At 42.8% G+C, this 61,427-nt stretch overlaps 1 long non-coding RNA gene across 2 annotated transcripts; it reads right to left on the bottom strand.

Annotated features, from left to right (window-relative positions):
• Positions 1-11,160: 11,160 nt before the first annotated feature.
• Positions 11,161-35,786, bottom strand: LOC147356242 (uncharacterized). 2 transcript variants are annotated; one of them, XR_015142694.1, is made up of 3 exons: positions 35,639-35,786; positions 16,916-17,032; positions 11,161-13,079 (listed from the first exon to the last, which is right to left on the bottom strand). It is a non-coding gene; the product is annotated as an uncharacterized LOC147356242 (long non-coding RNA). The 2 variants fall into 2 exon arrangements; XR_015142695.1 differs by lacking the exon at positions 35,639-35,786 and adding an exon at positions 17,697-17,856.
• Between the last annotated feature and the right edge of the window lie 25,641 nt (positions 35,787-61,427).

The following is a 61,427-nucleotide window of genomic DNA, read 5'->3' as shown; positions in this document are numbered from 1 at the left end:
GAGGGGTTCTGAATGGTCCAGACTGAGTCTCCAATTCCCAGTCAGAGCCCTGACCTTGCCCTCCAGGCTTCAACCTCTGCAGAGCATCCTCTGAAGGGGGAGGGGCACTTTGTCCTACAACCCAAATTTCTGTGAGAGATGCTTGGGTGGTAGCAAAGGCATAAACCAGAACTGCTCCCTGGAGGCTGGCGAAGTTTTATCGTCCCCAGAGGAGATGACACTAGTCTAGATAACAAACTGCTCTGGTCTCACAAACCCTACCTGCCAACCACTCCCCACGCCCCAACCCTGAGAGAACCCGATAAGACAGAAAACAGAATTAGGGCTTGTGGAGGGGAAGACGAAACATAAATTGGCATAGACTTCAGCTAAGAAAAATGCTATCCCTTTCATTTTTGTGTCTTTTGACTCCACACAACTCCAGGGTTTTTCTAACTTTATTTTCTCCTGATCCATGATCACAGCATCCTCCACCTTCCCACTCTGTCCTGAAGTGGAAATACAGAACCAATATCAGCTCTAACCTGATTATCTGTAAAAATTGGGCCAGCGCAGGGTCAGGGATAATAAACGCAGGCAATTTGGAAAAACCATTTAAATTTGCCTTTGGCCTACATTTGTTTGTGTGTGTGCGCTTTGCAGTAGATTTACCTTCCTAATTACGTTTTGTTTGCATTTCCTCAGCACACATTGACTGGGAAGTCAGGGCGGGGTTCAGAGAGTGGGCCAAGTGTTGAGAAAAGCAGGCTTGAGATTAAAATTTGTAGAAGTTAAGCCACAAATTGCATCATTCATTTAACAAATATTTATTGAGCAGCAACAAACGGTGGCACACAGCTCTTGGTTTTGCAGGAGTTAGAAAGAAAGTGTGAGAAACACGGTCTGCCTTAAAGAAGCTTGCCATCTTCTCAGGAAGGGTATATGCACATTTGGTGTTCATACAATTGAGATTTCACCGCAGCTTTAAATATGAGCCTAAATAGCACTGATTTTAACCCAAATTATCAGCAGACCCTAAATGGCTTTTGATCTAATGAGACTCAGATAAATAGGGATTCCTCCAGGAACTATACTATGATTTTCTTTGTTTCTCTGATTGCATAAAACACACATTTTTCAGCCTGTAGAAGACAGCAGAGGAATCACTTCCCAGGGTACACAGGCGTTCACAATAATGGGTTGGAGAGGTTTCCCCTTGAGACGGCGTGTCTGAATTTACTGATGAGTTAATCACTGAGGAAGCAAACATTCGATGTGTCACATGTCCTCAGTTCTGGCGCTTCCTGGCAGGCCCATCACAGTCACAGCCTTGCTTCTGGTTCACATTCCTAGGCCTGAAATCTGTGACACTGTCCCTCAAAGGACAGGCATGCGTGCTCATTCACTAAGTCATGTCTGAGTCTTAGTGACCCTATGGACTGTAGCCCAACAGGCCCCTCTGTCTAGGGGAATTTCCAGGCAAAAATACTGGAATGAGTTGCCATTTCCTTCTCCAGGGCATCTTCCTGACCCAGGGATCAAACCTGCATCTCCCGCATTGGCCAGCAGGTTCTTTACCGCCGAGATACCTGAGAAACCTTCAGTGGGCAGGAGCCTTCCCCAACTCAGTCATCCAGGGAAGAAAAGTGTGCCGACGTGGGGAAAGCAGTGAGGGGCAGGAGCCATGGTGGACCCACACGCAAAGTGGGACAAAACTGTGACTCCATAACACTAGCCCTCCACCCAGATTCTCCTAGGAAAACATATTCCTTTCTACCTGCTTGCTGCTGTTCCCATGATGGCCAGAGGAACTGGTAACGTGATTGTGTGTGCATGTCACTTGCTGGGTGGGAATCCCAGACCCATCCTCGCTGCCCCCACTCCTGGGAAAGCACCCTGGCTGTCCGTGGTCTGTTGTGGGAGAGACGGCAGCCCCCTGTTAGGGATGAGCGAGGGACTCTCAGAAGGCACCTCTTCCCAGGCTTACCTGGACATGGTCAGCAGCAAGGTCCGAGGCACCCAGCACAGAGGCTCACTTGTACACGTGCCAGCCAGGTGCCTCCTCACTGCAGGTGACCTAGGAAACCACTGAGCTCAGTTCAGAGGTCAAACAACATCTTTTACACGTAGTGGAAGTAAGGGTTGTTATGTGAAACGACATATATATTAGGTATATTCGTACTTTGTATCACAATTAAAAAAAAAAGTCTACTTTAGGACATTCTGCATTTATGTGGATAGACTTGAAGCCAAAGCCTTAGAAATTATCCCCTAGTATTCATGGAATAAATACTAAGGTAAGAGTCAATGTTTGCATCGTAAACAAGCAAGTGACAATATAAATAAAAGGACCAGAGATATAGAGAGTGAAGCCTCTTCTAAAAAAGGCCGTATCTAGGAGGACTGGCAAACCCTTCTAGTTCCTGCGTGAGTTTCCCAGAAATGCCTCTTGTAAAGCATCACTTAGCAAGGGAAAAGCAGACACCTGCTTTATAGCTTCTCCTATAACTGAAGAGTTTTGGGAGCGAGGGAGGGAGAGAGGACAGGAGATTCAGTGCCCCAGGGTCCCTGAGAAACTTTTCAAAAGTACATCTTATAAAGACTCTGATTCCTCTTTATAACTGGTGCTAACCAATGCCACCTGCTAAGCTGAGCAGGTGGAGATTTGAACACCAAGATCGAGCAGGTAATTAACCACCTAGGTAGGAAAACCTGATATCCCCAGAAATGCCTTCTCTACTCTTAAAATTAATGTGGGAGTATTTTATTTCCAAAGCCAAATTCCCCTGCAGAGGGAACACTTTAGACTGTCTGTCATTTACATCTCAGTGAGAATTTGTTTCAGATCCCGTTCTAAAACTAAGTATTGGTAAGAACAAGAAAAGAACATGACAACCCCACATGGCTTGGAGCATGGATCCCCAGTCCTTCTGGCACCAGGGATGGGTTTCATGGAAGACAATTTTTCCATGGACCGGGGCGAGGGGTGGGGGGTCACTGGGGGTTGATTCAAGCACCTTAAATTTACTGAGCACTTTATTTCTGTCGTTTGTGTGTCTTCACTCCAGCCTCTTCCCTAAACAATGCAACCTGACTGCAGAGTTTCTGCCCACACCGCCTCCCAGGAGGTGGTGGAAAGGAAACCCTGGCCTGGGCCCCACAGTGTCCTATAAGGAGAGGCATGCAGGAGAGACTGACGTGTCAGCTGTCAGCCCTGAGCCAAAGAGCTGCCGTCTCCACGGAGGCGTGCCTGGGCTCCCCCACCCTGGGATGAAATCAGGGTTCAGACAAGGGCCTTGAAGCCATCCATGGACTGACAGCATAATGCCCATGACTTTCACAGTATGTGTCTTTCAGCTGCAGAAATAAGGGCAGGGTAATTTTAGCTCCACCTGTGTTAGCACAACTCCATCTCTCCTACCACCAGACTGGCTCCAGACAGAGACCCGTTGTGTTCTTCTGCATCAGGGCACTCAGACGCTGAAGAATCACAGACTGGGGACTTCCCTGGTGATCCAGTGGCTCAAACTCCATGTTCCCAGTGCTGGGGGCCCAGGTTCGATCCTTGGTCAGGGAACTAGACCCCACCTGCCACATCAAAGATCAAAGATCCCACCTGCTATAACTAAGACCTGGCACAGCCAAATAAATATTAAAAAGAAAAGAAAGAACCACAGACTGCCAACTCCGGGGAGTCAACTGGGGCTCAGGCAGAGAACAAGGCTCATGGCCACCAGCGGTTCTCAGCCCACAGCCCAGAGCTGCATGTCCTGAAGTGACGACCTCTGAACATCCAAGGGGACACGGTGCTTCCAGCATCTGCTGGCTGACGCACAGCTCCCCTAAAAGCAGCTCTCTGCAAACAGAGCACAGTGGAAAGAGGACTCCCCTGTGCGGAACACTTGGCCGGCCAGCATCCTGTGACCCAAAAAGGAAGAGTGACCTAACCGCCCTCCTTCTCCTCATCTTTCTTTCTTTGGTTTGAGAGGCTCTTGTTTTTCCTGATTTTCTTCCTACTTCTGCACATGTGCTTTTATGTATAAGTTGGGGTTTTTTTTTTTATTCCTTATAGGATATTGTCTACTCTCACTTTCCTAATTTTATGGATCTTATGTTTTAGTGGAAAAACCTAGGATCTCATCATTGCCACTCGAACCAATTTTGCCCTCCTCAGCTGTTCTCTCTTTGCTCACCAAAGACCAGGCTCGAGTGCTTAGTGAAGGAAAAGATTCAAGAATCTGAACTATGAATATGTACAAGTGCACCTGCACACACACACACACACACACGCACACCCTTGCCACTGGGGTCAGAATGTACACCTGGCTCAAACCCATCTGAGCCAGTTGAAGACAAAGACCTTTCCTCTCTCTAATTACAGTCTCCACATCCAGGTGGCACCTCACATCTGATCGCCTTTAGGATCCAAGGACTGCATTTCCTTCACTCCTGGTGAACAGCAAGTTACTCCAAAGGGCCAAAGACTGTATGACATACCATAGGATGACCAGGCTTTGGCCCTGGATAATACTCACTGGCCTTCCCCTGTCTACTTGGGACAAGCTATCTATTCCCTGACTTTAAGAAAAAGATACTGAGTTGCAAAGTATTGTCAAGTTAATTCTTATTTTTTCAAATCTCACCCCTGCCCCTTAATTGCTCTGTGAGCTCAAGCAACTTCCACATTTCTTTGCCTCAGTTTTCTCCTCTTTAAAATAGAGATAACAAAAATTATGTGTCCCTTAGTGGTCATGGTGTCCAATCAGCATGAAACACCTACAGCAACAGACTCCAACTCTGGACAGCTTGTCCAACAAGATTGCACACAGAGTGAAGGGAAAAAACTAGATACTGAGGTCCAGGAAATGGCAACCCACTCCAGTGTTCTTGCCTGGAGAATCCCATGGACAGAGGAGCCTGGTGGGCTACAGTCCATGGGGTCGCAAAGAGTTGGACACGACAGCGGCTTCACTTGAGTCCTAGAAAAGGCTGGGAAACACCAAGATTCCAGGTTACAGAAACGAACACTGTCCTTAGGGCAGCCCTGTTGGGATTCATCAGCTCCATTCCCTGTTCCCACCTTGTTTCACTCAACTCAGGTTTTGTATTTGCAAGAGAAAGAGCTTGATAGGTCCAGGACAGATCACACACCTGTCTTTGTTAATGATGGAGGACACAGAAATTACATGTGTGGTATAAAGCCTAAAATTAAGACCCAGGGATTTCCCCTGGCAATCCAGTGGTTAAGACTCCATTCTTCTAATGCAGGGGTCACAGATTTGATCCCTGGTCAGGAAACTAAGATCCCATATGCCATGCAGTACAGCAAAAAAAAAAAAAAAAAAGAATTTAAAATTACGACCCAATATTATATGTGCCTTGACATCTGGGGAAAATTGGAGGGCTTTGACTGATCTAACCACAATTCTCCTCCCTTTCTGCTCCTGCAAATCGGGCCCCCTAGCCAAATGATTTTTCAGGCAAAGATAGGCACAATAAAGGACAGAAATGGTATGGACCTAACAAAAGCAGAAGATATTAAGAAGAGGTGGCAAGAATACACAGAAGAACTATACAAAAAAGATCTTCATGACCCAGATAATCACAATGGTGTGATCACTCGCCTAGAGCCAGACATCCTGGAATGTGAAGTCAAGTGGGCCTTAGGAAGCATCATACGAACAAAGCTAGTGGAGGCGATGGAATTCCAGTTGAGCTATTTCAAATCCTAAAAGATGATTCTGTGAAAGTGCCGCAATCAACATGCCAGCAAATTTGGAAAAAGCAGCAGTGGCCACAGGACTGGAAAAGGCCAGTTTTCATTCCAATCCCAAAGAAGGGTAATGCCAAAGAATACTCAAACTACCACACAATTGCACTCATCTCACATGCTAGCAAAGCAATGCTCAAAATTCTCCAAGAGAGGCTTCAATGGTATGTGAACCCTGAACTTCCAGATGTTCAAACTGGTTTTAGAAAAGGCAGAGGAAGCAGAGATCAAATTGCCAACATCTGTTGGATCATTTAGAAAGCGAGAGAGTTCAAAAAAAACCATTTACTTCTGCTTTATTGACTATGCCAAAGCCTTTGACTGTGTGGATCACAGCAAACTGTGGAGAATTCTTCAAGAGATAGGAATACCAGACCACCTGACCTGCCACCTGAGAAATCTGTATGCAGGTCAGGAAGCAACAGTTAGAACTGGACATAGAAAAACAGACTGATTCCAAATCAGGAAAGGAGTACATCAAGGCTGTATATTGTCACCCTGCTTATTTAACTTATATGCAGAGTACATCATATGAAATGTCGGGCTGAATGACGCACAAGCTGGGATCAAGATTGCTGGGAGAAATATCAATAACCTCAGATATGCAGATGACACCACCCTTATGGCAGAAAGTGAAGAGGAACTAAAGAGCCTCTTGATGAAAGTGAAAGAGGAGAATGAAAAAGCTGGCTTAAAACTCAACATTCAGAAAACTAAGATCATGGCCTCTGGTCCCATCACTCCATGGCAAATTCTGGTCCCATCACTCCATGGCAAATAGATGGAGAAACAATGGAAACAGTGACAGATTTTATTTTCTTGGACTTCAAAATCACTGCAGATGGTGACTGCAGCCATGAAATTAAAAGATGCTTGCTTCTTGGAAGGAAAGCTATGACCAACCTAGACAAGCATATTAAAAAGCAGAGACATTACTTTGCCAACAAAGGTCTAGTCAAAGCTATGGTTTTTCCAATAATCATGTATGGATGTGAGAGTTGGACTATAAAGAAAGCTGAGCACTGAAGAATTGATTCTTTTGAACTGTGGTGTTGGAGAAGACTCTTGAGAGTCCCTTGGACTACAAGGAGATCCAACCAGTCCATCCTAAAGGAAATTAGTCCTGAATATTCATTGGAAGGACTGACGCTGAAGCTGAAGCTCCAATCTTTTGGCCACCTGATACGAAGAACTGACTCATTGGAAAAGACCCTGATGCTGGGAAAGATTGAAGGCACCAGGAGAAGAGGATGACAGAGTATGAAATGGTTGGATGGCATCACTGACTTGATGGTCATGAGTTTGAGCAAGCTCTGGGAGTTGGTGATGGACAGAGAAGCCTGGTGTGCTTCAGTCCACGGGGTCACAAAGAGTCGGACACAACTGAGCGACTGAACTGAACTGAACTGATCCAAATGACTGACCCTCCTTATCAAACAAACCAAGTGCAATTCCTGCCTATCCCTGAGTTGCTGATTTCAGTTCCCTGCCAGCTCATGGAATTATTCAAACAACCCGATCACGTCCTCATATGGGAATCATCGGGTACCTCATCCTCTTGACACTATAAAGTGTGCCTCCCACAGCCCCTGCTGGATCAGTCTCTTCCTGTGTGCAGCCCCTGTGTGACTCTGTGTGGCCTGTGCTGTCTTCCTCTCCCAGCCTGTGAGTCCACGTCACTAATAAACTATCAGTCTCTCCTGTGTGGTGTCAGGCATCCTGTGTCCGGCCACCCCCATAATCCTGTGGAGGGAATCCCTGCTTCACCAATGGAGTGAAGAGGAGCCCCCTTGAGTACCTGTTCCAGGAGCTGGGTAGGTCCCAAGAGGAAAATCAAAAGCTGTAACCAGAGACCAGGAGGAATGCAGGTCCAGCAAGCACAACAGGTGCCCAGTACATCATGAAAAGTGCTTAACACAGGGGTCGAAAACCAGAAAATTGTTCCAAAAATGTAGGCAGTGGTAACATTATTCCTACATTGTCCCGGAAATCCATAAAGTCTCTGAAAATAAACCTCCCATTGTAGCGTTTTCCACACTGCCTCTCCTCTCCAGACCCATCACTTCATGTCAGTACAGAGCATCAGGCATCAAAAAGCCAAAGGCAGGACTTCCCTGGTGGTCCAGGCTCTAAGACTCTGAGATCCCAGTGCAGAGGGAATGGGTTTGAACCCTGGTCAGGGAACTAGATCCAGCATGCCACAACTAAGACCCAGCACAGCCAAGATAAATAAACATTAAAAAAAAAAAAAAAAAAGCCAGAGGCATCATTAGAACAACCACAGCTGTGGGTCCCAAAGCGTGAAGTACAAAGACACTGGCAGCCACCCCCATGTATGGGACTCCTGAGTTGAGCAGACAGATGAGGCAGTAGTGCATCACACAAGCACCTTGCTCTGCAAGTAACATCACTGCGTCAGCCTGGAAAGGAACAGGTGATGAACCAATGCCCCCTGTACAGAGCCACGCCCCTGATCATTTACCTCCTCCAGGTAAGAGGAACGTGATTAAAAACACTACATTTGGTGAGCACTGGCCTTCACGGAGAAGGCAATGGCACCCCACTCCAGTACTCTTGCCTGGAAAATCCCATGGACGGAGGAGCCTGCTGGGCTGCAGTGCATGGGGTCGCAAAGAGTCAGACATGACTGAGCGACTTCACTTTCACTTTGACTTTTCACTTTCATGCACTGGAGAAGGAAATGGCAACCCACTCCAGTATTCTTGCCTGGAGAATCCCAGGGACGGGGGAGCCTGGTGGGCTGCCGTCTATGGGGTCGCACAGAGTCGGACACAACTGAAGCGACTTAGCAGCAGCAGCAGCAGCAGGCCTTCTGAGCAGAATGTGTAGCTAGTGCCTGCTGGTTTATCCCAATCACAAACGCCACAGAGCCCCCGACCCAAACATCAACCTGTTGCCTATCGTTCTGCCACCAAAATGTCATTCTTCCAGTTTCTGAGAGTCTTTTTCAAAATAACACAGGTCCCACCTTTTTAGCAAATACCTTACATCTGCAGTCATTTGCTCTCCTTACGCTGAGAAATGAAATAGGACACAGGCTGGGTACCTGACTGGAAGCAGAACACCCGACTAGGACAAGACCCAGGAGGGAGGAAAGGAGGGCTGAGCAGTGGCCGGGGACACAGACCAGTGAAAATATCAAGACAGCTACTCAGGGACCAGGGTCAGCCAGCACTGACCCCACCTCGAGCTCTGGGACCATCCAGCTAAGTGATGCTGCAGCCTGGCTTCACCCTAATCTCTGTGCCAAGCACTTGGCTTCTGCCTCAACAGTCAGGGGTATACTGGCCCCGTCAGTCAGTCAGTTCAGTTCAGTCGCTCAGTCGTGTCCGACTCTTTGCGACCCCATGAATCGCAGCACGCTAGGCCTCCCTGTCCATCACCAACTCCCAGAGTTCACTCAGACTCACATCCATTGAGTATGTTGGCTAAATTCCCAAAATCCCCAGATGCTGCCAGGACCTGGGATCTCAGCTCTCTGAGCATCAGAATCCTAACGTGGGCTTTTCACCATGCCAATCCCTATTCTCCTCCTTTGCTTCCCCCCATCCCAGAGATTTTCAACCGTGTTAGGTTTAGAAATCAAAATTCTTGAGTAGCTGAAAGCACACAACTCTCTGCTGTTTAAGAGCAGTAAGGATAATAATTAAATGCTTATTAAATGCCAGGCACTTTATAAATATTATATTCTTATCTCCTATAATAATCCTCAAGGTGGGCTTTGTTACTCCCACTAAACAGACGAGTCTAGCATGTTAAGGGACTTGTCCAAGGTCACACAAATAGTCAATGAAAGAGCTGGAACTCAAATCTAATTGCAAAGCCTCAAATACACTCATTGCCTCTTGAAAACGTTTTTCAAGGACATCATCATGTCATAATCATGATGGGAAACTTAACCATACATCCATGAAGAGTCCATGAAAACATGACAAATTTTTCTGAAATTTTTACTCAGGCATTCAGAATGTAAACCGCTTGGACAGCAATTCCTGGCCACAGTTGATCACATTACTCAGGTCTCAGAGAGCCAGACCCTGTCCTAGAAGCTAGATAAATAAATGTACCTTGTTGCATCTGAATTCTACTATAAAATCCTGCTATCTTTTTGTCTGTTTCTAGAATCCTTATTGATACATCTTTTCAATGTGTTCAGGTATCACCCACAGCTAGAACATAAAAATGTCCCTGGCTTGGAGCACCATATGAACAGCATTTACACCTTTTAAAAATGTGGGCATCCTTTAAAATATTCACATTTTACAAGAAACAATACCATTTAGGATGTTCCAACAGAAAAGCATTCTTTTCCTTCTGTTCTTCTATTGTAGTCATGGAGACTTCAAATTTGGTTGAAACGAACAGATAAAATTAAAACCTGCACAAAAAGCTGATATCAGAGCAAATAACAATGACAGTTGATATTTCAGGGGGTTTTGTGTCTGAGGAAATCAATCATTCTACAGACATTACCTCTTGCTGATCTCTCACTAAGGTAGGGAAAGGACAGGTATTCCTGCCCCAGTGAGATCCACATGGGAACCCTGGTGAAGACCGTGGTAAAGGGACACTGGGTCCGTGCCTCAGGGAAACACACAGCTGAAACAGACACTTGCTCCCACCCAGTTATTTGGCATCAGACTGGTCAAATTCATCATCTGAAGTTAATGTTTTCATCAGTTAACTCAGCCACATTGATCTGTACGGATGAGAATTGTCAGATTTATCAACAAACCATGGAGATATACATACACCTGTTGTCCCCCAAACCCCTCTCCCAGCCAGCCTGGCACATAACATTGAGCAGAGTTCCATGTGCTGTACAATAGGTTTTTGTACAGTTGAGTCCCTTCACTGTTTCACCTGAAACTATCACATTGTTAATCGACTGTACCCCAATATAAAATGGTTTTGGTGTGAAAAAAATAAATAAATAACATTAAAATTAAAAAAAACAAACCATGGAGAAGAGCTAAGAATAAACCTCAGGTCGTTCCATTGAATGTGGGGCTTTAAAACACCTCCCCGCCCTGCCAGACATTGCTCACCTTGATGGCTGCCGATGTCCCACATATCTCCTCACTGTCACCAGGGGAGGGAGGGGGTCACTAAAACACAGATCTGATCACCTTACTCCCCCCAGAGACTAGGGATGGACTTGAAACGCTCCCTGATGACACAGTCCTCCCTGATCTGACCTCTTGCCTAGTGCTCTGTGCCATATCACTTCCCACCCCCACTGCCATGTCATAGTTGTAAGAAGCTATTGGTGACTAGCACTCATTTAAATATTCCGGACTGTTGCCTGGCCATACGACTTCTCACGACCAGATACATATGCCCCAATCTCCACCCACCATTGCCTGTATGAAAACAACCATTTATCCCTCTTTTCTTACCTTTTTAAAACATTTTTATTGTGGTATAGTTGCTTCACAGTGTTGTCCTTACTTTTTTAAAGTAATGTCTTATTGTTTTAGAAAAAAAAGCACATGGAAAATATAGTTAATACAGAAAACTAGAATAAGAAAACTAAAAGTATATATAATCCCATCATGCACAGACAACATCTTGTTAGTATTTTGGGTATATTCCTTACAATCTTCTTTATATGAACAAGTAGAGACATTTTCTACCACACCAATTTGAACTTCTGAGACTCAGCTTTAGTGCCACTTCCTGTAAGATGATTTTTCTAACCTTTTCTCCCCCTCATCTTCCCAAACTTAATCATGCTCTCTCCCACTCACCCTTCAGGTCTCAGTTTAAATGTCATATCCTCAGACAGTCCTTTCCTGACCCTCCCCCAAGTATATAACTTACATCACCCCATTTACTCTCTCTCTCTCTGATAACGCAGTCTTTCTCTTTCATCACTTTATCTGAATTTATAATTGTGTGTTTACTTGTGTGTTTATACAGTCACATCTTTCCCATTAGACTGATAACTTCATGAACGTTGGGGACATATCTTGTCATGCTTATCACTGCACCGCAAAACTGAAATGGCATCTAGTATCATCAAACACGCAATGGATATGTTTAATAAACGGATGAATGGCAGTTCCCTTCTCCATACCCCCACGAACGTCTTACCGATCTCTGCCATGTCACTGCTTACGTATTTTATGATACCAGTTGCTCACCACTTAACTGAATGTTCCTGGAATAAAAAGACTGTGTTTAAGTCCCCGACTTCATTCTTAACACATGACCTCACTACATCTGTATCACACAATGCTCTGCCCGTGTCATATGTTGAGTTCTTTTGAATGATTTTAAATGAATGAATGAACTGCTGTATAGGCAGGACAGCTTGCCAGGGTTGCTCTTGGGTGGTCCCACTTCTTGTGTAAATTCTTTATTCCCGGTTTTGCTTAGTAACAGTTTCCACATAATACCAAAATATTGCTGAAAAGTGAAAACACTGCTTCTTGCTCCAGATGTTTCATTTTCAGAAGCCAAACATCCAGATCATTTCACACGTATGAGAAATTGAGTGTTTTTTCATCCAGGTGTTTGGCATCTTCTTGGACCATTCAGAAGCAAGGGGGAAAAAAAAACAGCATATGCTTTGCCGCTCCACCACCAACAAAACTAAACAAATATAAATAGGTTTAGAGACAACTAAAATAATAATTTCTGTGATTAAAGCTCACATTTTCAGTGCACCATAATCTTTCTACACTTAAAGAGCACTGGTTTACATAAGAGACAACCGTTATGTAGGAATATCAGTGAGTTTTCTTTCAGCTATAAATGAAAAAACCCAACTGAAAATTACTTAAATATCAATAATTTTAGTACAGCACATAAAAGGACGTCTGGAGGTTGGCTAATGCAGCACTTGAGCAGCACCAACAAAGATCCCAGTGCTTTCCATCCTTCTGCTCTGCCTCTCTTAGAAAACCTCTTCCTCACAGTCTCAAAGTGGCAGGAATAGGACCAGGTGTCTCACACACAACCAGCAGCTTCCTTCAAAGAAGGCCGTTATTGTGACTTCCCTGAAAGTCCAGTGGTTAAGCCTCTGCTTCCAGTGCAGAGGGTATGGGTTTGATCCCTGGTCAGGGGCTTCTCAGGTGGCGATAGTGGTAAAGAACCCGCCTGCCAATGCAGGTAGACGCTAAGAGATGCAGGTTTGATCCCTGGGTCGGAAAGATCCCCTGGAGAAGGGTATGACAACCCACTCCAGTATTCTTGCCTGGAGAATCCCATGGACAGAGGCGCCTGGCAGGCTGTAGTCCATAGGGTCGCACAGAGTCGGACACGACTGAAGCGACTGAACACGTACACACAGGGAACTGAGATGCTACAGGGAACAGTCAAAAAATAAAATAAAAAGGAAGACAGTTAATCCCATGCACCTTTTTACACTGGTAAAGCAAACTTTAGTACTCTTCCCCTCCCCATCTCATTTCTAGCCCTAGAGAGCAAGATTGAGTCAAATGTCCATGTTCAACCTAGTTATTGGAAAGAAGAGTAAGATTAACACAATTGCTTTAGATCAATGGTTTTCAAGCTTTAGCCCAGATGGGAGTCATTCAGAGGATTTGTTAAAACAGACTGCTGGGCTCTACCCCTAAGCTTTTGATTCAATAGATCTGTGGTAGGGCCTGAAATTCTGCATTTATAGTAAGTTCCCAAATGATGCTGATGCTGCTCACCCTGGGACCACATTTGAAAGCCTGTGGCAGAGAACAGACATGAACTATCTTCCAGGGATGGGGAGAGGGACAACTTGCCAAGTCCCTTGGTTGACTGAGAGCCATACAGATTCATGATTTTCTTTGCATGGAAGACAGGAGTGGCTATGGGCTGGCAATATTAGAGTCTACCACAGTGAAATAGAATAATAATAGCCAGAATGTATTCATTGTTGAGTCCTGCCCCAAAGCCACAGGCGCAAGGCCTTGCACCAAGACTGCAGAAGCGGAGCCAGAACCAAGGTCACCTCCGAAGCGGACTGAGCCCCTTTCTTTTTTTTTTTTTTTTAGGTTTTTTTTTTAATTTTATTTTATTTAACTTTACAATATTGTATTGGTTTTGCCATATATCAAAATGAATCCGCCACAGGTATACATGTGTTCCCCAACCTGAACCCTCTTCCCTCCTCCCTCCCCATACCATCCCTCTGGGTCATCCCAGTGCACCAGCCCCAAGCATCCACTATCGTGCATCGAACTTGGACTGGCGACTCGTTTCATATATGATATTATACATATTTCAATGCCATTCTCCCAAATCATCCCACCCTCTCCCTCTCCCACAGAGTCCAAAAGACTGTTCCATACATCAGTGTCTCTTTTGCTGTCTCGTATACAGGGTTATTGTTACCATCTTTCTAAATTCCATATATATGCGTTAGTATACTGTATTTGGTGTTTTTCTTTCTGGCTTACTTCACTCTGTATAATAGGCTCCAGTTTCATCCACCTCATTAGAACTGATTCAAATGTATTCTTTTTAATGGCTGAGTAATACTCCATTGTGTATATGTACAACAGCTTTCTTATCCATTCATCTGCTGATGGACATCTAGGTTGCTTCCATGTCCTGGCTATTATAAACAGTGCTGCGATGAACATTGGGGTACATGTGTCTCTTTCAATTCTGGTTTCCTTGGTGTGTATGCCCAGCAGTGGGATTGCTGAATCATAAGGCAGTTCTATTTCCAGTTTTTTAAGGAATCTCCACACTGTTCTCCATAGTGGCTGTACTAGTTTGCATTCCCACCAACAGTGTAAGAGGGTTCCCTTTTCTCCACACCCTCTCCAGCATTTATTGCTTGTAGACTTCTGGATTGCAGCCATTCTGACTGGCATGAAATGGTATATCATAGTGGTTTTGAATTGCATTTCTCTGATAATGAGTGATGTTGAGCATCTTTTCATGTGTTTGTTAGCCATCTGTATGTCTTCTTTGGAGAAATGTCTATTTAGTTCTTTGGCCCATTTTTTGATTGGGTCATTTATTTTTCTGGAATTGAGCTGTAGGAGTTGCTTGTTATTTTTGAGATTAGTTGTTTGTCAGTTGCTCCATTTACTATTATTTTCTCCCATTCTGAAGGCTGTCTTTTCATGTTGCTTATAGTTTCCTTTGTTGTGCAGAAGCTTTTAAGTTTAATTAGGTCCCATTTGTTTATTTTTGCTTTTATTTCCAATATTCTGGGAGGTGGGTCATAGAGGATCCTGCTGTGATGTATGTCGGAGAGTGTTTTGCCTATGTTCTCCTCTAGGAGTTTTATAGTTTCTGGTCTTACATTTAGATCTTTAATCCAATTTGAGTTTATTTTTGTGTATGGCATTAGAAAGTGTTCTAGTTTCATTCTTTTACAAGTGGTTGACCAGTTTTCCCAGCACCACTTGTTAAAGAGATTGTCTTTAATCCATTGTATATTCTTGCCTCCTTTGTCAAAGATAAGGTGTCCATATGTGCATGGATTTATCTCTGGGCTTTCTATTTTGTTCCATTGATCTATATTTCTGTCTTTGTGCCAGTACCATACTGTCTTGATGACTGTGGCTTTGTAGTAGAGCCTGAAGTCAGGCAGGTTGATTCCTCCAGTTCCATTCTTCTTTCTCAAGATAGCTTTGGCTATTCGAGGTTTTTTGTATTTCCATACAAATTGTGAAATTATTTGTTCTAGCTCTGTGAAGAATACCATTGGTAGCTTGATAGGGATTGCACTGAATCTATAGATTGCTTTGGGTAGTATACTCATTTTCACTATATTGATTCTTCCAATCCATGAACATGGTATATTTCTCCATCTATTAGTGTCCTCTTTGATTTCTTTCACCAGTGTTTTATAGTTTTCTATATATAGGTCTTTAGTTTCTTTAGGTAGATATATTCCTAAGTATTTTATTCTTTTCATTGGAATGGTGAATGGAATTGTTTCCTTAATTTCTCTTTCTATTTTCTCATTATTAGTGTATAGGAATGCAAGGGATTTCTGTGTGTTGGTTTTATATCCTGCCCCTTTCTAACCGTTGCCAAAAGCCCCTGGATAAACAAGCTTCCTGACTCCCGATTAAGTAAAGATGCCCACTCAGTAAACACCCTAGAGACCTCGACCAATCCCCTAACGCCAACCTTTCACCATGAATTTTCTTTGTCTTGAGGCTATAAAAATTGGCTATTAACTCACAAAAATGCTCAACTCTCAAGAGTTGTCCGCCCATTGCGCTTGCAGGGCCCACTTTATCTCTGCTCTTTGTTCTTGATAAACTCCCTCCTTTCTGAAATGCCCTGTGACTGGAAATTCTTCTGCAACCCATGCTCGGACTGCCTCAACGTTCATTATTGTTGTTATCCAGTCACTCTGGGTAGCTCACTTTATGATAACTGGCTTTCTGGCCAGGACACTCATCTGCACAGAATTAGGGAGATGATACAAGCACCGAGAAAAGGCCCAGTGCATTTTTTTATTTGAAGAAATATATTTAGTTGTGTCTACATAGTTAGATGAAGGCCACATGATGTCCTGTTATAAGAAAGTGAAAATTGTGCTCAAATTCAGCCTCAACTGAAGGAGAAAGTTGAGGCTGTTTGGGGAGAGAATAGGTGGATGTAGAAGAGGCTACTGGAAACATCAATAACTTCCCTATGGAAAAGAATTGGGCTCATCTTTCCTCCTAGAACCAACCAACAGGCATCTCCTTCCTTTTATCTGCCAATGACTTGAACTGAAATTGGTAAAATGAAATGATGACTCTGACCTCAACACACAGACAAAATCAGCTCTCCAGCTCATTTCGCTGACAATACCCCAGATTAAGGGTGTTTAGCCATTAAAAGGACTAAAAGTCTCATGTTTCAGCAGCTCTGAGAGAGAGATCTGCCCTGATGGACCACCCAATCTCAAACAGTGCCCCCCAACCCACTGTTACTCTTTTTCTGATTTTATTTAGTTATTTATTTGGCTGTGTTAGTTCTTAGTTTCAACACATGTGCTCCATCCAGGAGCGCTCAGGCTCAGCAGTTCTCACACGGTGACATGTGGGATCTTAGTTCCCGGATCAGGGATCAAACCCACATCCCCTGCATTGCAAGGCAGATTCTCAACCACTGGGCCACCAGGGAAGTCCCTCCCACTGTTACTCTTGAGTTCCTTTCCTGTTGTATTTTCCTCTGAGAACTTACCAGGATCTCAAATTACATTGCTGCTTGACTTCTTTATTGTCTGCTTCCCGCATGAGAAAGAAAGTTCCAGGAAGGGAGGAATGTTGTCTGTCTTGATCGCTGGTAGCTCCTCAATTCCTAGATGGATAGTAATTGCTAATTAAATATATGTTGAATGAACAAATAAACAAATACAGAAGTGGAAATTTAAATAACAGAGACAAACCATCTCTGTCTCAAAACTGGAAATCTTATCAGTGATGAGACAGAAACCTATTATCCTAACAGTATATTCATTAACATTTCATCAAATGAGAGAAGAGAAACTGTGAAAACTGTCATCCATGAAGCTGGGATGAGGGACTAAACTGCATACTGAGATTTAGACAAGTCTAAGCATGACCAGAGCTGTGACAAGCTTCACATGAGGGGCTAAAGCACCACGGGGGACAGAATATGTCCTAAGCTTAGGCAGAGTTGACCCCAGGACAGAGCAGTATTGAAGGAGCATTTTTGAGGCTGGCCAGGGTTCTGTTTCTCAGGGTTCTCAGGTTCTCCTACAATCATGGTCTCATATCTGAGTCCTAGAGAGCGGGGACTGGGGTAAAAACCTAAAGGGAGCAGAACAGATTCAACAGCTGGTGCAGTGGACAACCAGCAACTGCATCTGGAATGGGAAAGGCTGGAGATACCAAGGACAGGCAGCACCATGGTCCCTTCAGAGACATCACAGACATCTTCATAAGGGAAGAGGGGCAAAGCCTTCACCTAATATTAGCAACATTTTCCAAGTCAGCCACACCTTGGTTGGATATCAGCAAGAGAGCCTTGAGCAGACATCCTTGGCATGATGGTGGCCATAATACCTCAGTGGCTGGAGACATCACCTAAACTGCTCAGAAAGGAGAAAATCAGTGGAGATAGCTGAGAGGATGAGCTCATGAGTACATGTTAAATAACACAGAATCCAGAACCCTAGAACAATAGGAGAGGAACTAAAGAATAAGAACATGGTTCATACCTAATATCACAACTCTCTTTTACAGAAAGCCTTTCTACAGTTTTAATTGCCATAGTATGTGTACTTATCAAAATAAAGTGACCCAAATAAAACTAGGCCATCTTAAGGAACTCTCCTCTCACCTGAATCCAGGTGAGAAATGAGACCAATCCATTGACAAATTAGAAAGACACAGGCACATTCACAAATCTGACTGTAAGAGCATCAGATGAAAACAAGAGGTTGTTATGGGAAAGTGCAAGAGATTCAGAGGTAGGTTTGACAGCTCTTATCCCAAATCAAAACTGTCTTAAAATTACTTTTAAAAATCATTCTTTCCCACTCCAACTGCCTCCAGCAGTGACTACAATGTCCCCACATAGGCCCCTAACCCAGGTCTCCCGTGTCTCAGCAGCTCCTCATTTCCCACCAGTCCCAGTGTCTCATTATTATTCCCAGCCCTTTGTTCTCTCTGTTTGCTTCCTTTCCTGCCCTCTCCACCCAAGGACAGGAGCTGAACAGCACTGAGCAGCCTTCCTCCTGCAAAGAGAGTATTAGCACTTATGGTCATTTTTCCTCTATCACAGAAATCAAAACCAGAGAAAATTTCCTCTGACAAGAGAATTAAAAATCCTATCCTTTCTAATAATTCATTTATTAAAAGGAAATGTACTTTTATAAGTGATACCAAAAAGAAGAAAATTGAGGTGGATGTAGGAGAAATAGGATACCTTGAAGCCAGAAATATAAAGCTTCTGGAAATTCTCAAATCCAAAGGAAAAGGCTCTTTTTCATTTGTACAGATTGGGAAAGAGGAAAAAATGTAAAGCAGAGAAATCAATATTAATGCAATATGTTTCTATAATTTACAGCTACTGCTGTTAATAGCAAAGGATATAAAATATGCTACATGCTCTAACTGGATTGCTCACAAAATTGTCTTTTTCCTCTAATCTCCCTGTCTAATTTGACCATACCACCCCCCATTCTTTCCAATCTAATTTATTCCACTTACCCTAGGCTCCAATCAGAGTAGGCATAATTGGTCTTAGTTTCTGTGCTATTCATACAATTTCTGCTTCCTCAGATGTTTCTCTTTTAAATCATCTGATAGTTTTATCATTGTTATAAAAAATTTATCTTTAATATTTTATTCAGCATTTTAAATTTTTTCCAAAAGATAAAGGAGATTTGAAGAGGAAAAAAGTCTTTTTTCACTTTTTTTTTCTTTCCTTTTTCTCCCTTTGAGCCTTTATAATTTCTATTTCAGCATCCCAAAAGTTGCAAATGGGTTTTTGAAAAGTGACTGAATTTAACCTCAGATTAATATAGGAAAATGACTAGTCGTAAGAAAGCAGTGGACCTACATGGTGTGATTTGAGACTGTTGAAAGCTCTTTCACAAATATCTTCACTAACCTGCTCTATGACCTTAAATTCCTATTATGTAAGAGTAAAAATCTTTTTAAAGCTTTAGGTTTTCTCTTAAAATGAAACTATCCATGGAAAGGATAATGTCTCATTTCTCTGCTCAAAAATCATCCACTGATACCCCACTAGCTACTAAATAAATTCAAAGTTCTTCACCTGGTCATTCGGGGCTCTCAGAGGTACACTGCTGCTGCTAAGTCGCTTCAGTCGTGTCCGACTCTGTGCGACCCCATAGACGGCAGCCCACTAGGCTCCTCTGTCCCTGGGATTCTCCAGGCAAGAACACTGGAGTGGGTTGCCATTTCCTTCTCCAATGCATGAAAGTGAAAAGTGAAAGTGAAGTCACTCAGTCATGTCTGACTCTTCTCGACGCCATGGACTTCAGCCCACCAGGCTCCTCCGTCCATGGGATTTTCCAGGCAAGAGTACTGGAGTGGGGTGCCATTGCCTTCTCTGCAGAGGTGCACTAACCCTGACTTTTCAGCATCATTCTCACTCCCCTGCCAACCCCACTCAGAAACTCCGTATCCAACAGAATGACTACACTGCCTCCATCATCACACGGCCTTCTTGCTTGCATCTCTGTATATCCTCTCCTCTGCTTATAAAGACACCAGTCACTGGCTTAATGACTCATCCTACCCTGGTATGACCTCATCTTAACTAATAACATTTGCAAAGGGTCTATTTTCAAATAAGGTCACATTCTGAGGTTCTGAGTGGGCATGATTTCGGGCGAACAATTTAACCAATTACATGCTCCAAAACTTAATCAATATGTATGATTTCACATCATGGTTTCATGAGGTTCAGGAATCCAGGAGTGCGGATGGTTCTGACTCAGGTTCCTGCAAATTCACAGTCCAGTTGTCGGTCCTCAGGCCTCAGTTTCTCACTGCATGGGCTTGGTTCCATTGGCTGCCTGAGTTTCTTCCTGACAAGGAAGCTGACTTCCCCCAAAGTAGTGATTCAAGAGACACTGAGAGCAAGAGGGACAGAGACAGAAAGAGAGAATATGAGCAAAGGAGTAAGAGAGTGCCCAAGGCAGAAACTGTGAGCTTTTATTACCAATGTCAAAAGCGACATACCACTACTATGCTGGATTCTTCTGGTCCCGCAGACTGTCCCTCATCATGAGAGGCGATGACACAAAGTCTCCTGGAAACCAGGAGGCTGGGATCCTTGGGGGCCATGTTGGAGGCTGCCAGCCACAATAGTAATGCCACCCAATATATCATGAGAGCAATTTTAAAATGTATGTAAATTATTCCTTTATATAATGCAATTTCAGATTAATTTTGCATTGTATATTCAGAACTACTGACAAGTCTAAATTTTTTAAGTATTAGAGAGGACTTCCTCGGTGGCCCAGTGGTGGGGCTTCACCCTTCAGTGCAGGGGGCGCAGGTTCAATCCCTGGTAAAGATGCTAAGATCCCATACGCCTTGCAGCCCCAAACCCAAAACAAAATAGAAGCAATAGTATAACAAATTCAATAAAGACTTTTGAAATGGTCCACCTCAAAAAAAAAATCTTAAAAAATAATAAAAGTATTATAGAAATATGTCCCGAAGTTAATGACTAAAACAGACCCAAAACATAACAGATGCTCACTACACTCCCCTACAGGGCTGTTGCTAACTTCTCTGGACTCAGACTAGATGTGTCTTAACACTTCTTTGTACACTTCTTAGACCAAGAAGAACATCTAAATCTTCCCACATCTTCAAAACTAGCAAAATAAGCTAGTCATCCGGCAGAGTCCCGAGAAAGAACACACAAGCGGGGACATGGTGATATGAATGCAGATGAATGCTGGGTCTGGGATCCAAGAGCCCCTCAAATGAGGAGGAGCAGTAAGAAGGGCCAGGGTAGCTGTGGGACCCCCTGAACCCTAGGAGTCAGGAGAAGGACAAAAAAATGAACTTGCTGATACACAGCACCATGTTGTAGGGTTGAGCTTGTATGGCTGGTATTCTTGGGATTCTCGAAGTAGTGTATTTTCAACTAGTCTGTCTGTCTACAACTCTGGTAGCCTCGGCTACACAGTGATGCCCAAGGTTGAGATCATGTGACTCAATCAGCCATGCTTTCCTTAGGCCCAGCCAAAAGAAAGACACATTAACTGAGCTTGAAAAATAAACAACGCACAACCCCACTAAACTAATAGAACGTTAATGTTAACAATTCATGAATAACTAAGATTTGCACACCTTTTAAAGGTTGCACAACAGAGAAACTAGTTAATAAATTGTGAACACTTAGGCACAAGTAAGGAGAAGGAAATGGCAACCCAATCCAGCATTCTTGCCTAAAGAATCCTGTGGACAGAGGAGCCTGGTGGGATGCTGTCTCTAGGGTCACACAGAGTCGGACACGACTGAAGTGACTTAGCGGCAGCAGCAGGCACAAGTGAAATAGCTGTCTCAGCTTCCACAACTGCTATTAGCACTGCTTGACTTTTCTCTGAATCTTTAACATCTGGGCCTGGGACTCCTACTCAGTGGCTTCTCTGTAGCTTGCAGTTTGTACTTCTTTGTTAATTGCAGTAAGCTGGCACGGATTGCCCTTAGGAAAGAATTTCATTTGTGCCTGTACATTCAATGCCAATCCTAGAAAAACCCTTAGGTTTCTAAACCTTTGTTTTAAAGAAAATAGCTTTGTATTTTAAAGCTTTCTCTGCAGAATGCTTACCAGTATTCACCAGAAGTAACCCTATCTTCACCTAGGGGTAGAGCAAAGTCTATGACAACCCCCAAGGCCAATGCTAAGGTGCTCCTCCACTGAAATTTCCATTCAGCTGCAATCCTTCCCAGCAAAGCCAGAAAGTAATGCACTCAATGTTAAAGAAACTCTTGCAGCCATCTGCATGGTCACCCTTACAAAGTGAGAAGAAATCTGGGGAAGGAGCCTAGCCACAACAGTCTGTGCATTGCAGCAGGTCCTTGAACTCCAGGGGCCCTACAGCCAGGCCTGAGTCTTCTAATACAGGAGTTCGTTATCTTGGACCCTCCTGGCTGAAGCTGGCTTCTTGGATCCCTGGGACCAGGTACCTTCTTCTAGAGGTTGAGACAGTAAAAGACGAATATCCCATTGGCTCTTCCCTCTCTCTTGCTCCAGTATTTCCCATCCCATCCCAGCAACTGATGGTAAGAGTTAACTTTTATGGGATGCTTACTATGTGCCAGAAACCCCATCTAAGCAATTTTCAGGTATCTCTCATTTAAGAAATGACACTTTGGTTAAGAGAATGAATTCAAGTCAAAGTGCCTGAGTTCTGCTTTACCACTTCCTAGCTGTGTGACCCTGGATAAATGAGTTAATCTCTCAGAGCTTTAGTTTCTTCATCTGTAGAATGGGCTAATAATACCCATACTTCACAGGATCAGTGAGAGAATTAAGTGAGTTAATATAGAGAGAGTATGTAGAACAGTAGATTATAAGTATTGGATTGAAGATCATTTATGATGAATTCTGTTTTTTACGATTTGAAGTTTTTCTCTTCCTGACATTTCAAGGCAATAAAATTGACATTCTGCTTTTTATTCATCCTCATAAAATGTGAGCAATTTCCAAATAGAACCTTTACTTGAGAAACTCATGACCTAAATGGAATTAAACAACTAAAAACTCAATGCTAAACAGTGGAGGCCAGAAGAGCATTGTAAAGCAATTATCCTCCAATAAAAATATATACTAAAAAGCTAAATACAGTTCTTACAGGTTATTTTGTTGAATAGTTCTAATCTTAGAATACCAAATAATTCTATAAAAATGGGAATTCTGACATATATTCTACATTTCTCCACTTTGTGTTTTAATTTATTTAATGTTATAAGTACTTGTAGCTTCTGATGGCATATAGTTTTCTCTAAAGGAATTCAGCTAATATATCCCATTATTATAACACTGACATTCTTTCACTATTTGAAATTCCTTAGGAGTGTTTTTATATATAAAATTATAGTTCTCACAGTCATGTTAGTTTTTCCAGAATTTTACTCTTGCAAAAATATATGTTTACACTTCATTTGACTGAGAGATTTAAGTGAGTAAAATGCATAAAAACATTTTTTACTCCAAGTTACATCTAAACTAAAAATTACCTTTATTTGAATGTTTCAATATCTCGGTATTTCAACATTAATAGCAAATCTGAATAATATGATGTGTTCATTTTACAGATACTGTTATGCTGATATTTTATGATGGTAAATAAGTGATTACACAATCACTACTCACACTCAAGCTCACAGACATCAGAAATGATACTGATACAGACATACACATATCAGGGCTTCGGAGAATAAACCTGAACCAAAGGTGAATAGCATGTTTGGCTAAATACCAAAGTCAAGGCTTCAGTGCATTTCTAATATATTAGAATAGTCTTCAGTCATGAAGGATGATAATTTATAATATAAAGATATGGGGAAATGCTCTGGATAACTTCAAAGTACATAAGACAATATATTTAATTATATACATAATATTAATACGATCCAAAGCATTTCCATCTGAACTCTTTAGATCCTGAAGAATAGAGACTCACCCTAGCAAGCACAGGTAAAAGAAGTTTCATGTAAGGGTTAACACTGGTCAATACAAAGAGTATCAGTGAAATCCAAACACTGAAACTTAACAAAGCTAAAGAAGAGGAAGAAAAAGCAGAAGGGTAGATGTGCCAAAATCCTCATCTAATATGGCAGGGTATCAGGAAATAGTGTCTAAAGTTGTCTGAACAAGGAAAGATGTAAGGATTATCTTTATGAAGATTCAACAAAGCAAACCAACAAAAGAACTAACAATAATTGCATTAAAATTAGAAGAGGAAGAGAACAGTATAATATTCCTTCTTAATAGGGGTACTCAATAGATGTATCCTAAAATAACCAATCACAAATTAGCGGGGCCAGTATATTATGTAGAAACAGAAAGGTAACTATCAAAAACACTAAAAACAGAGTCACTGAAAGATGGTTGTCTCTGGCAAGTGGGAATGGGATGAGACAAGCCACTGTGGCCTCTTTTACAAGGCTTGCTGCATGATTTCTTCAGGTCAAGGTTCAGGTATTACCAGGATAAAAAATTTTACATGGAATGGCTAATTGTATCGGAGACTTTCTTTCCCTCGGGCGTTTATGTCTGCACAGATGATAAAGATGTTGGCTTGTCATGACTTCATCTCTCTTCACCCCAGAATACCTTGAGAGGAAGGAAAGTGGTCTGGGTGGGTGAGGTCCTGACAGAGATTTCTTCCACATCAGAAGGCAGCTCTGTCCGGTCTCTCCCTTTCACTCGTTATGTTAATTCTGATTACCGGCAAAAGTGGGAAGCTTCCATTCTTATTTAAAAATCACATTGTGTCTCCAAAGACAGTACGGTGAAATTGTTTCTCATTTACATTTCGTTAACTCCCTCAGTCACATAATAATTCATTATTCTGTGAAAATGTGCATTAGTCTATAATATGAATGGCTTCAAAAAGCAGCATTCTTAAGAAATATAATGTCCTTCCTTACCACAGAAATCAAACTCTGATAAAATAACATTAACGTACTGATAAGCAAATTTTGCACATCAAAAATTTTACATAGATTTAACACTATTTTCAGCTTTTGTTTAATGAATATTAATTTGGAAAGCTATGAAATAATAGGCAATTATAGCTCTACAAGAACACATATTGACATGGAGTTTAAAAGATGGTGAAAGGTGCCTTGTGCTTGCAGTGAGTTTATAATTTAAACACAAAGAAAAATTTTAAGGCTGCCAATCAAATATTCATCAGAAGAAAGAATTTACGGAGTATCTCACTTCCTCAGGGCACGTAGGCAAAGGAGACCCTAAAAATAACATAGGGCAGGTGTGGCAGACCATGTTTAGGCAAAATCCAAACACACCCAAAAAGGGCTGAAGGAGAAAAAAGTTTCCTGAGCTTGAAAGCAAAGCCAACAGGATATAAGGGTCAGGTTAGGAAAAGATAGGGAGGACCGTCTGCAAAGGCCTTAGAAGTAGGGAAAAAATGGGCAAGCCCAAGAGATTGAAATAGTTCCCCACCCTTTCTTTTAGCGTCTTTTTCTTAACGTGAGCAGTCCTCCACTATCTTCAACCCTGACTCATGATAGAACCCACGTCACTCTTGCTGTCCATAAGAAAATCAATCAGGCTAATGGGTAGAGCGTTAACGGGTTATCCTTCTTAAGCAGGGTTTTAACATGCTTTAAAACTTTCTGGAATGCTACGACTAACCAGTCCCATTCTGTGAAATTCTGAGACTTTGATTCAGTCCCAGAAAACTGTATTTTTAACCAGCACTATAAGCAAGTCTGATGTGACCCATCCCCTGACCCACATTTGAAAATTACTGCATTGCACTGAAAGACAGAGGGGTTAGAGAAAACTTCACTTCTCTCTGCTGCAGGAAAATCCACCAGGGCAGGTCTTCTGCAGAATCTCTGTCCCGCATTCTCTCTTCCCGTCCTCACCCATGACTTGCTTTGAAAAATTCTCAAGGATCTTTAACTGTCCTTTCATTTCCAATCACAGGCACTAATCCTTTGGCAAGCTGGCAGTTCCTTCACACCCACTCAGAGATATTTGTAGCCTCTGGAGATCCTAGACAGGTGCTAACCCAGTAATCCTTCATCTAAGAGATTTGACTCCATGCTAGTATTTTTAATTTCTCCAATTTGTTGCTTGTGGTTGACTGACTGGCAGTTGGATTCCATCCTGATTTCTTGTTGACCTGATACCATAAAGTCATTTCCTTCTGCTTATTCCCCAAGCCTTGTGTCACGCATCTGTGCCCATCCCACCCCAAAGAGAGAGGGTAAACCTATCAGCGGAACAGCTGATCCATGACCTTAGAGCTAGAAAAGATGGGAAAGTCTTTGTACAGATCGAGATTCTTGAAATTACTGCTGAAAAAAATCCTCAATCTGCCCTTTTTTCCCCAAAATCCATCCCAATTAAAGTTTACTACTTGTTCTCAGCAAGTAGTAAATGAGTAAAGTTCTCAATGAGCACAAACACAGGTAGTGAAACTGCATGCCAGTCCTCAGTCGTCAGATGGTCACTCAGGTGGTCTAGCATATGCTCATGGTTAACAGATTGTGGCTTAAATGCAAACACAAATTTACTGAAAGCTACTTGAGAATGTCTTTAGACTTCCAGGGTTCTACAGACCAGTTTGAAAACACCAGTATAATAGACGTCTTATCTCTGCCACTTGGTGCCTATGGGACCGTGTTATTGGTACCTAATCTCTCTGAGCCTCACTTTCAACTCAAGCAGATTGCTCAATAATAGGCTGCAGTACAGAGGATGCCTGATGGCTCAGTGGATAAAGAATCTGCCTGCAATGCAGGACACGCAGTTCGATCCCTGGATTGGGAAGATCCCGTGGAGGAGGGAAATGGCAACCCACTGCAATATTCTTGCCTGGAGAAGCCCATGGACAGAGGAGCTGGCAGACTACAGTCCAAACGGTCATAAAGAGTTGGACATGATTGAACTACTAAGCATGAAAAGCACAGAGGATGAATTGCATAAGGGAGACAGTGAATCGGAAAGATGAGTTGGAAAATAATTGCAGTGGCTCAGTTGTGAGCAGAGAAGGGATGTGACTAGATTACTAGCAGTGGGAATGAACAAGGATAACTCCAGAAGACTAATAAAGAAAGAACTGACATTTGTGACTGACCTGCATGTTTTCCTCAACTATACTCCCAGGATATTAACAGGGGTGTGTGAAAAGTGTGATTCCATCTTTGAAGAAATCTGGGGGATGGGGATTTCATAGGGGTTAGATAGTTTCATAGGGGTTAGTTAGAGCTAGCAAGTAAGATTTATGGAATAAGATTTATCAGGATTTCCTAGGTTATCTTATAGCCCAATTTCTTCAAAGTTGAAGACATTATGCTACAGTGTGATTGACAAATATGGATGTGCTGTAACAGAAAAAAAGAAAGGCTGCTTGAGTAGACATCCCTGACAAACAAAAGAGCCTTTGACGATAAAAGTGGGATGACAGCTATAGCAAAAAGAACCAGTTTCCTCACCCTGGCAACTCCAAAGATGATTTCCTGTAGCACATACCTCAGGTGGAGTCCTGGCTAGACAGCCAGTTGTTACTATGGCTTCCCAGAAATTACCAAGTTAAGCCATCAACAGCCTAATATAACCAAGTTGAAAGGTCAAACTAGGAACTTAAAATACCCAATATATGGGACATTTAGGAAACCCAAACTCAGAAGCAAGTGCATCTCGTGGTTCTAATAGTCTGCTCTGAAAAAGGATTTAAACATCAAAGGTGTGAGTGAGGTAAATGGATTTAACAACAGAATATGATCAGATATACAAATGCTGTGGTTATAGGCAGTGACTCCTCACAGTGTCTGATAACAGGTGTTTTATAGTGTTTTCTGTTAATTAAATCTCAACACAGTTTTGTGGCAAGATTATTTGTCCTGTGTTTCAGACAGTCCCAAGCACGTTGGGTAAGAAATGATATACCATGCTCAATATTCCAGGAAATGAATTACCTGGGGGAATTCAGTGAAGATTGTAGAATTATGCTGCTGCCTTTTAATATCCATCTGCTATTTTTTTCATTGGTTTTGCTGACTGTTTAAACTTGCTAGCTGACACAGGACATCAGGTATGAAACGTGTAAGGAATTTTGGTGGGATAAGACAAATACAACCAGCAGATAGGGGTTAGGCTACTACTGGGATTTGGGTCCAGGTGCAAGCCTGGATCAGGACAGGACTGGGACAATGCACTGGAGCGAGTCTTAACCATTTCTCTAAGCTGAGGCCACACTGAAGCACCAGGAGGCTGGAGACAGCTCGAAGACTAAGGAAGCAAAGGAGATATTGCTAAGGATGATGTCAAGGGTCAGCCACGGGTCAAGGTAAGGAGGAAAGTAATGAAGGCAGATCTACACTGTCCAATAAAATTAGGAGTATATGCAGTCACAACACTGACAGACTAACAGAGATGCATGAAGCCAATAGTATTCTATTTAATGGCATGGCTAGAACAAAAGACAGCCTGAATACCAAATTATTTATTTTGGCTTCAGATTTGGGTAAAAAAAAGCAGATCAGTCACAATATAATTGGGCTTCCCAGGTGGCTCAGTGGTAAAGAATCCACCTGCCAATGCAGGGGATGTGGGTTCAATCCCCGAATCAGAAAAATTCCCTGGAGAAGGAAATAGCAACCCACTCCAGTATTCTTGCCTGGGAAATCCCATGGACAGAGGAGCCTGGTGGATTTCAGTCCATGGGGTCACAAGAATCAAACATGACTGATCGACTAAATAATACCACCACCACATATATAAACTGATTCTCTACATTCATAGATAGGTATTGATTTGACAGGAAGCTGAAGAATTCAATCATAATAGTTATGGTTATTGTTTTTAATGCCTGGTTTATGATACATGCGGCAGAAAAAGCTTTATGATGTCCAGACATCAGACCTGAGAGGAAGGTGTTATTGCCAGTTAAAAAGATCAGAATTTGCTCGTCTATAAGCCACAGAGAAAATAACTGAAGGTATCTTGGTCTTGTCACAAACTTGTTTTCAATACCCCGGTATTCCTACATCCTTCTCTGACTTTGTAGTTGATCCAAATAATTTCTCGAGCATTTTAATGTTGTCTCATTATAAGGTGTGGTTTTGTAAGAATTAGGCTTGACCAAGATGATCTCTCGGTAATAGAATCTACTAATATTAACTAAGGAGATGAGGGAATTGACCTAAATACCCAAGTTAGGAAACAAAGACTTAACTTTGTATTGTCAGCACTCAGAGAATGTTGTGAGGCTCAGAGCCTATGATCACTCAGTGTCAAGTCAATAAAAGATCGGGGCTTATTGCAAGTTGAACTTAGTATTTTCTAAGGCAATGCTGTTCATGGAAATGTGTGAATCACTAATAGGGATTTCCCTGGTGGCTCAGATGGTAAAGCATCTGCCTACAATGTGGGAGACCCAGGTTCGATCCCTGGGTTGGAAAGATCCTCTGGGGAAGGAAATGGCAACCCACTCCAGTACTCTTGCCTGGAAAATCCCATGGACAGAGAAGTGTGGCTACAGTCCATGGGGTTGCAGAGTCAGACACGACGGAGCGACTTCACTCACTTCACTAACATGCTAATATGAGCCACATACACAATTTTAAATTTTCTAGTGGCCACATTGGGCTTCCCTGATAACTCAGTTGGTAAAGAATCCACCTGCAATGCAGGAGACCTGGGTTCGATCCCTGGGTTGGGAAGATCCCCTGGAGAAGGGAAAGGCTACCCACTCCAGTATTCTGGCCTGGAGAACTCCATGGACTGTATAGTCCATGGGGTCTCAAAGAGTAGGACATGACTGAGCAACTTTCATGTTTTTTTCACTTTCAGTGGTCACATTAAAAAAGGTAAAAATAAAGAGGTGAAATTAATTTGCATGATACATTTTAATATAATACAGCCAAAATGTTATAATTTTAACACATACTCAATATTTTAAAATTATTAATCGTACATTTTACATTCTCTTTTGTTACACCAAGTTGTTGAAATTCAGTATGTATTTTACGCTGACAACATGTCTTAGTTCAGACTAGCCCTTATCTATTGAATTAAGGACTCAATAGCCCCATGTGATTAGTGGCTACCATAAGGCCAACAGAGTCCTAAGATCTCAAATGGGTAGGGAAGTTCAAATAGATAGGGAAAAAACACTTATTGAAAATATTGTACAACAAATCAAGCTTTCAAAAACATCAAACTGTTTTAACATATATCATATGACATAGATATTATAAGTATCTATGTCAATAGACATATTATATTTATCTGTAAGTAAAGTCTCTGCTTTATTGTTTAAAAAGAAAGGGTTTTTTGTTTGTTTCCAAATTAAGAAAAGGTATCCATTAGTTAATTTTTGTGGTAGAATGCTTCAATCCAACAGGATTTGAAGACCGATGCTTTGGAATAACATGGGTCACACGCAGCTCCAAAAACAATGAAACGAGCACAAATTTGATGGGGACAGGGAGGGAGAGAAGGAAGGGGAAAGGAAAGAAAGGAGGAGAGGTGGGTGCTTTGACAATGACAAAGGACTTGGGGGAGGGGCTTCATCTCCACTGCATTTTGCCAAGAGCCAGTCCTGATATTAAAAACGTTTATGGCTCTATACAGCTTTATTGCACTAGTTTGCAATTATTTATCGCTCTGCTCTTTTTATTCACAAGAGACACATCTGAAAGTGTGTCTCAGCTATTTATTCTGATCACCTTGATGACTGATACAGATCACCATGGCCTGCCCCACACAAAAGAATGGGCAGTGACCTACAAATGTCCTTTCTGCCCCCAAATGCCTCCTCCAATTCCCACAGTGATACCTGAAATCCACAGAGAGCCTTCCTCTGGGTAAAGAGAGGATTTCCCAGATTTCAGGCATTTGATTGATTATGTTGGTCATTATTTCTGCCAAATCTGTATGTGCTGTGCTGTGTTTAGTCGCTCAGTTGTGTCCAACTCTTTATAACTCCATGGACTGTCGCCTGCCAGGCTCCTCTGTCCATGGGGATTCTCTAGGCAAGAATACTAGAGTGGGCTGACATGCCCTCCTCCAGGGGATCTTCCCAACCCAGGGATTGAACCCAGGTCTCCTGCATTGCAAGCCAGTTCTTTACTGACTGAGCCACCAGGGAAGCCCAAGAACACTGGAGTGGGTAGCCTATCCCTTCTCCAGGGGATCTTCTCAACCCAGGAATCGAACTGGGGTCTCCTACATAGCAGGCAGATTCTTTACCAGCTGAGCTACCACGGAAGCCCACCAGATCTGTATAGCACCTGTTCTATTACTTATTTAATGTTTTCTTTAAACCAACTCCTTCTTTTCCACTGAAACAAACTTACAAAGAAAAGAAACTCTATCATTCAGTTCAGTTCAGTTCAGTAGCTCAGTCGTGTCCGACTCTTTGCAACCCCATGAATCACAGCACGCCAGGCCTCCCTGTCCATCACCAACTCCTGGAGTTTACTCAAACTCATGTCCATCGAGTCGGTGATGCCATCCAGCCATCTCATCCTCTGTCGTCCCCTTCTCCTTCTGCCCCCAATCCCTCCCAGCATCAGGGTCTTTTCCAATGAGTCAACTCTTCGCATGAGGTGGCCAAAGTACTGGAGTTTCAGCTTTAGCATCAGTCCCTCCAATGAACACCCAGGACTGATCTCCTTTAGAATGGACTGGTTGGATCTCCTTGCAGTCCAAGGAACTCAATAGTCTTCCCCAACACCACAGTTCAAAAGCATTAATTCTTCGGCACTCAGCTTTCTTCACAGTTCAACTCTCACATCCATACATGACCACTGGAAAAACCATAGCTTTGACTAGACGGATATTTGTTGGCAAAGTAATGTCTCTGCTTTTGAATATGCTATCTAGGTTGGTCATAACTTTCCTTCCAAGGACTAAGCGTCTTTTAATTTCATGGCTGTAATCATCATCTATATCATTACCAAAAAGTAAAACCTATACAATTTGCCATTAAAAAAAAAATACTCTAAAGATACAAACACCACCATTACACTTTACAGTGTTACATATGTAACACTCCAAATCATCACGCCTACCACCAGTGGTAAAAGACCACTTACTAGGAAATAAATGGGTTAAGAATTTCCAAATACTTTAAAAGGTGACTGAAAAAAAATATGAATATCATAAAGCAGAGGTAGCATTCATAAATAGCTAGGAAAGCCGCTTGAGGAGGGAATCTGGTTTATGTTAGCATTCTCATCTTTACTGTGCCTAAGAATCACCTGGGAAGCTTATTTAAAATATAGGTTTCTAGGTCCCACAGAAGATTTCATAGATTTAGCAGAACTGGGTTGGGTGTGGATATATGCATTTTAATCAAATTCCTCAGGTAGTTTGGATGTAGTCGGTCTGCAAAGCACCCAAGAAATCCTGGGATGCTGCACTGCAACCCAGTAAGAGATGTGAAGCTAAGTCACAGACAACAGTGCCCTGGGGCAGCAGTGGGACCTAATATAGAGCCGATGCACAGGGGCTGGGGTGGGGGAGGGAGAGATCTGAAAGCAGCTCCATCAGTTCCGCTGTTTTGTGGAATGTCCCTTTCCAGATGACCAGAGCTTAATGCAACCATCTATTCACTTCAGTATAAACCCAGCAACAACATTGCTTCAATAGTTATAAATAAATCATATACATCAGCCCTGGATGGAATATCTCTGCGGGTGTCTCCTGTTTTCCCCTCTCTCAGAGAAGATAAAAGTCATGTGCTTATTTAGGGTATTAGGAATTTATATAAAGCTTCCACTTGATCATGACAGTCTACATGAAAGATGCGAAATTTCAGGTTGATGTAAAAAGGATGGGAAGAGAGTATGTGCTTGAACTTTTCCAGCAAAGTGAATGAATCAGAATGGATCCTATAGGAAAAAAAGTCATTCCCAACAAAGGCCCTCCAGGGCCAGAGATAGAAAAACCTCAGCAGGGGCCTGTCTGCAATTCGAGATAGTTTCTGGTTTCCCCTTATCTCACATCAAATATGATGGTTGCTGTGTGGGAAGCTTCTAAGATGATGCCCAGTGAGGTCTGCCCCCTGGTATCCATGTCCTTGTGTAATCCCCTCCCCTGCAGTGGGGTCAGAATCCAGTGACTTCCTTCTAATTTATAAAATAGGGCAAAAGTGATGGAATGTGCCTCTGAGATGATGATAATGGCACCTGTGTGCTCAGTCGTGTCTGCCTCTTGCAACCCCATGGACTGTAGCCCATCAGGTTTCTCTGTCCATGGAATTTTCCAGACAAGAACAGTTGAACTGGTTGTCATTTGCTTCTCTAGGGAGGCTTCCCGACCTAGGAATTGAACCTGTGTCTCCTGCATTGGCAGGCATGTTCTTTACCAACGGAGCCACCAGGGGAGCCACCTCTGAAATGAGGTTCCACAAAAGTGACTTCCATCTTGCTCATGCTCTCTCTCTGGCTCTTCCTGCTTGCTCATTCTGATGAAACAAACTACCATTTTGTGAGATGCCCTGCAGAGAGGTCCATGTGGCAAGAGACTGAGGGGTTATATCAGTTCCTACGGCTGCTGTAACAGATGAGCACAAACTTGGTGGCTTAAAACAACAGAAATGTATTCACTCCATTCTGGAGATTGGAAGACTGAAACGAGTTTCACTGACTGTAATCAAGGTGTCAGCAAAGCTGTGGCTTCCTCTGGGGGCTCTAGGGGAGAATCCTTTCCTTGGCACTTCCAGCCCTGGTGGCTACCAGCATCCTTGACTTGTGGCTGCATCACTCCTATCAACAGCTCTATGGTCACAGTGCCCCCTCCTTTCCTGTGTCGAGTCACCCTGTGCCTCTCTTTCGTAAGGATACTGCTGATGGCTTTAAGGGACCACCTAGAGAGCCCAGGAAAATCTCCTCATCTCAAAAATCTTAATCTAGGATTTCTCTGGTGGTACAGAGGTAAAGAATCCACCTGCCAATGCAAGGGACGTGGGTTTGGTCCCTGGGCTGAGAAGATCCCACATGCCACAGGACAGCTAAGCCCATGTGCCACAACTACTGAGCCCCTGCACCTAGAGCCTGAGCTCTGCAATAGTGACAGACCCACACACCGCAACGGAGAGTAGCCCCCATGTGCCACAATTAGAGAAAGTCCTCACTCAGCTACCAAGACCCAGGGCAGTCAAAAATAAATAAATAAATTTTTAAAGTCTTAATCTCATTCACAAAAACTTATCATATGGTAAATTTTATATTATGTACTTTACCACAATTTTTTTTTTTAATTTTAAGGTCAAAGTCAAAGTGTTAGGTGCTCAGTCGTGTCCGACTCTTGGCACCCCATGGACTGTGGCTTGCCAGGCTCCTCTGTCCATAGGATTCTTCAGGGAAGAATACTGCAGTGGGTTGCCATTCCCTTCTCCAGGGGATCTTCCCGACCCAGGGATCGAACCCAGGTCTCTCACATTGCTGACGGATTCTTTACCACCTGAGCCACCAGGGAAGCCCAATTTTTTTTTTTTTTAATTTTAAGATAACATACACATATTTCAGAGATTAAGACCTGATGTCTTTGGGAGCCACGATTCCACCCACTACAGGTGATTCCTAGCCAACAACTAGAGAAGCACTGAAGCCAGTTCAGCAGTCAGTGAGGAACTCAGTCCTGCCAAATGACCACTTGAGTGAGCTCAGAAGCAGATCCTAACCCAGCCCAGCCTGGAGATGACTACAGTCCAGATGAAGCCCTGAAAGCAGTCTGCAGAGACTCGAGCCAGAGAACCCGACTAAACTGTGCCCAGATTCCTGAGTCACAGAAGCTATGAGATAATACAGGCTCCTGTAACCAAGTTTGGGGGTGCTGCTACACAGCACCAGGTAACTGACAGTTGCTTGGTCCAGCCTTGTAGAACGTCAGTTCATTACACTGTATTCACATCTATCACGTGGGAATGGAACCAAAACTGTTTTGCTGATGGAGGCCACCTAAGCCCACAGGCTGCAGTGAGGAAAAGCCCACTTTCTGCAGGACTTTAAACAAAGTCTCTGCAACTTTGTTCCCACTTGTGTTAGATGGAGTTAATGATACTCTCCCAATAGTATTGTTGATAATACTTCACGACATATGTAAAGCAACCTCTTCAGGATCTGGCATATACTAAGTGCTCAATAAATAGTAGTCTATGTACTATTTTTCCATGCCTTAAGAAAACATATGTGGTCTTCCCAGGTGGCTCAGTGGTAACGAATCTGCCTACCAATGCAGGAGACACAAGTTCAATCCCTGGGTTGGGATGATCCCCTGGAAGAGGAAATGACAACCAACTCCTGGGAAATCTCATGGACAGAGAAGCCTGGTGGGCTACAGTCCATGGGATTGCAAAGAGTCAGACATGACGGAGTGACTAAGCATGCATGCATGCGAGAAACCATGTATTTTAAAACAAAATAGAATTAAGTATATTTTAGCATCTCAGATATTTTAAATGAAAATATTGTTTCTCCAAGGCCAATGACTTGGTGGTCCGTTAAAAAAAAAAAATCTAATATTTCCTATAATGGATTCTCTCATCTCCATAGGCCAAACCAGCTGTACTCTGGGCACCTTTTTGACAGTTGATCCTGTTTGAAACATTAAAAACAGTTAATATAAAATATGGACTCAGGAGAGGAAGGAATCGATAAAGAAATCAAGACCAAATTGTTTCAGCTGGAGTCAGTGAACCATTTCTTGACAGAGAGAGATGATGCAATCACTTACCAGGAGAAAACTAACAAAGGACCTTGAAACCAAGTATGAGTCTGGGAAACTGCTCAGCGATGGATGGCAGGTCGATTCAGGCAGCAGGGACAGAATGAAGAGGTGGTACCATCCCTTGGAAGGCGGGGGAGATCATTTCAGAAGCAGTCTGTGGGGAAAAAGGTTGAAGGTTAATGATAGGGGACTCTGAAAGATGTGGAAGCCAGAGAGTTATGGTGACATCCTCTCTCTTTTGCAAAAGGTTTGATCTAGACTCTCATCCCTGAACTTGATCAGCACTTAACCTCTGCTCTCTCCTCATCCCTGAAATAAGGAATCATCTGGATCATCTCCCGGGTCTCTTTTAGCTGACATTCACAGCCACTGCCCATGTGAAAATGGATTATTCCCTCACACATATGCTCAGCTTACCGATGAACGGTGAAATTCGCTGGGGACAGTCAGCTGCTACTCAGCTTCACTTTCTGCTCTTTTTCTAGTGTAAGTTATTATTCATTTAGGAGGAGAATCGGCACTTAATATGTGAAAGAAAAAGCACCCGAGAGATGGCTTTCCAAGGGCCTCTGCACAGCCTGGGAAAACAATTTATCTTCCCCCTAATGCTGACAGTAAGAGTCACTGGGGCTTCCCTTGCAGGCTCAGGTGGTAAAGACTCTGCCTGCAAGGCAGGAGACCCGGGTTCAATCCCTGGGTTGGGAAGAGCCCCTGGAGAAGGGAATGGCTACCCACTGCAGTATTCTTGCCTGGAGAATTCCCACGGACAGAGGAGCCTGGCGGGCTACAGCCCATGAGGTAGCAAAGAGTCAGAGATGACTGAGCAACTAACATTTTCACTTTTCACTTTCAACACTGACAGTAAGAACCACTGCGGCAGCTGACCTTGAGTACTGAGAAGGAAGACTGAGGTGGTTTGGGTGGAGGTGGTTACGGCACCAACAGTCATGTCCATACACACACGTTTTCTGGAGTTCAGGGGCATTTGTTTTCTTTTTAAAGGAAAAAGAAAAAAGTAAGTCATATTGTTTATTCCTTTTCCAAAATATTTTATATTTACTAGCTTTTTATTTGTGTCAGAGATTAATATGCATGGGAAAAGGAGGTGCTGAGAGTGTTTCCTTGTTATCTCCATGTTTCCAGGCCTCCCCTTCTTCCATAAGCATAGAGGCTGTCTCAGCAGCCCTGGTTTATATATACAGACACTGACGCTTCCATTCCTGTCACCCTTGACCTCTGCCTCCTTGCACCTCCCTCCCAGTCACCCAGCCAGCGGGCAGCCAAGCGCAGGCCGCTCCCCAGAAGGCTTTGCAGTTACCTGGCAGCAGTGACAATCTGCGAACAGGAAACAGAAAAGCAGCAGACACCAGAAAGAGCAGCTTCATCCAGAATCTCAAAGAGGGAACAAGAAGGGAGGCAAATGGCTCTTTTTATCAATGGTTTTTTATCCCCGCCTGTGCTGTTCTCCTGAATCCCCAACTCCCAATTTCTATCATCACCTGGTAAAAATAGCCTCCAATTGGAGAGTTTCCTAAGAGCCATAGAGACTCACATGGAAGAGTGTACTTGGGTAGACTCACTAATCACTCCCTCCCTTAACCCCAGTGTGGAATGCTCAGGAGTTAATCAACCTAGTTTCCATCTGGGCACCTGCTGTGCTTCAATCCAAGGATGTATTTTGACCATCTAATTATCTTTCCAAGATAACATCCGAAATTCTGTGTACTGAGAAGCACTGACAAGCAATTATCTCACATCTTGCCTCCTTAACCATAATTCTACAGTGAGTGGTCTCTGGTGGGGGTGGGGATTGGGGGGTGGATAAGCATAGTAGCTAACAATAGCTAACATTTACTGAAAGCTTACTCTGTTCCAGCCACTGCTCTGAACACTTAAAACTTTCGAAACAGTCCTATGAGATCAATAATATCATTATCTCCATTTTACCAATGGAAAAACTAGGGGTCAGAATGACTGTCAAACGTCATGCATCCATTAAGAGCAAGGCCAGGATTTAAATTTGCTTCAGTGTTTGAACTCATGTTCTGAATCACCTTGTTAGGTAAATGAAAGCTGGAGACTGTAGGATTTGCTAAGAGGGTGCTTGCCTGAATGGTGAGACAGAGGTGAAAAGCAGAAACTGTAAGAGTCAGTGGATAAAAATTAATTATGCTACAGTCATCTAATAGAATATGCTAATCAAAACTTACTCCTCCATTAAAGTGGGATTGTGTAATTATAGGAGAGGCTGATCAACCCTCTCAGCAGAGTTCTGGGAACTATGTAAACTCCCACAAGTCGCAGAGCATATAAATGTCAACCTACAGGGACAGTGACCCCTGAGGACTCTGTCATCCTCATCTTCTGCGATTTGATGGGCAAAGCAACATGGGCCGTGTGAGTCAGCACAAACAGAATGGGGTGTGGAATGAGATGACCAAGTCGCGGGTTGCTTGTCCACACGCTTTGTGACCTCAAAGAAGTCCATTCCATAAACATTCACAGGGCTTACATGTTGCACAGCAAGTGCTGATGTAAGGACTGAGGAAGTAGGAAATCCCAGCCACGCATCATGTGCTGAAGTGGGGTCACAGGCCCAAGGAGCAGGGAGAATTGTGAACAGTTTCCAACATTTTGCATATCTCTAGACTGAGATGACTAATTGCAACTTCTCCTGTTGTTGTGAGCATCAGACTAGATAATGGCGGTGAGAAGGACTTACGGACTGCAAAAAAGGCATGCAAAGTTAGTACTGATTATCAACGCGAAGATTGAGCTCTTAAAATAATTCACAGATATTACTATCATGGCTATTACCCTGCATGACTTGACCCCTGCCATCCTCTCCAACTTTATTTCTTATATGCTCCCAGTTTCTCTTCTTCTTTGCACAGGCCAGAACTATCCCTGCCTTAGGGTCTGCACTGTCTGAGATGTCCTTACTCCAGTCATCTGGATGGCTCATTCTGGAAGGACCTACAGAGGTCCTTCCTACTCATCCTATCTAAAACATAAAGAACATGGGGGACATCCCTAGCGACCCAGTGGTTAAGACTCAGTACTTTCAATGCAAGGGGCATGGGTTCAATCCCTGGTCAGGGAACTAGGATCACATTTGTCTCACAACACGGCCAAAAAGTAACAATTAAAAAAGTAATCATAATAAAGGGCTTCCCTGGTGGCTCATTGGTAAAGAATCCACCTGCCAATGCAGAAGACACGTGTTCAAGCCCTGGTCCAGGAAGATCCCACATGCCACAGAGCAACTAAGCCCATGAGCCACAGCTACTAAATATGTGCTCCAGAGCCTGTGAGCCACAACTACGGAGCCCACCTGCTGCAGCTGCTGAAGCCTGCGTGCCCTAGAGCCTGTGCGCCCAGCAAGAGAAGCCACTGCAGTGAGACGTCCGCGCACCACAACTAGAGTGCGTAGTCGGCTCACCACAACTAGAGAAGAGCCTGCACATCAGAGAAGACCCAGCACAGCCAAAAATAAATAAATAAAAATAAAATCATAAAAAAAGAGACGGGTAAACTGGAGTCTGTCCCTGGAAAGTCCCACAGGATCCTGCTTGGTTTCACTACTATGATCATTTTAAAAAATAAAATAGAGATGTGTGCACACACACACATACACACACACATATATATAATGCACACATATACACATGCATACACATATGTACACGATAACACATGCACACAGATGTGGGCACACACACATTCACTTTTGCGTGCACACACATCACTCTGCTTCCTCATCCTTTATTTTTCTTCTGCATACTATCTCATCCTAAAATTGTGTTTTTACATGTTTGCCCACACACCTGTTACCTGACTCTCCCACTGGAATGTAAGGTCTATGAGGACAGGGACTTAGTCTCCTTAATATTCTATTTCTAGTGCCCAGAGCAGTGTTTGACTCATAACACAGTTCCATAATTACTGAGATAGAACTCACATACCACACAATTTACTTCTGGTGCTCAATGGTTTTTAGTATACTCACAAAGTTGTGTAACCATCACCACAACAGGTTTTAGAACATTTTCATCCCCTCAAAAAGAAACCCCATACCCATCAGCAGTCACTCTCTGTTCCCCTCCAAAGTTCCCACCCCACTAATCTCCCCCCCCCCACTACTAATCTACTTTATTTCTGTGAATTTGCCTATTCTGGACATTTCATGTAAATAGAATCATACTATACATGATCTTTTGAACATTAAAGTTTAATCAATGAATGGGAAAAAATGTTGAATCCAATTTTGGCCACTCCTTCTAGATATCTGTAGCTCCCCAGATAGTTTCCTTCCCTGAGTTTTGAGCAATCTATTATTCAACCTAAGAAACCAAGAATCCTTCTGGCAAAAATATAGCAAAAAGTCTCATTTATTCATAGTGCACTTTTGTTTGTTTTTTAATTGTGACATTTTGACAGGCGTTGAACAGAAGCCTCCCTTAGCACTATCAACAGAAAAAAAGGAAAGGCTCACAGCAAGTAAATACTTGAAATGAAAGTCTGAGGGGCCTCTTTATTTACTTAAGAGACCAACTGTTTTCATACACTCTGAATTACAAATGATTTAATTCTAATCTAAGCAGAGGCCAGCGAGTCTGGTACTCTGATATGTTGATTACAAATCATTCCCTATTCATTAAAGCAGGACCTTGATCAAGCAACTTCAGCACACATAATTCCCCACAACCATGGACTTGAAATTCGTAAAATGGCTTTTTATTATTTACAAGCATCTCATAATCAACTTCACCAACCAAACTGGCTTTCCCATTCAATTATTTTAAATTAGTGAGGTTTTAGTGCATAAATACTCTTTTCCAACATACACTGTCAAATGATTTCTCATATTTGATTCCAGTAAGAGTAACTGATGTTAGTATCTCAAACTATGAACCGGGATTCCCAGGTAGCTTGGTGGTAAAGAATCTGCCTGCCAGTGCAAGAGACACAGGAGTCGTGTGTTCGATCCCTGGGTCGGCAAGATCCCCTTGAATAGGAAATAGCAACCCACTCCAGTACTCTTCTGGAGAAGGAAATAGCAATCCACTCCAGTATTCGTACCTGGAGAATTTTATGGTGATTGGGTATAACTTCTCACCCAGTGCTGGAATCCAAACCATAGCTTCCCTGGCTTGACTGCATCCCAGTGACAGGGGGCACACCTCTACTGCAGGTATCTCCCTCCAGCATTCCAAACAACATTAATGCCCTACAGTTGTTCCTTAGAGTAAACTCTCCATGTATTCTAACTTAAAGATTTAGTGCAAGTTCTTGGAGTCCAAGAAGAGGGGAAGCCTACTTCTTCCTGGCCAGGGCAAGTGAGTCCCCTGAATATCTGAAGACAGATTGCCTCCTTCAGAATTCTTCCCTGAGCTTAAAAAAAAAGAAAGAAAGAAAACCCAGGCCATCTCACAACTTGGTTTCTCTCTGCTGCCACCTCCCATCACCACCACCTTTCTGACCACCCACCACTGAAGCAGTTCATTTCTGTCCCTCACTGTGCATGCTCAGTCCCTTAGTCATGTCTGACTCTTTGCGGCCCCGTGGAATGTACCCTGCCAGGCTCCTCTGTCCCTGAAATTTTCCAGGCAAGAAAACGGGAATGAGCTGCCATTCCCTTCTCCAGGGCATCTTCCCAACCAAGGGATCAAGCTTGCGTCTCTTAGGTCTCCTGCACTGACAAGTGGATTCTTTACCACTAGCGCCACCTGGGAAGCCCATCCCTCACTGCAAATATGCAATATAGGCACTTCACTGTGAACCTTTCCAGTTAAAAGGGGGTCACATGTGCCTCATATTAATTGCTAAAATACCCTCTTAAGTGCAAACACAATCTATATGAATTGCCGAGATCATACAGATAAAACGATCCATATTGAGGGATGTCTATGGGCTTTTCATATTCATGTGTGGGTCAAGGGCTGCTTTGAGCTAAAATGAGCAGATCCCATTGAAACAAAGAACAATATCCACTCAGGAGCTCTGACCTGCAAGTCCTATCTTTAGACACATGTAATTTCAGCCGAAGTTATCATGAATCAAACCAGGAAAGCCAGAGCTATTTCAGCAGCTGTGAAAACAAAAGCCATAATATCAAGCTACTTGTATCCATTTAATTTGGAGCTTTCCTGTGGAGGAAAAAGTAAATTTCAGCATGCTTCCCATTTAAGGATGCTGCACAGAGAATGTTTTGTGTCTTCACAAGTCCTTCCAGAGGGTAATCGGTGCCAAAATATAAGGGGAAGAAGTGACAGCCTATTTTTGTCAGGGCTGCTTAGACATTACTGGAATGAGAATACTGCAGTTCAAGGTCTGATCTGTTTCCATCCTCTCCATTCAAACCCAATAACAAGTTCACCCAGAAATAACCAGTTTGAGGGACTTGAGTCCCACCAACTGTGGCCATTTCCAGCCAGGGAGACAACTCTGGTACAAGATTAGAACCAACCAGAAGCATCAAGCAGTTTCTTTCCAAGAAGCAGCAGCATACAGAAAAGAAAGAAGGCATTGAAAGTTAGTCCAAGCAGCATTAAATCACAGCTCTACCGTTTCTGATGAGTAACTGAGGAAATGACCTAACCACCCTTAGTCTTTAGTTTTTCCATTCTTAGTTTTTCCACTAGTCATGTATGGATATGAGAGTTGAACCACAAAGAAAGCTGAGTGCCAAAGAATTGATACTTTTGAACTGTGGTGTTGGAGAAGACTCTTGAGAGTCCCTTGGACTGCAAGGAGATCAAACCAGACAATCCTAAAGGAAATCAACCCTGAATATTCATTGGAAGGACTGATGCTGAAGCTGAAGCTCCAATACTTTGGCCACCTGATGCAAAGAACTGACTCACTGGAAAAGACCCTGATGCTGGGAAAGATTGAAGGCAGGAGGAGAAGGGGACGACAGAGGATGAGATAGATGGTTGGATGGCATCACCAACTCAACAGACATGAGTTTGAACAGGCTCCAGGAGTTGGTGATGAACAGAGAAGCCTGGTGTGCTGCAGTCCATGGGGTCGCAAACAGTCAGATTGAGCAACTGAACTGAACTGAACCAAACTGAATCCTGAGTCTGTTTCTTCCTCTAAAAATAGGGTTCTCGATACTTACCTCAAAAGGTTGCTGTGAGTAGCCATGTATGAAAGTGCGCATGAAGTGTGCCGTGAAGTGTGTCTATGAAGACGAGGCCAGGCACACCGTGCTGTTTAGTCACAGAGTCGTGTCCAGCTCTTTGTGGCACCAGGGACTGCAGCACACCAGGCCTCCCGTCCCTCACCATCTCCCGAAGCTCGCCCAAGTTCATGTCCATTGCATCAGTGATGCCGTCCAGCCAGCTCATCCTCTGACGCCCTCTTCTCCTTCTGCCCTCAATCTTTCCCAGCATCAGGGGCTTTTCCAATGAGTTGGCTGTACGCAGTACACAGTAGGTTCTCATTAATAGCGACTAACAAACAAATTACAGATCAGCAAGTTGTTTAAAGACAGAATTACAACAGAGTACATGGAGTATGTTTAAGGGCTCTTTTTCTTGAGCTATGAGAACTTAATGAATTACCCCCTTTCCACTCTGTCTAAAGAACTGGGACCAGTCAACTAGAATGGCATGCCCTCTTTCCTAGACAACAATGAAGACATAGTAACACTTTCCAAATTTTCTATTTTCAAGCTCCGTGCAGACCAACACCCTTCTCTGGCACTTGTCATGATAACCCTACCCTCTTAACATCAACAATAGTTTCAGATCCCTGACTTTACAGAGGATATTTCTTTCTTTATAATCAATGGGAAGATGCTTAGGTCCACTGGTAAACCATTCTTTACATATTAGGCTGAATTCCTTCTGCAGGTTTTCTAGATAAAATTTTTATTTCAGTCACTATAATTAATTTTTAATTAATTTTTCCTTGGAGTATCCTGTTCTTTGCTTTTTCTTTTATTGGAGTATTCTGTTCTTTCACCAAACTCATCTGTTTGGGAATTCCTCAGTGGACTGATGGTCCCCTGAAATCCACCATCAGTAGATAAATATAGGCTCTCAGTTTTATCAGTCAACACAAAGGCCTTGGGTGTCTTTATGCTAATACAATAGGCCACATATTCCAGGCTTTTCAGTAAGTTTATCCTCTCTAATCCCTCCCCAGCAGTTCCAGGTCATTATCCCCATAGATAAGAAAACTAAGACCCAGAGAGTCCCAACCCACCTAATGTCACAGGTCAAGCTAATATCCAGTTAATATAGAGACTAGAGTTCCAAATAGCACTCCCTCCGCTCCATCCCACCTCCTGGCAGAGTTTGGGCTGAGCCACCTGAGGATATTCTTGAGGGATTACCTTGTCTCCTTGGTGACCAAAGGAGTCAGCACATCAGTAAGATGTGCTCAGAGATGGCCAATAATTCAAGGCCCTGACTTGGAATGTCTGCAGGTGGTTCCTCTCAGGAACTGTCTTTCCTGGCAAGGGTAGGCTGCTATCTCAGGGGACGCTTGGTCAGACGGGACAGTGGCAGCTTGGTCACCTTCATGAGAATTTCCTCCTATTGTGCACCTACAGGAGGGAACTATGCAGCGGAGTGACTAAAGAAAGATGCTAAAGTTGGAACTGGGGACAATCCAAGTTGGCAGCCGCTGAATCATGAGGAGATTCTATGCTGCCACTTGTTCCTCCACCAAGCAAAGTGACTCAGTTGTTTAAATCTTGCTGCAAGACACCTGGAAGCTGTTTGTCTTTTTCCGAAGAACTCATACACGGGGTAAAAATGTAATGATGTTCATTTACCATCATTCTATTACCCTGAAGACCAGATTGCTGCTAATTCAATGCGGTGCTGATTCAGTCGTCATATCACTGAGACAACATTCTTTTGCAATAGCTATTTATGTCCAAGCACCATTTGAAACACCCTTCTGATCTTTTTTTTTTTAATGTTTGTGTCCCAGAGAGGCAGCCTGATCTGAAGAGAATCTCATTGGTTGTGGGTCTGAGGACAGTGTGTCTGAAGGTCAGCCCACCACCCTGGGGTCATGCCATCCAGCTTGAGTGATACCTGTCTTTCATCTTCAGACTTGTTTCATGACAAACGCAGTTCACCTGGGCTCTGGAACAGTGCCTGCTCACTACTGGCAGGAAGAAGGTGGAGAGATGGGTCGGTAGCTGAACATTTGATAATGCTTGCTCTGGAACGGCCAATGGCCTGGCATAAGAATGCAGTCATTCTGCGGGGCCTCTCTGTGCACCAGCTTCCCTAACCAAGAACAAGGATAATTACCACAATGAAAGGAGGCAAATAAATGATGGAATAAGGATAATTAATTACACAGTAGTGGGTAATTGGACACCCACCCAGCATGAAGCCAGGGAAAGGCTAATTCTGTGAATCTATTTATACACTGAGAGAGTCCTTGAGTTTGCTTCCCCCATGCTCTGCTTCAGAGGGCCTGCGGTCTTAGCCAAGAGTGACCATGGAAAGAAAAACAAGCCAAATGCTGTCCTCTCTTCCTTCATCCTTCCCAGGTACCCCAGGTGAGAGCAGCTGATAAAATACTTATGGAGGACTTCAAGCTCCTGGGGGATCAATGCTATATGAATAGAAAGTTTTATTATTATGCAAAACACTGGAGAACGGCTTCCCCGGAAATCATCACACTCCAGGCAGAGAATAGATGAAATAATTTCATTTCCTTTCTTCTGATCTCTGGCTAAAAGCTTCTCAGTCATTTAAGGAGGATTTAATCCACTACTGGACTGTCCCCATTTGAGGACTGCAGGGCTAAAGTTAGTACCGACCTGAACACGACAACCACGAGGGGAAACAGACCACGGTCTGTCTCTACTGCTGCGAACTAGTCGCCTGCCAGTTTGCACACTTTTTCCTTCTCCAAGGTTTGGGGGAGAGTCTTCCACCAGGATTTCTCCTCTGAAATGCCTTCAAGCCAGAGCAGGCGTAGCAAACACTTCTCTCTGGACTTGTACTTTCTCTCCACCCTTGATTCTCACCCCTTTTCTTCAAAGGACTTACTCCTACTCATTGGCACAAAGCCTGGCTCTCAAGTTGAATTGTAGCCCCTTTAAAGACCCTCTTGTAAACAGAACCGATTTTAAGACTCCAGGGAAGAGTCTTGCTAGGGGCTAAGGAAGACCTTTTGAGGCTAGCTGACTTACTCTTTTCCCTTCAAATTTCTCCATAAAAGGAGCTTCCAACTCCAGTCTTCATATTAGTCCATTTTTGAAGGCCTCAACTGTATGGTCCAGAGAGGAAGGACCAAGAGAGGGAGTGGACATCAGGCATAAAGATTAACTGATTCAACTGGGGGTCTTTTTCTTAGAGAGGGATCTCTCAGGAGATGCACGGGTATTTTCAGATATGTGAATACATATCATTGTACCTGTTTTTTATGACAATGTTGTCACTGTTGCTGTTGTTTAGTCACTAAGTTGTGTTTGACTCTTTGCAACCCCATGGACTGTTGCCTGCCAGGCTCCTCTGTCCATGGGATTTCCCAGCAAGAATACTGGAGTGGGTTGCCATTTCCTTCTCCAGGGGATCTTCCTGACTCGGGGATCAAACCCATGTCTCCTGCATTGCAGGTGGATTATTTACCACTGAACCACCAGAGAAGCCCTTTTATGATAATGAACAACAGTAACTCATTCAAACTAGTTTAGGTAAAAAGAGATTAGTACAGACCTAAGAAGCCTCCTGGGAATTCAAGAGATGACGCCATAACAGGCTTGGGCCTCCTAGAAAAATGGTGGGAGAGTAGATTTGAACTTCAAGTGATCCAGACACTACAGGAGCAGAAGCTCAAGTGCCTTTTTATAGAAAAGTCACTTTTCACATGACTCATCTGGCCCCCATCTGCTTCTTCCTCTAACAACTAACAAATTCTTTCCAAGTGGCTTCATTTAAATACCACTGAGTGAGAATCTCAGTGGTCTGACTTAAAAAAAAAAAAAAGACTATTTTTTAGAGCAGTTTTAAGTTCACAGCAAAATTAAAAGGGAAGTACAGAGACTCCCCATATGCCCCCTGCCCTTACACAGGCATAACCTCTTTCATCATCAATATTCCTCACCAGAGCCGTACATTTGTTACAATTGATGAGCCTACATTGACACATCATAATCACCCAAAGTCTGTAGTTTCCATCAGAGTTCACTCTTGGTTTCATGCATTCTATGGGTTCTGAAAAATGCCATAATTACAAGGATCCATCATTATAGCATCACACAGAGTATTTTCCCTGCCCTAAAAATCCTCTGTGTTCTGCCTATTCATCTCTCCCCTCCAACCTCCAACCCCTGACAACCACTGATCTTTTCACGGTATTCTTAGTTTTGCCTTTTCCAAAATGTCATAGAGCTGGAATCATACTATATAATTCCAAGCATGTAACTCTTTCAGTTGAATTTATTTTTTTTACTAAACAATATGTTTTTAACTCTCCTCTGTGTCTCCGTGGCCTGATTGTGGTCGTTTAGTCGTCAAGTCATGTCCAGCTCTTTTGCAACCCCATGGATTGTATTCCACCTGGCTCCTTTGTCCATGGGATTTTCCAGGCAAGAATACTGGAGTGGGTTGCCATTTCCTTTTCCAGGGAATCTTCCTGATCCAGGGACTGAACCCTCATCTCCTGTACCGCAGGCAGATTCTTTATGGCTTAGCTACTGGGGAAGCCTCATGGCCTGATAGCTCACTTCTTTTTAGCACTGAGTAATACTCCATTGTCTGGAAGTACCATAGTTATTTATTCATTCACTTACTGAAGGACATCTCAGTTGCTTCCAAGGTTTGGCAATTATGAATAAAGTTCCTATAAACATCCAAGTGCATACTGTTGTATGAACATAAGTTTTTCAACTCCTTTGGATTACACCAAGGTGCAAGATTTCTGAATCATATAGTAAGAGTACACTTCCTTTTGTAAGAAACCATAGGTTATTTCCCAAAGTGGCTGAATCATTTGGCATTGTTGTTGTTGTTCTTCAGTCGCTAAGTCATGTCCAACTCTTGCGACTCCATGGACTGCATTCCCACCAGCAATGAATTAGAGTTCCGGTTGCACCACATCTTCACCAGCGTTTGGTGGTGTCAGTTTTCCAGATTTTGGCAATTCTAACATGTGTATTTAATTTATGTTTCTCTGATGATATATGCTGTAAGCATATTTTTGTATGCTTGCCCTTTGTGTAGCTTCTTTGATGATGTATCTGTTAATGTATTTGGCCTATTTTTTAATTGAGTTGTTTGTTCCCTTATCCTTGAGTTTTAAAGTTCTGTGTATTTTGGAAAACAATCCTTTACCAACAGGAAGAAATGTAATGAAAAATGCTGCCTTTTTCCTTTTAAACACATGAGCTTACCTACTTGGTTCAAAAGAATATTTCTGAGAAAATTGACACTATTTTTTAATCACCTAAGTGTAAACATATGGAAGTTTCAATAAATCCATTACATTAAAAAAAAAAAAGCCAACCCTTTACCAGATGTGTCTTTTGCAAGTATTTCCTCCAGTCTGTGGCTTGTTTTCTCATTCTTGTGACACTGTCTTCACAGAGCAGATGTTTTTAATTTTAACAAAGCCCAGCTCATCGATGACTGATTTTTAGCAGACCACCCAAATAATAAATTATAGTCTAGCTATAGATTGCCTGGCAATGAATCAGGGATTGTTCTCTGCTCCAATTAGCTGTAGCAAGCAGGTGGGGTTAAGTGGTATACACAAATTGCTCCTGCCCCGGCAATCTGGGCATGAGATAGGAAGCAACAAATTCTTGAAAGAAGCACAGAAGGATGGGCAAACTAACAGGGAGATAAAGAGCATATAAGAGGTACAAACTAATTAGGTATAAATAAGCTACAAGGATATATTGTACAACATAGGGAATATAGCCAATATTTTATAATAACTATAAATTAAGTATAATTAAAATTTCACATCACTATATTGCACACCTGTAACATATATAATATTACTGTACACCAACTATATTTCAATTTTGGGAAAAAAAGCATGGAGGTGCCATTTGAATTTCTGCATACCACTTCCTCATGGATAAACCTAGAGCAAGTCACTCTCATCTCTGTGCCTCAATCTTCCCACATGTAAAATGGGAAAAATAAATAAGGTTATTGAAAGGATTGATTAAGCAATCCACATAAAGCACTTAAAACAGTGTCCGGCATAGAGCAGCACTCAATAAATGCATGTTATTATTTTTCTTGCCAGTATAGCATTTCTCCAACTTTAACGTGAATATCTGAGGAGCTTTTAAAGTGCAGATTCTGATTCAGTTATACAGGGTGAAACCTGAGATTCTGCATGTCTAATCAGCCTCCAAGTGACGTCAGTGCTCCTGGTTTATGGTCCACACTTCAAATAGCCAGGCTCTGGTATCTACGACAAGAGGAAGAAAGAATAGACTATTTCTGGGGAAAATAACTAGAATAAAAGTCTTTAAAGGAAAAAAGAAAAAGCAAACTTCTAGTTCAAAATAAGAAAGAACTTTCTATCAAGTTAAACTGTCCTTAAATGGAATACATAGGCTGCTCCATAAGATAAAGAGTCTCCTCTTCAGAAGCATGGCTGACTTCTTTAAAGTACAGGAAGCAAGTGCCTAAAGCCTATGACTCTTTTGGGAACCTGAAAAATGTTTTCATTGTGATTTCTTTTAAAATCACAAGAAAAATGTAGGTAATAATAATAAATATATGATAATGAATCCAGCCTGGTCTATAGTTGGCTTTATTTCAGTGGAGTCACAAAATGCAATTTTAAATATTTTTTATGAAGCAAAAGGCCAACAAAAGCAAATATACCTGGGACTCATGAAAATGATAACATGCCCCCGACTGGCTGTTTTCACAAGGATTCAAGCTCGAAAGCACAAGATAAAGAATGGAGATGGAGGATCAAAAGGTTCCTTCCAACTCTGTGAGTCAGTATGTCTTTAAAATTCTATGACCTTGCACTAGGTCTGCTAGTCACAAACCTCACACCTGCAAAAGTTCACTTCCTGCCTGTCCCACATTCTCACACATAGACTAGCATTGTTTATTATTATTAATACAATAATGATATTTATGATTGTGATTATTTACCACTGTCAATGAATTGGCTTGGAAAGACAAGCCACCCACCCCTGGAATTTATCATCTATCTCTGTCTTCTCCCAGTCTGCTTCCAAAATAAAGTATGATTTTTATTTTTACAGAATACATTTGATTCCAGAAAGATTTTGCAGACAATGCCTCATTTATCCATAACTCACTTTGTGGAAGGAGGTGGAGTTCTGTTTTCACTTTGAAGGAGGGAAATGAAGCCGAGAAACAATTGAGACCTGTGCTTTGAGACTCGGTGGGAGAAAGAAAAATGCCTGTCTAAAATGATAGCTGTGTTTATGATGATTATTGACGTGACTGTGGGTGTGAAACATACATTAAGCACTCCTCAATCACTTGGAAGTGATTCTCAACCATAGGTACAAAACGATGGAATTATTTGTGTAGTCTGGACCCTCCCACATCCTTCTCAGAATATCCAGAGAACAGAGCCCCAGACTGACGTTTTGAAGAGTCTCCCTAAGGGACTCCCCTGGCGGTCCAGTGGTTAAGAACTCATGTTCCCATGCAGGGGATGCAGATTCAATCCCTGGTCAGGAAACTAAGATTCCACGTGCCAGGGGCAACCAAGCCATGCGTGCGGCAACTACAGAAGCCCACGCACCACAACAAAGAGCTCAAGGGCTGTAACAAAGACCCAGTGCAGCCAAAATAATAATAGTAATGGTACAATTCTATAAAAAAGGAAAGCTCCCTGTGTGAGGGTAAACCACTGTGTTACAGCCCTAGAGAAGCATACTGCAGAAGCCCAGGAAGGAGAAAGTTCCAAGGAGAAAATGGCTTGGTTCCCTGGGGGTGCACAGAGAAGGCGTGATAATGCAGATGGAAAAATCCTTTGAATTTGAGGGGAGATTTGTGACTTTGGTGAGAATAAGGACTCTGGGACGAGGGAGTCAAAGCTAGATTACAAAACATTGCTTGCCCTGTACACAGTCAGCACTTAACAGGTATCTGAGGAATCACAAACTTGAGAAATGAATGGAAGATGAGGAAGTGGGCAGGGAGAAGAGACCTTAAACCAGGGCTTTTAATCTGAGGTCCACAAACCAGCAAGGGATCCATGCATAGAATTCAGGAAGTCTATGAACTCGGAATGGAAAAGAATGATATCTAGATTTTCACTTGCCTTTAGGTGAAGTTTAGCTTTTCCTTTGATTATGTTTGTAGGTATCACACTTTCATAGTAGTAGTAGTAGCTGCTACTTTGTCACCTGTGACAAAGCTACTTTAAAAAATTTTTTTGGCTGTACCAGTTCTTAGTTGTGGCACATGTGGCATGCAAACTCTTAGTTCCAGCATGTGGGATCTAGTTGCCCGCCCAGGGATCGAATGTGGGCCGCTTGCTCTGGTGCACGATGTCTTAGCCACTGCAGGGAAACCCCGACAAAGCTATTTTACTGTCACAGCACAGTTGATACAACATTATAAAATGTTGTTTACAGTTACTTTGACATACATGAGCTATTAAATCCATTTCAATATTTGATTATTTAATATATTAATAAAAGACACATAATAAAATGAAAAATAAAATATGAAACAAAAGCACTTTGTGCCAGGACAAGCTTAACTGACAGAAGCCTCCTTCAAGACCGTCTGTCCTGACCCCTCAGACACGAGACAGGTGACGTTCTGTGCCTACACTACCCAAGTGGTGATGCTGTATTCAGTCACTTTATTCCTTGAAAGTGAGGGATAAGGAGCAGAGGAGCAAAAGAAAATAACTGGAAAGAGGTTTTTTTTTTTTTCTTTTTAAAGTTGGGGCGGGGAAGAGGACTTCCCTGGCAGTCCAGTGGTTAAGAATCTACCCGCCAGTGCAGGGGACACGGGTTCAAACCCTGGTCAGGGAACTGAGATCCCACATGCTGTGGGGCAACTAAGCCCATGTGCCTCAGCTACTGAGTCGGTGTGCTCTAGAGCTTATACCCCACAATGAGAATCCAGGGGTCAGGGGTGGGGACAAGAGAAGTAAATACAGCAGGGAGTAGTGAGCAAGGAACTATGGAGGAAGGAGGAAGGCAACCCGGAAATCTCGAGGGCTGACAACGTCCACGCTCCCGAATGCCGCGTCTCCGCCCTGCTTCAGGCTTACTCCAGCTCACTGCGCCCTGCTCCCGCCCCTGCCCACGGAGAATAAAGCCACTGGACGAAACAGCAAGAAGAGAGCATCGCATAGTGCTCCCCAGAGGCCAGACCCACGTGGGGTCTGTTCTGGGCAGAGGTTTCACAAGGTCCCAGTGAACTGGGGAAATTAATGACGAGGTACTGAGTATGTTACAAAACGAATATATCCCGTTTCAAAGAATGTTCTTTGTTCTGAAATTATGGCTTTTCTATGTTTTTATATTAAAATGTCCTTTTTATCAAACAGTACTGATACTACGTAACATTTGGGTTTATATTTTAATATTCTTACTTGGAAGAATAAAGTATTATAAGCCCTGTGTCTGTTCCCCAATTTTTTTAAAACCATTTTCATTGCTCTTGAAAGCCACAAGGCTGGAAAGCACTATCTTATGCATTCTGTTTAACTCACTCTTCTTTTAGAGATGAATTTTCAACAAGCAATGTGGCTTCTGCTCCAGCATGTGGGTTTAGCAGCATATGATTTAGGGTCAGTTTACTTTGGGTTTGACCTCTGCCTCTGCCCTTCTTTACCTGTCTAACCTTGGGCAAGGAACTTGATCTTCCCAAGCCTCAGTTTCCTCATCCATAATTCTGAATCATTTTTACCTCATGAGATTGTTGAAGGATTAATGAGACAATGAATGTAAAGGTAATTTGTATACTGCCAAGTAAAGTTGTTATTATCACCATCATCATTTTTATTATTGTAATTCAATATTACCTGATTAATAGCAGAACTTGATTTCACACTGGGTTTTGGCTTCCATACTGGGTTTTAGATTTCACACTGGACTGACCCTTGCCCAGTGTTCTTCAAACTGTCCAGTGATTGACAATTCACACTTAGAGAATCTATGTCAGATTGTGTCTTCTATTTAGCTCATGACACATTAACCATTTATTTAATATTCCTGCCAAAATTGCATAATCTGACTCTAGTCATGAGGGAACATCAGACAAAACCCAATTTGAAAGACCTCTAAAAAATAACTGGCCTAAATTCTTCAAAAATGTCAATGTCATGAAAATTAAAAAAAAGGGCCAGAAAACTATTCCAGCTTTATAACTCTGTATTGAATTCTGGACCAAAAAAAAAAAAAAAAGCATCACTATTAAAAAAAAATGAAAGCAACTTGCAAAATATGAGATATGTAATTAGATAACAGTATTCATTGTCAAATATCCTGGGGTGAATATTCGTCTTAGAAAATATATGCTGGAGTATTTAAGGACAAAGGGGCATGGTGTCCGAAACCTGCTGTCAAGAGGTTTGGAAAAAATATATATAATGTGCGTGCTAAGTCATTTCAGTCGTGTCTGACTCTTTGCGACCCTATGGATTGCCTGTCCATGGGATTCTCCAGGCAATAATACTGGAGTGGGTTGACATGCCCTCCTCCAGGGGATCTTCCCGACCCAGGGATCAAACCCAGGTCTCCTGTGGCTCCTGCATTGCAGGCAGATTCTTAACCACTGAGCCACCAGGGAAGCCCAATATAAAAATATATGATATATAAATAATATATATAAGAAATATATATACAGAGAAAGATATAAAGATATACAGAGAAAGATACATAGAAAGAATATATATACATATATATGTGTATATATATACACACATAGAAAGATACATAGAACAAATTTGGCAAGGTATTAAAAGTAGCTGTTACATGTAAGGCACTATGCAGGACAATAACAGGGCTGCTCAGGTGGCTCATGGTAAGGAATCCACCTGAGAATGCAGGAGACATAAGAGACAAGAGTTGGACATCTGCGTCGGGAAGATCCCCTGGAGGACGGCACGGCAACCCACTCCAGTATTCTTGCCTTGAGAATCCCATGGACAGAGGAGCCTGATGGACCACATACCGTCCATAGGGTCACAGAGAGTCAGACATGACTGAAGCAACTTGGCACTTAGCATGTAGCAGTTAATATAATGAAACCGGGTCTGCACAAACTATGTGAGGATGCCTCACAGTGACCAGCCTCAATAAATAGTAAGTTCTCAAATTATTATCCCACAACTTCTCTTCAGGAAATTAAAGCAAACTTCCCTTCATTATCAGTTCATTTTTCACTTTCTAAGGCAAGAAAGAGAGGGGAGGGCTCCAGGCAGAAATGAATAGGGGTGGCATTAATGCTCCAGATTCATTCATAATGCGTAGGGATTCAAAAAACATGCTGCAGGAAATTTAACCAGGAGCAGGGGCTCAAAACCCAAGTACCCATAAACAAATGCCGCCTCTATCTTACTTCTGAAAAGATGAAAGGAAAAGAGATAGGTAGATAACAGAGTTAACATTTACCCAACATATCAGCCTCTTGCTCACATTTCAGAACACATTTAAGAGGTGAGTAATATTATCACCATCTCCTAGTGAAGGGACTCAGGCTCAGGAGAAACGAAGGGACCACTCAAGATCACTCAGCTATTAAATATCTTAACCAGCTGGAGGAAACAAGTATCCCAGCCCAGGCTTCTCCAAGGTCAAAGTCTATTTCTTTTACTATTTGCAATATAATGCAGCTCTCCTTAAGGTGAGTGATTGCTAGTATTTTTTCCATTCCCCAAAATAGTGTTTTCTAAGCTGAAATAGACACCCATTGATTAAACCCAGCAGCCTTCATTATTAATCAGTTTCTCGAGTGAAAAATAAAACAGCAGGTTCCAGCATTTTAATTCTTAGCTCCCTTACTAGGAGAAAGGAGAGACGGAAGGGGAAAGGAAGGAAGCTGGCATCCAAACGCAAGGTGGCGGACTCAAACCCAACTTTGGCTGCCCCTGGATTCCCAAGTGCACAGCCCTTGACCAATTCCACGGCAGCAAAACTTCTGCAACTCACTTTTGAATCCTGGAACCATTTATTCCTCCACAGTGACAGGGCCATGGCATTTTGTGTCCCTATTATTAACAATGCATTTTTCCTCAATGGCAACTGGTTAAGGTTCGCAGGTTAGAATAACAATGATCTGCCATGTGAGCCCTCTGACCGCCTCACCCGCCCATCACTTGTCCAGGTGTTCCCACTGCTGGTTTTGACACTCCTCCCCACTGCCCGGTGATTCACTCATAACTGACACTCAAGCCTTCACTCCTCACTGTTGGAAAAAGAATTTCGAATCTCTGGGAGTTTTAACCTTTCCCCATTTTTCTTCTGTGCTGATAAATTCTGGAGAGCAGTAAGAATAACACTAAGACATCCATCATGCTGCAGGATTTAAAAGCTGCTGGTGTGACATTCTCAGGCAGTATATCCGCACGCTAACTTTAACAATGATCTGTGGCTCTCAGCTTCCAGGAATATTGCCTGGATGCATCATTCTATTCCTCCTCAATGCCAAATGCTCTAAGGAAGGCGTTCTGAGTCTCACCCTCTAAAACCCAGGGAGGAGGCAAGCTACAACTAAATCCCAGTAACAACAGTATATTATTCTGTGGGGATGCAGAGAACTCTTCTTCCATTTGCAAAGGTAAGTGGAAAACACTCGGGGCTTAAAAGTCCACGGGCCTTGAAAGAAGACAATTTCAGCTAAAATCTGAGGATGTGAAAGTGTTTGCAAAGGTTAGCAAAATCCGTGCCAAACAAGTGTCCCATCTTGCTGAATTTCACTGGTTTCTTCCTATAATGTTCATTATTTCCACATTTTCTATTTTTTTTAATTTTTGGTTGCACTGGGTTTTTGTTGCTGCGCTCAGGCTTTCTCCGGTTGAGTTAAAGTGGCGGGGTGGAGGGGCTACTGTTTGTTGTGGTATATGGGCTTCTCACTGCAGTGGCTTCTCTTGTGAAGCACAGGCTCTAGGCACGTGGGCTTCAGTAGTTGTAGCTCCCAGACTCTATGGCAGGGGCTCAGTAGTTGTGGATGTGGGCTTAGCTGCTCCGGGGCATGTGGAATCTCCCCAGACCAGGGATCAAACCCATGTCCCCTAACTTGGCAGGCAGATTCTAATCCACTGCACCACCAGGGAAGTCCCACATTTTCTAACACCATCCTTGGATCACCAATAAGGCCAGTCACTTTTTGTCATTAATGTCAATCTGAGTTTGTGAGTCTGCCTAAAAATTTCAGTTCTTCAAAAACTTCTTTCAGTTCCTCAAAAATAAAACTCAGCTGACTTAACAATCATTCCATGATAATTAGAACTTCTGATTATGTGAGGGGATGGCTTAGAAATGGTGAGCTGCTATCTCCTGCATCTGACAGTATGAAACAACCCTGACTATTTCATTAGCATTTAACTAGTCCTAAAACCGGAGAAGACAATGGCAACCCATTCCAGTACTCTTGCCTGGAAAATCCCATGGATGGAGGAGCCTGGTGGGCTGCAGTCCATGGGGTCGCAAAGAGTCAGACACAACCTTGCGACTTCCCTTTCCCTTTTCACTTTCATGCATTGGAGAAGGAAATGGCAACCCACTCCAGCGTACTTGTCTGGAGAATCCCAGGGACGGGGGAGCCTGGTGGGCTGCCGTCTATGGAGTCGAATAGAGTCGGACACGACTGAAGCAATTTAGAAGTTGCAGTCTTAAAACCGGAGAAGGCAATGGCAACCCACTCCAGTACTCTTGCCTGGAAAATCCCATGGGCAGAGGAGACTGGTAGGCTGCAGTCCATGGGGTCGCTAAGAGTCAGACACGACTGTGCGACTTCATTTTCACTTTTCACTTTCATGCATTGGAGAAGGAAATGGCAACCCACTCCAGTGTTCTTGCCTGGAGAATCCCAGGGACAAGGGAGCCTGTCCTTCATTTCCATTATAATTATGGAATGTGGGCTGCTGTCTATGGGGTCGCACAGAGTCAGACATGACTGAAGCGACTTAGCAGCAGCAGCAGCAGTCCTTAAACCAGTGGCCTCCAAATAGTTTGCATATGCGTTCCCCACTCAAAAAAATGTTAAGCATACTTCTTGTATGCTTATAATAACAAAGAGACCCAAATATGTAAGAGGGCTCAAATACACTAAAGTTTCTTTCTTGGTTGTATAATAATAGCCTGAGCTGGACGCTCCTTGTAAGTGAGTGCCTACCCTCCCAGCACTGTATCACAGATGCAGGTTCCTTTCATCCTCGGCCTCCAACATCCCCAGGACCTGGCCATTTTCTGCATCTAAGCCAGCAGTGGGGAAAGAGTACAAAGGAGACATGTCAGAAGCCTTGGCCCTTAACTGATGCATATCCCTTCTACTTACCTCCCACTGGGGAGAACTGAGATCCATCACTTACAAGGGGTCTGGGAAAGTTGCCTCTGGCTGGGCAGCAGCTTCCCAGCTACTGTATTTTCTGGAAAGAAGGACAGATTTTGGTGAACAGCTAGTTGTTTGCCATAACTCTCAATTTATTCTTTCCTTTATTCAGTCACTCTTTCTTATTTATAAATGGTATGCTTTGATGCTCAGTCACTCAGTCGTGTCTGACTCTTTGTGACCCTGTGGATTGTAGCCCACCAGGAGCCTCTGTCCATGGAATTTTCCAGGCAAGAATACTCAAGTGGGTTGCCATTTCCTTCTCAGAGGATCTTCTTGACCAAGGGATCGAACCCACACCTCTTGCGTTTCCTGCATTGGCAGGTGGATTCTTTACCACTGAGCCACCTGGGAAGCCCATAAATGGTGTACATATGTGCAAATATATGTAAAGCATTGTACTAATATGTACACTGTAAAACATACACAGAAATGTACATTAAAAAGATAAGAAAAGTTTAAATAGAAGTTTTGAATGTTCTTCCTGCAGACCATTGAGTTATGAGGATTCACCCCTAGATTTATTAGTCAAGACTCTAGTCAGTCCTAGAAGTTAGGAAGTGCTCTTCTAGGGGAGAGATCGAGGAAATGAAGGACATCACCCTCCCCTAGTCTTTCCCATCTCTGTAGAGAGCACCACCCACAAAAAAACTGCTCAAGTCCCACAGGAAGAAATCATCATCAATAATCATCCAGTCCCCAGCTGCTCCTGCCCACTGACCCTCCCAATCAGACCCAGAATCCCACTCATCTTTCCACCTCCAAGACTCCAAACCTCCCCCAGGCATTATCATCTCCTATCTGGACTCTATAGTAGTCTCATGTCTCAAAAAAACACCCTCTTTAGGACAGCCAGTGTGATCTTTAAAGCTTAATAAAGATTAGGTGACTGACCTTCAAACTCTCCAATGGGCTGATATTTCATATATAATCTAACCTCCTTATCCAAGCTCACAAGTAAGAACTCAGTAAATATCTCTTGAATATTGTTAAACGTATGCATGGTAAAAAAAAAAAAAAAAAAAAAGGTTGAAAAACATTTGCCAAAATGTTTTTGGCAAACAAAATGTACTCATCTTCACTCTTCATTTGCTCAATGGTATCTTTCCTAATTGAAAACAAACTTATTTACATTCTGTAAAGAAGAAAGAGGAAAGGGAGAAGAGGAGGATAAGGAAAAGAAATTAAGGGTATCTGTTTCCAGGTAAATTCCACCCCAAGGACCAATAATTCTTTGAATTACTGTTTTCCCTTTCTAATTCAAGCCGATCCTCACTTACTTGCCTTGCAAGAGATTAGTAACAAGAAAGAAATGGAAAAGATAGTTTATTTTCCAGCTTTCCTTTTTTTCCTCCCAAAGAGCAAAACCCATTGAGGAGAACAGAATTTAATGAAACCAAAAGCCTCAGAGGCAAACTTAGGAGGGGATTTCCCTCCAAGAAAAAAGAAAAAGCTCTGGGTTGAGGGAAGACAGACAGATCTAAGACCTTGGAGAAAAATGCCACGTGCGGCTGGAAGAAGCTGGGAGGCTGTGTCACTTGAAGCTCCAGATTCCTCATGAGTGTCAGGGCCCCAAGAGCCAAAGGGATGCTGTAAGCTCAAGACAGCCGTAGTCTCAGTGGAACCAGTATAAAGACTTGTCCAGTGCAATATGTTGGCACTGCATAAGACCTGAGAATCTTGGTCTTATGGGAAGACCACAGCTCATGGGAAGTGAGAGAAGTTAGACCAGAATGACAGAGGTTAAATTTCCGGTCAATCCAAGAAGCTAGGTGTCCAGAGTCAAAATTAGGTCAATTTACAGAAACAAAAGAAATGTCATTTCTCTTGAATAGCTTTATTTGTGTCCTGAGATTTATACCCACTACATCCTTGTACAAAAATGTTCAAGGATTTATCACCTTCATAATGAGTTCTGATTCAATGTCATAATTGTAATAATGTCACTCTTACTCATATGCATTCTAATATGCTTTCCTGGAGCAAATGTGTGGAGTAAAAGAGTGGCGGTGGGGGGTGGGGGGAATTATGAAGAATGCTGATGCTGCCCCAAAGGATGCATCTCATGTGTGCATCTTAGCTGGCATGCATTTCAGTGGGCAAAAGGCTGAGAACCAGTGTTTGGCCCCTGTCTCATTCTGACTTGATTACAGTTTCTTGTTTGCATCCCTAACCAGGCTTATTACATAACTTGGGACAGGAGGAGGTGACATGGCTTGGAAGGTTGTGGACCAAGACTCTCTGGGAGGTCTGCCAGCTCAGGAAACTATGTATGTGGAGCAAGTGTCCTAAGCCCTCTGTTTTATCTTCTGGATAATAACATTCTTACTTTATTGAGTTCAGTTCAGTCACTCAGTCATGTCCGACTCTCTGCGACCCCATGAATCGCAGCACGCCAGGCCTCCCTGTCCATCACAAACTCCCGGAGTTCACTCAGACTCACATCCATTGAGTCAGTGATGCCATCCAGCCATCTCATCCTCTGTCGTCCCCTTCTCCTCCTGCCCCCAATCCCTCCCAGCATCAGAGTCTTTTCCAATGAGTCAACTCTTCGTATGAGGTGGCCAAAGTACTGGAGTTTCAGCTTCAGCATCAGTCCTTCCAATGAACACCCAAGCACTGATCTCCTTTAGGATGGACTGGTTGGATCTCCTTGCAGTCCAAGGGACTCTCAAGAGTCTTCTCCAACACCACAGTTCAAAAACATCAATTCTTCAGCGCTCAGCCTTCTTCACAGTCCAACTCTCACATCCATACATGACCACAGGAAAAACCATAGCCTTGACTAGACAGACCTTTGTTGGCAAAATAATGTCTCTGCTTTTGAATATGCTATCTAGGTTGGTCATAACTTTCCTTCCAAGGAGTAAGCGTCTTTTAATTTCATGGCTGCAGTCACCATCTGCAGTGATTTTGGAGCCCAGAAAAATAAAGTCTGACACTGTTTCCACTGTTTCTCCATCTATTTCCCACGAAGTGATGGGACCAGATGCCATGATCTTCGTTTTCTGAATGTTGAGTTTTAAGCCAACTTTTTCACTCTCCACTTTCACTTTCATCAAAAGGCGTTTTAGTTCCTCTTCACTTTCTTCCATAAGGGTGGTGTCATCTGCATATCTGAGGTTATTGATATTTCTCCCAGCAATCTTGATTCCAGCTTGTGCTTCTTCCAGTCCAGCATTTCTCATGATGTACTCTGCATAGAAATTAAATAAACAGGGTGACAATATACAGCCTTGATGTACTCCTTTTCCTATTTGGAACCAGTCTGTTGTTCCATGTCCAGTTCTAACTGTGGCTTCCTGACCTGCATACAGATTTCTCAAGAGGCAGGGCAGGTGGTCTGGTATTCGCATCTCTTTCAGAATTTTCCACGGTTTATTGTGATCCACACAATCAAAGGCTTTGGCATAGTCAATAAAGCAGAAATAGATGTATTTATGGAACTCTCTTGCTTTTTCCATGATCCAGTGGATGTTGGCAATTTGATCTCTGGTTCCTCTGCCTTTTCTAAAACCAGCTTGAACATCTGGAAGTTCACAGTTCACATACTGCTGAAGCCTGGCTTGGAGAATTTTGAGCATTACTTTACTAGCATGTGAGATGAGTGCTGTGGGTTAAATGTGATCATTTTAAGGTGCTTGTCAAGCACCTTAAACAAGCACCGTGCTTGTCACATGATAGGTTCTATTACACGTGCATGTAAACTGAGGGGCACACAGATCACTTTGCTGTCCACCTGAAACTATTAGGACATTGTTCATCAGCTACATTTGTTGTTGTTGTTGAGTTGCTAAGTCGTGTCCGATTCTTTGCAACTCCATGGACTATAGCCCGTCAGGATCCTCTGTTCATGGGATTTCCCAGGCAAGAATGCTGGAGTGGGCTGCCATTTTCTTTTTCAGAGGATCTTCCCAGCCCAGGGATCGAACTCATGTCTCCTGCATTGGCAGGCAGATTCTCAACCGCTGAGCCACCAACTGTAAAGTAAAAAGTTATTAAAAATGATCATCATTATTACTAGCTTCTACTATACTGGCACTTGGAAAAGGCTGAGTGAATGAATGAATGAATGACCTACCCTTCAGTGTATTAAGAATAGAAAATTACCAAGAAATACAGAATACTGCTGTTCCAGGCCAAATACCGTGACATTTAGTGCCGCTGCTAAAGCACACACATTCGGTGCTTGTCACCTATCCTGAGGTGGCCTTGAGATAACGCATGGGACACAGGGTCTCACTGATGATCACCAGCTGACGCTGGCAAGAACTTCAGCCTTG

Source organism: Bos grunniens, chromosome 16 (genome assembly GCF_055505025.1).
Source record: "Bos grunniens cultivar Pamir isolate PY7600 chromosome 16, Bosgru_T2T1.0, whole genome shotgun sequence".
NCBI classification, from domain to species: domain Eukaryota; kingdom Metazoa; phylum Chordata; class Mammalia; order Artiodactyla; family Bovidae; genus Bos; species Bos grunniens.
This window is presented reverse-complemented; position numbering and strand designations above follow the sequence as displayed.